A 67062-nucleotide genomic window follows, 5' to 3' on the forward strand; every position below is an offset into this window, starting at 1 on the left:
AAGACCGTTTAAGCCATGGCCAAGTTGGTTTAGGAGAGAATAGAAGGCCAATATCAGCCTCGTAAATCAGTCTGAACCCAGCGGATGTCAGACTCAATGCAACACAGAACCCTTTTTCACATTAATGTGCTCAGACTGGCAGATATTGACCCACATAATGTGTATAGGTCTTTAAAAACCTAATTTTGATTGAACCCTTGTGTTGTTGGGGGCAATTAGAGCTGGGAAATAACAATAGCAACAACAGTGAGAACATGGAAGACAAGTGAAGACACAAGGCTGATGTTAAACATTAATTATTGCTGTTATCATCATAAATGACTTTAATAGGCAGAGGAAACCTCAGGGTATGATTAATGCTCTGGTGGACTAATGGATAAACTTTCACTATGTTTATGATGTACTCAACAGCACACACACACAGTAGAAGGTTAGTTGGACTCTATCTAGCCCTCCTGTCTCTGTGATTGCGGGTAGTAAATTAAATAGCGATTAGTTGAAGTAATTTGTTAGCCTGTCTGACACCTGACCAGCTCCTGGGAGGTGCTGGAAGACAAATGGAGCGCTCCACAAGTACGAAGTCAACAGGTGGAGATTAACTGACTTTAATGATGCCATTTGCTTAATGTCTCTGCCGTTTTCTTTCTGACTCCGTCTGCCTTTGTCTTTTTACTCTGGAAACAAAGTAAACTGTGATGAAACGTTGGTTGAACATTCTCAGAGGTGATTGTAAAGTATACATAGCCAGTAGCTGTAAACATTCAGAAATACATTCAAAAGTAATCGTTTAAAGAAATAATTTTTGTATCTCTTTTCTATAAATGAGGAATAAATCATTTCATATGGCCTTTCCCTCGTGGAAAAAATGTCAACTGATATTTCATAAACAGGTTAGCTATAGCATGAATGGGCAAGCTAACCCTGGCTTCTGTCATTTTTAGGCTAGCACTCAGGTTGCTAGCAGAAGTAAACATAAAATGGGGAGATATATTGACTTGAATTTTATTTCAGCCTAGAAATCCTGTGAACGTATCACCATTCATGAATTATTTTGTGTGCAGGAAAAACACAGGAGTGTGCTGGAAAAGTTGAGCAGGGTGATGAGCAAACAGGTGCATCTTCAGGGTTTCAGGTGAGATTCTAATTGAGGAATAGTTTGGAGTTATTGAGTTAGACTCAGGATGTTCAACATTATAAATAGAAACCTTTAAAGTCATGAGTGTAGATTGTAAATAAAAGTGAGTGCCACTAGAGGTCGGCTCCAAAAAGCCTCTGGCTCCATAGACTCCCATTCAACTAGTCTCATAGAATACAATAAAACCTTTACACAAGTAATTTCAGTGTTGTTAGCCAAAGTTGCTCCTTCTTAAATAGTTTTCTGGTGGTCCATCTGAAAATGTATTAATTACAAAATAAGCATCAAAAATGTGTTTTTGGGGGCGTGTTTGATTGACAGGCCTCTGGTGCAGTCACGTTACAGCTATTACATTCAAACAGCCACCAGTGTGCGTGTGCCTGTATCACGTCTCTGCTTTTGACTGCTTGTCTTTGTGCATGTCTCTGTTTTTCCATCCCTCTGGTTCTGTTGAACACGGTGTGAAGATGACACATAACACAACTGTGAAATGGCTCTGAACTGTCTGACCTATAGTTGGAGGCCTTCATTAGTTCATTGCATCCTCATCATTTCCAGTCATGGCTCATACAACGCACACACCACACGCACACACCACATGCGCGCACACACACCACGCACACACACCACACGCACGCACACCACACGCACGCACACCACACGCACGCACACCACACGCACACACACCACACGCACGCACACACACACACACACCACACGCACACACACACCACACGCACACCACTTCAGAGGACATGACTGACAAATATTAATTTCAACTCTTACTGAAATTGAATTTTTTTACTCAATGGGACTTACTTTTTGTGACTGCTGACCTATAAAGCCAACCAGAGTAAAACAATTTACACACACACACATTAGAGACATATAATTTTTTAATTTGATACACTTTATTAATCCCCGAGGGGAAATGTCTTCACTACAGCAGGGGGGCTCTCAGGGGGGAGATGCTGCAGCAGGCTGCCACTAGCGCGGCGCCAGGTAACCTGACCTGAGGTGCATGTTTTTGGATGATGGGAGGAAGCCGGAGAACCCGGAGAGAACCCACGCAAGCACAGGGAGAACATGCAAACTCTGCACAGAAAGGCCCAGGACCGGATTCGAACCTGGAACCTTTTTGCTGTGAGGTGACAGTGCTATCTACTGCACCACCATGCCACCCGATGCACTTAACCATATTCATACATGTGTGTAGAACAGACAAAGCTCTTCCTCCATTGCACATAAATGACGCTGATATGAGGGAACCTTTTTTATTTTATTTTTTTTAACTCTTTATTGCTGTTACAAGACATTAGCATTAATGTTTTCTGATGATGGTACAGAAGTCAAATGTCAATGGTGGAGCCTGGCTCGGACTAATGACTGAGGCAGGGGATCGCTTTGATGAGTGGAAACCAATTAACTGTGACTTGCTGATCTTTGGCTGCTCCCAGGTGATCCTCCAGACATGCAGCGGATGATGAATGAGATCCAGGAGATTCATTTTGTAATTTTTACAACCATCACATACAAAATGGGATTGTGATCCCTCAGAAATCATTGCTGGAAATTTAGAGAAGGGGATGCAACCTAGATTATTAACTGTCTGCATAAATCCTTTTTGTTGAACATCATATTTGGGCAGCATAGGGATCATGAAAATGGTTTGAGTTATATCAAATACACATTCAAATTAAAATACAGTTATTCTAAGGTAATTTATATGTTCTATGTTTCAGTGTCCAATTATTACTTAATAAATATATTATTTTGACCCAAGAGCATTTTGAGTATGTCTTTAGTGAAATCTCTTCCTTTAAATATATTTTTGATGGCTAATTTTGGACTTATTAATGTATCCAGTCTAATAGGATTTATGCTAATTAGTTAACCATCGCATAACAGTGAATCTCAGTAAGAAGTTGATGATTTCAGCTGGCAAAAAGTGTGTGTGTATATATATATATATATATATATATATATATATATATATGCAGACAACTGCGGGCTAACCAAACCGCGGGCTAACCAAACCGCAACAGACGGTGTCGTCACCCGCTGGTTTGTGAACTAATTATCATTATGATGCCTCAAGTTCTGATTTTGGTCGTCAGCATCTTGCTAGTCCGGAGTGATTTGGAGCAGGAAGTGACCATATATAGACGAGCTGAAGAGGAGTGAGAGGCGGATCTGACTCAATTTGATTGGAAACCTGAGAATTATACGGCCTGCCTACCTGGAGCAGAAACCTGACTGCACCACAGCCCTGTCAATCAACCAGACACATCTTTTTGAGGCTCATTTTCTCATTATTGACGGGATTATTTCCAGATGGACCGCCAGAAAACTAACAAGAAGGAGGGACTTTAGCAAAAACACAAAGATAACTCAAGGAAAAAAATCTATTGACTTTATCTCATGAGAGAAGTTGAATGGGAGTCTATGGAGCGAGCAGCTGTTGGCACCAACAACAAGAAGAACTTGGTGGTATTGCAAGCATCGGCCTAATTTTTCAGACTTGGAAGATACGCAAACCTTTCTATAGAGTCTATGGGTCTAACTCATTTTAATTTCATATGCAAAATCTAAAAGTAGTATAATCATAATTAACTTTGTTTTTGGATGTAATTTATACCAATGTCAAAAAAGAAGAATCAGTGTTATTTGAATATGATGAATAGCTGAAAGCAACACATACACACATCTTCTAAAATCCTGGTCAGACCAAAAGCACCACAGCACACTTCTAAAACCAAGCAGATCTGGTGCTTCGACCTGGCCGGACTCTGAGCATGTCACATTAAACCATAATCTGTTCCTAAATCTAACAAGTGGTTTTGAGCCAGCAGGTTTTGCTGGACAGTCTTGTGACGTGTAGACACAGGCCAATAGAAAAGAAGAGGCCAGGAGAAACGTAGACATCTCAACAATTTGTGGGCCGTTATTGTTGTTTGTTATTGTTGAAGTGTCTGACATACATTGCCTTCTGTGTATGTTAAACAGGAGGTTTCATCTCCTACCATGATACATCAGTTTGGCACATGCAGGACGTTTGGAAGCAGAGACGTGTTAGCGTGTAATCCGGACACAAGTCACTCTGCAGGCCACATGCCTGTCATTAGCTTAAACTTGAGATTCTGAGTCACTGAACTAATTTCATTAATTGCGTACATGTTGAAAAATTATTTTGCTTAGAAACACGATGAACAGGGGATGCTGTTGGTTGAATATTTGGTTTAAGTGCTGAATAGTGTAGTCAGTTAGGATTTATTTTCATTACTTTTAAGGATTAGTTGAAAACTCTGTCGTCTTTATAGACTCTCTCATGGGTATGTTTGTTCCTTTGATTAAATTAACACTCAATTTGTTCTTTTCTCCCTTTTAGTTCACCTCGTTTACTTAAACTTCCAAGCTCCTTGAAATAAATGAACTAATAAATAACTTTGTTCAACTGAAAACATCTGGTTTTAAGTTGCTTCCCTTTTCCTTTACGAACTGGGTTGTAAAGTTGTTCAATTAATACATTTAATGCTGTGGAACAATGTAGCTATTAAACATTTTGAGTTGCCCTGTAGGCAACACCAACCTTTATCAATACAACTAAGTCCCTAAAATAAACTTGATTCTAACCTAAACCTTGAAACTATGTCTTTTAAAGGTCTGTCAGAAAACTGGCTAAAATTTTGGCAGTTGCAAGTTAATGTAACACTGTTTTTCTTCGGACCAACTATTTGTTACAATTCCCATCGCAGCCCTGGAAGAAAACACGCACACGCACACGCACTCTCATTCTCACTCTCACACACACACACACACACACACACACACACACACACACGCTCTCACATTCACGCACTCACACATACACACACACACACTCTCTCACTCTCTCACACACTCTCACTCTCTCTCACACACACACTATCACACTCACACACACACACACACACACACACACACACACACACACACTCTCACGCTCTCACACACACACACACACACACACACACACACACACACACACACACACACACACACACACACACACACACACACACACACACACACACACACACTCTCACACACACACACACACACACACACACACACACACACACACACACACACACACACACACACACACACACACACACACACACACACACACACACACACACACACACACACACATCATCATCATCTCCTCATTTAACAAAGTCTCTGCTCTCCTCAGGATGCACAGATGATCCTTCTGCACAAACAGAGTTCAGGATGGTGGAACTGTCCTCCACTTCAGCTCAGAAACAATCAGAAAAATCAAAGTGGGAGAAATGAACAATCAAACTAAATTTCTTACAAAACAACAATAGAACAAAAACAGATTGAGGCATTTGTTGATGCTGCAGTGGGATCATGCAGCCAGCTGGTAAAAACTGCCTGGTGTGCAGAGGTGGAAACCAGGTGGTTAGTTGAGTGGAAGAGCTAAAAATCTGTCCATTGGAAGTCAGGGAGCTGGAGGCAGACGCCTGCTGCAGCCATCCAGCATCAGACAGTAAGTAGCTAACAACTCTGTGTACACTTCTAGTGCTTTGTCTAGAATTAAATCTAAAAATAAATTGGGACTCTCCTCTTATTTTAACCACAAAATTAGATTTAATCCACAGATTTCTGCATTATGTAATTTAAATGAATTCAGACGATGACGTTTTTTGTCTTTTTGTCCATCTTGTTCTCTGCTGCTGCAGATTTCATGCTTTTATTATTATTAACATACTGTATGTTGTCTGTTAGAAGATTGCAGAACAGATGGAAATGTTCTCTCCTGAAACAGCGAGAGGCTCATTGTAATGGAGTGGATCGTAGAGGGGACAGAAAGGGGGACATTTTCTCTTTTTCCAAAATAATATTCACACATATTCCCATGTGTGGGTTTCAGGTTTTGCTGCAATGAAATGTTTTATTTTAGGGAGAAAAAAAAATGCAAACACTATGACAAGATGAACATTGCTTTACACCTATACAAAAATAATCATAATAATAATTAAAAAAAAAAAAGGATTTGCCTGTTAGAGAGAAATAATAATTAGGAAAGGAGAAAAAAAGGTTGTGGTTGGATTATCAAAACCAGTTGTAAAAAACATAAAGCACTAAACTTTCCATCGTTAAGTCTCATCAAAAATGCTTTTATTATCAGGTTTTTACCATTAATTGCAGCAACAGAATGATTTCAGTAAAACAATATTCTTAAATACCCACAATCAAATGATGGTTATAACTATCTCGATTCCCATAATTTCAGTTTCCTCTTTTTTAGAATCCTTTGATGGACTTAATGGGGAAAAAAACACTGACGGCAAATTACCGAAAAAAAAACAACAGAAACCTCCCACGGCCTGAAGACAGGCCGCCATCTTCCACATGGTCAGCCTCAGCTCTGTGTGTGTGTGTGTGTGTGTGTGTGTGTGTGTGTGTGTGTGTGTGTGTGTGTGTGTGTGTGTGTGTGTGTGTGTGTGTGTGTGTGTGTGTGTGTGTGTGTGTGTGTGTGTGTGTGCGTGTGTGTGTGTGAGTGTGTGTGTGAGCGTGTGCGTATGAGAGTGTGTGAGAGTGTGTGAGAGTGTGTGAGAGTGTATGAGTGTGAGAGTGTGTGTGCGTGCGTGCGTGCGTGTGCGTGTGTGTGTTGGGGGTGTCCTGACAGTGTGGGCTGATGGGGAATCTGAGGAAGTGGGTGGACAGTGACAGACCCTGGGGGCACATGAAGGTATGAGAGACAATGAAGAGGAAGGGGTGAGCATTCATTTTAAGTCAGTGTACTGTCAGCACTTTTCTTCTTTATTCTTTCTTTCTTTCTTTATTTAGATACAAAAACAGCATCCCATACCTGTTTATTTGTAATTTTTCTAATTTCAGAGAAAGTGACTGCTATTCCTGGAAGTTTCCTGGAAATGATGTAATTCAGTATTAATTATACAGAAAATGTTGAGTTTTATAGTTTTGTCTTTGTTGCAATCAAATTAAAAAAATTTTTTCCAGGAATCTTATTTGGAAATTATTATGAAATTCAGCTCAAATTATAATTTAAATTAATTAAAAATGTCAGTAATAAGTAGCGTTTTATCACACAAACCACCTTAATTTATCAAAAGACATTATAAGCAGAGCTGTGAAGGGCCACTGATCCCAGTGATAAAGGCTGTGTGGGGATATATTTTACATGCTGATATCTGTATTTTTGAGAGAATATAAATTCAGCAGCAGTTTTATTTTGGTTGCCATGATTTGTTTGTGTCTAGCATCTGAGAGAGATTCTGTCAACTCATGAACTTTTTCAGGGTTAGATAATATTCTAATCTAATCTAGATTTAAGTTTCTTCTTTCCAATATTCCGAATCTTTGAATTGCATCATAATTTGGTGTTTGGAAAGCAGTGTTGTTTTGAGATTTGGTCAGTGTTCGTGTCAGCTGGGCTCAGCTCTCAGGTCTGGAGGCCTCTGGAATGGAGGATGTCTTCAGGGCTTTAATTAACGTAATTAAAACAACTAGAGCACTCTCGTCTTCTCTTCTCTGTTAGTTATCAGTTGGTATCTGCGTAGTTCTGCTCTCTGTGTTTTTGCACACGTAAAATGCATCTGCAGAATTCTGCATGTAAAGATACTGTTGGATGTTTCATACTTCACTACCACACAGCACAATCAGCTGGAGACACGATTGTATATTTGAAGTCCGATTGGAATTTTGGTTTTGGAAAATATTAAATTTCCTCTTAATTGCATTGAACGCTCTGAGCTTTTGGTGCATTCACTGCCATGTTGGAATGGTTAAACCAAGATATAATGCATACTATGTTCAATGCTAATCACAAATCCTTTTTAAGTGCGAGTTATGTGCACATAACAATCATGCATAAATATATTAAAGCTAATTATGAGGAATGTGTTGCAGATGATGCGCACACAAAACATGTCAGTAAAATAAACATTTCACCTAATTTTGTCGGTCCACGATTGTAACATTGTGGATGGAATTGTACAGAAACACCCAAATAATATTTGCAATAATTGAAAAAGAAGTCGATCTTAACTTCAGTTTATTTTCTTCAGTTGTGTCTAAACAAAATATTTTTTGTCCCTCAGTTCCCCATTAAATAAAAAAGCTGAATCTTGTTTGATACTTTGAGTTTTCTTCAGTCCTGTAACTTCATCACTCACGGTGGCTCACAGTAGAAAGATGAAACAGCAAAAGTGTAAAATAACATTAAGTTCCTGCAGATTTGGGGCCAAATCTCCAAATGGGGTTTCAGAACTACATTTGCTGTTTAACAGGGAAACAGTAGAACACAGAGGGATTATGTAAGTCAGTGCTGCAGCAGATAAATGTTGATTGATCTCGTGATGAGGGAGCTGGAGGGGACCGGGGCCCCTGCTGCTTTCAGCCCGGGCTGACTGTGGAGCCAGTGCTGAAATAAGAGTGGAGAGAGGCCGGCGAGGCGTGGGCGCGCCGAGCGTTCGGCCATCAAACCCCAAAGGCCTCGTCAGCAAACCCCTCGTTCTCCTTCTTTCCCTCCCCCCGCCCTCTTGTTGTCTTTCTCTTCTTTGTTTTCCTCTTCTCCTCTCCTTCTCTTCTTTGCTTCATTTCCTGCTTCATTTACCTCCTCTACTCTGGTCTATACTTACTTTACTCCTTCTATTCCTTCATATTCCTTTTTTTTTTTTTTTGCAATTCATTATTTTTCTTTTCTTCTCTTTGGTTTTCCCCAATGACTTCTTTTGTCTCCTCCACATTTTTTTTTTTTTTATCCATGCACTTCTTTCCTCCCTCATTTTATTTTTACCTGCTTCTTCTTCTCCCTCCATTCACTGCTCCCACTCTTTCTCCATCCCATATCCACCCTTTTTACCACCTCCTCTTCCTTCTCTTTGCCTTCTTTCTTTTATTTATTGCACTCTTTTCTTTTTCCCAGTCTTCGCCTACATCCTCACTACACGCCCTCTCCAGTCCTTCCTTCTATTACCTCCTCGTCTCTCGCCTGTACTTTCTTTCTTCCACTTTTTTTCTTCATCAATAATTGTTATCCTGCTTATTTCCTTTTCTCTTTCCCTTCTCTTCGTCCTCATGTCACTCTTTCTTCCCTCTTCTCCTGTCTTCTTCTTCCGCTCTTCCCCCTGAATTCACCTCTCCCAGTCCCTATCTTCATCTTCCTCGCCCCCTCCCCTACCCTCCTCTTTTTTTCCTTTCTTAGCTTCACTCCTTCTCCTCCATCCTCACCAGACCCCGTCCTCTTTCTCTTGTCCTCTCTTGTCTGGCAGGGCTTTCACTCCTCTCTCACTTCTCCACCACAGTGTGCAAACATTTTTGCATCCGTGGGCGAAACAAGAGAAAAACAGGCCGCATTATCTGAGGACGTCCCCGCAGCCAAACTGTTTCCTCATCTGAGTTTGTGGAGGCGGACGAGAAACATTCCTGAAAATGTGAAACATTCAGATGAGGCTTATTAACGCCGGGGCTTTTCAAATGCTTTCAGTGTTCTGCAGAAACTTAGGAACTTTTGTGGTGGCTGAGCTATTGTCAGCGGACTGCTCATACAATTTGCATATTATGTGTTTAGACTGAGCAGCCTCACTGTGGTGTGTGCTGCTGTCAATGACCCACTGTATACAAGGCTCATCATATGATGCTTATTGTTGATTGATCATACATCGAGTTACATTGTTGAATAAAAGCCCTGATGAGCATTAACAGGAGATTTAACAGCTCACTCAGTATAACAGGTCCATCTGTAGAAGTGAAAAAAAATATTTAACTGACAAAAATCTTATAAAAAGATTCTAATGGGACAAAAACTCATATTTCAACAGTAGTGGAGGGAGATATTTTAATTTAGGAAAAGTGGTCATACAATAGTGAAGGAATGAATGAACTTTTATTTAACTTTACGTTATAGCATTTAATGGCAAATTCCTCATGGGAAACAATATCGTTTCCTTCCAGTAAGGAAGCGAGAGGGACATTTTATTTATTTTAATAAATAATAATGAAAAATGTAAGGCAGTAAAAGATTAAAGAAAAAACTTAAGTATGTCCCAACTAGACCAGCACTTTATCAGCAGATGAAATTTGCTCAGTTATCACAAACTGTAGATGTTAAAAATTTCAGTTTCTTAAAGTACTGGAAGTACCTTTAATACTTGAGCACTTGTGATCGGATCTTACATTCTCACTCTAAATGCAAATCAACCTGTACTTCACATAAGTAAACAAGTATTTACCAAACAGCTGTTTTATAGCCCAGCATTTCAGTTTGTAAATCTCTTTCTTTCCAGTTCACAGAAACACAAAGGACATTTTTTTCTAATAAATAATTGTTTTGCTGAAGCAGAAGATGTCAGTAGAGTAGGTGACCTTTGTGGCCCAGGATCTATTCGTCACAATTACAAAGTGTTGATCACAGATATTAATTATTATTTTATTGCATGGTAGTTATATTAAATTTACAAGCATCTACAAATATTTAACATGTGAGCACTGTAAAGTAAAACACATGGGTTCTTATAAAAACACGGCCTTAACACAAGGTGGAACAGTTAATGAGACCGTATTTCAGTGGCGCATGTTCAAAAATCCAAACCAAATATGTAATAAATTAGCAGAAACCAAAAGGTGGTGCGGAGACACATGCACACATGCACGTCATGTTATTCAGGTTAGGTAACGTCCGTGTGAATTAACACGTTAGCAGTTAATTTCCTGTCAGCGCTCATCTCCAGGATCTGCAGAGACGGCTGATGATCTACGGCTAGTGACAAGGGACACCGTAAATATGGCGTGTAAAATGTGAGACAGCCTCATTAGTCACAGCTTTCATTATGGCGTGACAGCACTGTGTGTGTCGATGTGCTAATGTGCCATCCTGTCATCACTCCTCATGGACTATGTATGCACATGTATATTCAAAGTGTGTGTGTGTGTGTGTGTGTGTGTGTGTGTGTGTGTGTGTGTGTGTGTGTGTGTGTGTGTGTGTGTGTGTGTGTGTGTCTCATTATTTGTGTTCAGGCATGGGGGGTAAGGAGGGGTGTTTAAAGGGGTTTCCCATTGACACCAGACTATCAGCGCGGCCTTAGTTACTCTATCAAACAATCTGTCACATTAATGTGTGTGTTAATGTTTCTGTCAAACACTCCTGCTATTTATTCACACACTGATTATACATTAGTGAGGGGAGATGTTTCCTGTGTGATTGCCTTTCTCTGTGTGTGTGTGTGTGTGTGTGTGTGTGTGTGTGTGTGTGTGTGTGTGTGTGTGTGTGTGTGTGTGTGTGTGTGTGTGTGTGTGTGTGTGTGTGTGTGTGTGTGTGTGTGAGAGAGAGAGAGAGAGAGAGAGAGAGAGAGAGAGAGAGAGAGAGAGAGAGAGAGAGAGAGAGAGAGAGAGAGAGAGAGAGAGAGAGAGAGAGAGAGAGAGAGAGAGAGAGAGAGAGAAGGCTTCAGGGCTAAAACCAGGGCAGACTTAGGTTTAGTGGCACATGGACATGACAGCTAACTGCCAGTTCAGATACATGATGCCATGTAGACTATGAAGCTCAGCACATGAGCTGCTGCTGGGACAGAAGAGCAAAATTTCCATCTGCACTTTGCTGCAATAAGAATATTTGCACTATGAAACGTGTGTAATGGCACAGCGGTGCTGTTCATTCGTTGTCTGGGCCGCACATGAAACAGAACCCAGCAGGATTTCCGCAGTCGAGCCGAGCTGTTCAGTGTGATGTCACATCAGCCAGACCACAGCAGTGTGATGTGGAGCAGAGGTGGACGGGGACGATGACTGTACACTTTCAGCTCTGACACTTGGCTCTGGAACTTTAAAGAGGCAGCAACATGTTACTATGTGTGTGTGTGTGTGTGTGTGGGGGGGGGGGGGGCTACTGTCTGTATATGCACATATAGTCTGTGTACTGACACACAGCCACAGAGGACATTACAAATAGCTGAAAACACCTCATGAGCTCAACATATTACATGTTTGTTAGAGGATATCATTCTGTATATATAAGTTATGTTTAAACACACTGATTTTGGAAACAGAAAATTCTGTGAAGAACCACAGGGTCACTGAGCACCCAAAGAGACTGATTAGCAGTGATCTGATCGGCTTCCTGTCTAAATTTCCATTGATCTGTCACAGTACATATGTATAAATCCTTTGGCAGTCAAAGAGGCTGCTTGTGACCAAGAGGTTACAGAACTTAAATAATAATTTAGATGAGCCAACCCAATTAAACTGGTATTTGAAGTTGTTTTAGCATAAAGTTCTGAAGACTACATGAACCCAAAATGTTTTCAACCCCTTTCATTGACTTGTTAGTACTAGACAGTTAGAGTGACTTAGGAAAACAATACCTTCTTTTCAGTCCAGCATTTTGGAAATGATGTGTGATTACTTTCTTTAAAATGAGAGTGATGTGGAAAGGATCTTTTTGGTAAAGTACTGCTGGAGCTGTGGAGTTAGCCTAGCTTAGCATAAAGACTAGCGGCAGAGGGAAACAGCTAGCCTGGCTTTATCTAAAGTGAAAAAATATATCTACCAAAACTTCTGGAGTTCTCTAAGTAATATTATGTATCTTGTTGATACATAAAGAGAAGTGTAGCAATTTGTGGGTGAAATGTGACTCGTATGTGAGAGCAATTTCTTTTCTTTTACATCTAAAAGGGCAACTGGCGTCAAAAGTTTAACACGCTGGTAGACATGTGTTTGAACTTTGTCATTTTTCTCTAAAGCAGATTCTTAAAAGATTTTCAGTTTTTTGCTCGGTGAACTCAGAACTTTTACGCAGACCAGTAACATAGAGCAGTTTTACCCCCCCAACTAAATGACTGTTGAGACATGATACAAGGCATGTCTCTGTATAACAGAGGTTTCTCATTCTACAGTTTTCCTCTTTTATCCATTACCCTGGTAGCTCTCTTTTCATTTCCTCCATTTTGGACCGATATCAGAGCGTTTCCACTTTGCTTTCATGTTTCACACTGCAGGCGATGAAAGCTGTCAATCTGGGATGCAACAAAGATAACAGTCATGGTGGCAGGAGAGCCGCACTGAGGGAAGAATTATGGATTTAAGAGAGTGACTCTTAGAATAAAAGGGCAGGCTAATGATCTCCCACCTCAAGAAAAATGGGATTAGTGTGTGTTTGGGTGGGCGCTGGCATGATGGTTGGACAGACTCTGGGCAGGACACACTGAGGAACCTGCTGCTCACCGTAAAAGCAGCTCTGGATCAAAGCTGAACACCTGATATTCAGTGTGCGCTGCGGCTTTGAGTTTGTTGCCACAGGTCCTGTCCAGATAGATTTAACAAAAGTAACATCAGAAGAGGTAAATATTGCATCTATTTCCCAAGCTTAGTATATTTTTATAGTGTGTTGTGCATATTTGTTATAATTCACAGTTGGCCTCAGGATGTTCTGTAATGATCCTGCACACCACTGTCACACTTCACCACTGTCTTCCATTCCTGTTGTTGCAGCATTAATCTGACCCTCCACAACAATACAACAGTCTCACAATGTGATATGATGCGATGGAAAGTCATAGAAATGTTAAAACGAGTGTGGGAAGCCTTGACGGAAGATCTCTAAAAATATATGCTCTCCCTAAAAAAAACAAAAAAACAAATGAGTGTGCTATTGTGAACGCACGTCAGGAGAGGATTCTGTCGGGATTAATGTTGGCTATTCCTGGATGATGAGGCTGTTTGTTTGGAGTAATTTACTGGTTAAAAAATTGTTCTCTGGTGTTGCTTAAATGGACAGGATGCATTGACGCCACAGGATGGATGGAGGTTGGGTAGGAGTGATGTGGGTGAGGTATTAGCACACATCCATCCATGTATTATTAAAGATTATGTACTATTCTTAAATATGCGACTCCCTAAAATGTCCAAGGATACTGTTTATTCAATAATTTGGTCCACAGCAAGAAAACCTGATCTCTCCGAGCCACAGGTCAATGACACGTGCTGCTCATGTTCATGGATAAATCGTTCTGATGTTGCTGCTTCACTCGCTTGTTGTACCAGCCAAGTATTCCAATTAATTTCATATTTCCAATATTCCACGTGTACCTTTTAATGTGGAAACGAGGTTTGGGGGATGGGCATGTACACATTTATGTGTTTTCATCCCATTACAGATATCACCTTTAAAGTTTCAAGATGGCGACCTTTTAGCTTGAACTTTTTTTTAGGATTCAGAGAGAGGTTGTAGGGAAATTGAAATACGGTCATAAAGCAGAGTTAGGGAGCAACAATTGTGTTGCTGTGGCAGGAAACTTGCATGTTTTCAGCATGCTAGCAGGTGTGCTGTCATGCTGGAGAACCAAACTGCCGTTGTAACACAGTTTGGCCAAATATTTGCCTGCAGACACCTCCGAATGTCACGGGAGAACTCAACGTTGACAGTCTGATCCTCTGGAACAATTTCACAGAGCACAAATCTGTGAAGGTCAAAGAAAACCCACCTTGATGCTCCTGACCTGATACACAAATGGCTAAAAAAAAAAACACCTCACCCGACTTATTGCTTCATTGCTGTCGGCTTCCTGAAGCATATAAAGGGTCTTCGTTACTAATATCAACAGTTTGACACAAAATTTGATGTGCCCTCTCTGCTCAGGTTTTTGATCCATTGTGAAATCGCAAATTTCACCAAAATTTATCACCAATTTATCAAGCAATGTAACAAGGGAAAACTTATTCAGAGGTTATTGCTTCCACCTGCTGCCTGCACGTTACCATGCTGCACTCTGTTCGTGTCTCTGAACTTATCCCTCCTAGTAGGTATTTTATACACACAGTTAACAACAACAACAACTAACCATAATATAATCAGAATTTTTAGATTATTTTTGAGGTTGTTGTTTTTTAAATACAACTATATATTGTTATTATTATTATTCATTTTTAAAATGGCTTTTCATGAAAAGTTTTAATATAAAAAAAAAAAAAAAACACAACAGGATAAAACTTCTTTTGAAAAATTATTAAAAAGAAAATGACGTTGTATTCAAGGAGCCCCCTGGTGGTTCATGCCAGGCTGACATCCTCCTTTCCCAGAGTGAATCTGTAGACCACATTAAATGTCCTATTAGGTGTTTAAGTAGTTGATAGAGCTGTGACGTAACCTCCATCATACTGACTGGATGGTGGCTGACATTTAATATGACTTCAGATATATAAGACATTGAAAGTCCTTAATAAGTCTTTCGGTGCTCCATCTGTGATCAGTCAAAGTCAGCAGTATATATGTGGGGACAGCCATCAGTGTTTACTGATGTGTCTCTTGAAAATGGGTCAGGTCTAAATTCAATACTATATTTGCTTACTCACTTTGACAGTTGCACACTCATCATCTCCCTTCACCCCACTCACACACAAAATACCCATATGCAGTATTTGCATGCCCACACTTCATTTGCTGGACTCCCACACAGAGAAAATATGTGGGCTACAAAAGCAAACTGTATCCAGTGTGGGTTTTGTCTTGATGACTGTTACAATTAAGCAGTTAAGGAAATAACTGTAGGCCTATATTCTCTTACATTAAACTGGTGGTAGTGGTTTAACCTGAAAGTCAACTAGCTTGTATTCCAAAGAGAGTAACCCTGATGCTGTATTGTCAGGTTCATATGTTATACATTATATTATACTGAATATTCACTGTGTCCAGTTATTCTATCAAAGTTTACCTTGAAGGAAGTCAACTTTCTAACTTCCCTGAACTACAGTACCATTTTTTTTTTGTACAGAAGGCCACACTGGTCACATTGCAATGGTTTGCCCCAATTATTAATTAATTATGTTGTGGCATCAAGATTGAATATTTTGTTTTCTTGAGATCACAAAATATGGATTTGTGAATTAGAAATCGGTCAAATTGTCTTTTTGGTGATCATTGAATAAAGTAGAAGAGATTTTAAAATGTAATCTAAAACCAGAAGAACTAAAGATTCCTCTTTGATCTAATCTAATAATGTTGTAAATAAACTGTTACATTATTATCAAAGTATAAATACCTTAATCTTGAACAACCACTGAGAGTCAAAATATCAGTTACTGTACTGTAGGCATATTTGAGGGACAGTTCAGGGATTTTCCCTGGTCTGCTTCTAGGTAGGTGGTAAGTTACAATAACTGTGTTTATGTCACATGTAAGCAAAGGAACACTGTGCTCCTGATTATCATATCACACTCTCAGGAGTTTTAAAGTTCTCAAAAGAAGACAGTTCTGTTTATGCTCAGATCCCTAAAACATTGTTTTAAACCATGTTGGTAGCTTGGCTCAAGATGATGCTCTGGTCAACCAGAAGTGGATTGAGTGGCATTCAGTTTTGAACAGACATTTATGGATGAATCCTTATGACAATTACGGTGACTTTTTTGTTTTTCAGTGAAGTGTCGTGACAACAATGGACAACAATCCCCTAAAAATGAAATGCAACCAAATACCTACAAAACTAAGCAGTACTTTGTATTTAATGCCAGTTAGCAAATGCTAAACATGAGCATGATTTTTGTTGTTGTTTATCTTAAGAAAACACTTGGTCACCAAATCATTTCTAAACGTACGGACTTATTTTTATGTCCTTTTGGGGTGGTTTGATCCAGACATCTTGGTTCCAAGGACAGGAAATCGTATTGCCCGAGCATACAATTATATTTTAGGCAATAATATTCTTCAAATGTCGGGTCAGTGCCAGGGGAAGACCTTTTCCTGTGTCAGCATTACAAACAGATGGTGTTCCCACTTTGGCATGGAGGCCTGCACAGAGATCCTGTACACACCTGGCGTTAAGGTCCGATCTGATCAGTCCCGGTGTGTTCACATCCCCAGTGGTCACCTAAAAGTACAGGTGTGAACACACCCAGGACATATTGAGATCCAATCTGCTCCGGCCACATTCAGAGGTGTGGCCACCTTCTTTTAGCAGAGTGTACACAACGTGTCCTAAATGCGTCTCCAATGAAGCTGGAAGCAAGCCTACTCAGCTGATGTCCTCTAAAATAAGCAATGCAAATAAATGCAGCTCATTTTAAAGCTGACCACGTGTGATCCAATCACGCCAGGATGAATCAGGATGGATGGCTAATGCACACGGGGTCAAAGGGAGCCCTGACTTCAATCCTAGCCAACACCTCTGGGGTGAACTGGGATGAAAAGCCCAGTTAGCCTCAGTGTTTGAACTGATTATTGCTCTCTGTTGAATGACAGAAAATATGAATTTCTGCCCAAGATGATGCAACATCCCTTTGTCTTTCCTCTATACAGCCCAGAACTTTTAAATAATATTATTCAAATCTTGCGGACAGTCATGGAAATCTCTGTGACAGGTGTGTTGGATCAAAAACTAAAGAAAATAATCCTGCACTTTGTCTATCCGTTCAACTCACTTGATTAACACAATGTTTCAGTCCTCAGATGTTCACCAGGAAGAAATGCATACAGACAAATAGCACCATGCAAACTGCATCCTATGAAGGCTGTAGGCTTTTCCCCTAGAAAAAAGGAACATCAATCATTTGTAACTCCTATTATATTCTTCTTGATAAAGAGTAAAATGCATTTGTAGCCCTGTCTTTATACAACATAGCCCCAGGTATGTATCACAGCTCTCAGGCTACAACGATTTTAAAAAAAAAATAAATAAATAAAAAGACAATTCCTTTCTCAGTTTTCTCTCTTTTTTCTTTTAACATTTTCACCTCTTGACACACACACACACACACACACACATGCACAGACCGGTGAGGCTGACCATGTGGGCGTCTCTGACCGAATAAATAGTGCTGGTATTGACAGTCTTCATTGATGAGTATTCTGATTAATGTGAAGGCTGTGTGTGTGAACGTGACACACCGGAGCTGTTTAAACAGCTGTTTCATTAGTCGCACCTTAGTTAGATGTGAAGACACGGAACTAAAAGCTTGAAAGCAGAATTAATCACATATGAGTGCCACTCATTCACTTTCATGATTTGTACTATTATTGATGCTGGTAGCGATTGAAACGTATGAAACGTGCAGCAGCAGCAGTGATGATGAAAGTGTCTGTTAAGCAGGTTTATACGGTGAAACAGCGTTAGTCGGTTTAGTAAGTCTTAAACAAAATGATAAAAAGTCTAAAAGGTAAAATAAGAGGAGCCAAAGAATAAAACTATAATATAAAATCAAAACCACAGAGAAGGTAACAGTATTGAAAATCTGGAAACCAGGTCCACTGTAAAAAAAACGTAACGTGAAATTCACAGTAATTAACTGGCAGCCATTGATAAGTAACTTACTAAATAAAATCACAGTAATTTACTGTAAATAAACCACAGTAAGTTACTTGTCAGATGCTAGTTATTTGCCAAGAAAATGATCACAGACTTCATCAGTTTAAACTTTTGAAATGTAGGCCTCCTGCTCCAATGTCAGCTGCTGTGTGTATTTTATTATTTAAATGTATATTATATCATATGACATTAGCACTGTACAATATGTAAGCGTATTTATGTCCTATATTTGCAACATTAAAAAAATACGAGTTTGGAAATGATGAGACTACAGCCAGGCTAGCAGCAGTGTGAGGCTGTGCTTTGAGCTAAATCCTGATGTTAGCATGCTAATTGTTAATATTTGTACCAAACTACATGAAAATCCATCCAACAGTTATTGAGACATTTACCCAAAACCACGGATGTGAATGTCATCATAAAGGTCAGAGGATCGTTTGAATTTATCATCTAGGAACAATGAGTATCTGAGCCAAATTTGATTGTAGTTCAACAAGATATTTCAGTAAATGACAACCTGCTGGTGGCTCTTAAGTAGCCTGGTATTACTAGACCCAAATTCACTGCTTCATCAGGGTCTGGTACATTGCATTGCCCCGTAATGGGCTTAGATTTTGGGTTAATCTGGTTGAGTGGTTGAGCAAATCGTAATGTGAACAAGGTTTCCAGGCTATCACCTCAGTAAAGATTGAAGTTGTAAGAAGCAGGCACACGGAGAAAGACTAGTGATTAAAATATCAGGATTCATCCTCTGGAAACAAGGAACATCTGCACAGAAATTCATTGCAATTCATCCCTTTTATTGAGGTATTTAAGTCCACACCAAAAAGGTGGAGCAAGTGATCAGCCTTCATTGCTATAGCCCTAAACCAAAGACTTAATGAAATGATCATCACAACAGTAATACTATATGAACTCAAAATGTGTATGATGGAACAATTAAGATGGAAATTACTGATTGTGTTTGTAATGGTTTTAGACATGTTTTTCAATCTTAAGATCAAATTGTTTAATTATATATCCATCGAACAAAAGACAAATATGAGTAATTTGGATAACTTTAGATTGCCACTCTTCAAATATATAGATGTCAGGAGTCGTTTCACTCATTTCAGAATGTTGAGCACTGAAAATACTTTGCAGTATCTATTTCTAACGTCAGTAGCAGCAAGGTCAGTGAACTCAGTAAACGATGGACTTTTCAAAAGTCTGATACCATGAAGTCCCTATTACACACACACACACACACACACACACACACACACACACACACACACACACACACACACACACACACACACACACACACACACACACACACACACACACACACAAAATGGAAAGTATATTCCACCAAAGGTTCCTAATTTCTGTTTTCTGTCTATCAACTTTCTCCACCCACAAAGGGACTTTACAAGATCAAACAGACCAGAACATGACCTGTGTGTGTGTGTGTGTGTGTGTGTGTGTGTGTGTGTGTGTGTGTGTGTGTGTGTGTGTGTGTGTGTGTGTGTGTGTGTGTGTGTGTGTGTGTGTGTGTGTGTGTGTGTGTGTGTGTGTGTGTGTGTGTGTGTGTGTGTGTGTGTGTGTGTGTGTGTGTGTGAGAGAGAGAGGCACACTTCATCAAGAGGCCACATGAGGGCATCGAATTTTCTTGGGACTATTAAACAAATTCACACAAACTCTGTATTGTTTCATTTATGAGGAAAAGGTCAAAAACATCACATGAAAAATACCATAAATTTTTGATTGAAAAGGTATTTCTGACATATTATGTCATCTAATAACAAAATAATAAAACAACCATGCTGATGGATACCAATTTGAAATATCAATAAAAATGTTCAAAATTTCACGTCTTACATGGTCTTCTGTAACCTTTATTTTTTCTGTTTATTTCCTCCTCTGCCTCTATAAATACTGGTTTCCTTTTTCCTGACTCTATAAATATCTCTCAATGACTATTGTTAACTCATCAGTGAACCAAATCGATTCTTTCCTAGAGCATAGTCAAATCAGACTGTCAGAAGTTTCCGAGCCCATACTGCACCCAGAGGAGTACATTCCTGTCCTCGGTCTCATTTGACTGTGGTTCGCTCTCTCTCTCTCTCTCTCTCTCTGTCAGCTCGGTAAGACTCGTTACTTTCCGATGATGATAATATTCCGGAATCAAAACCAAATATGGTGCATGGAGGTTGTTAAAGGGTGTTCCCCTTCTCACCGGATTCAACCTTCTATGGGTTCAGGAGCTCAACCGGAATTCCTCTTTTGATATCGGAGCGCAGTCAGATAGGTTAGAAGATACACGAGACTGTAACTGTAAAAAATGAATGAAAAATGATAAGAAAGGAGAATAAGTTAGACCTGTGTCTGCTTGTTGTGTGTGTGTTGTTGGTTTGTAGCTTTGCGGCAGTTTTGTGCTGTTTAGCAGCGGATGGAAAAAGTCGGTGTTATCTGTGGCTCTCCATTAACAAGTGATTCCCTTTGAAATCGTCACGGAGCCTCCCAGCCAATCACTGTCGGCAGCGCCTCTCCGCTCTCCGCTCTCACAGCCCTCCCACTCCATATATGGGCAATGACGTAACGGCCGCGTTCAAAAGGTTCCCCATATATACATACTAGAGGCACGGCCCCCGTTCCCGTTACTTTACACGGTTTGAAGTTTGTCACCAGAGCGCATGAAGCGCATCAGAGACACGAAGCTCATCCTCTCACACGGTGACCGACAGAAAGATGCAGTGGTGACCCCCGCTCTGCAGGGTTACACACTCTCAGCCTGTTCCTGATCAGCTTTGAAGAGACCAACAGAAAAACGACTTTTTCTTTTCTTTTCTTCACGATGACGGCTAAAACTCTGGAGAAAGTGCCGTTGAATCTCGGGGGGTTCGTGCATCCCGCAGCAGAGAGCGTGTACTCGGTGGACGACATCGCCTCCGGCATGCCGACCTCTGTGGCTATCTTCCCCAACACCGATTTAGGAGCGCATTACGACCAGCTTAATGTGGCATCAGGTAAGATGACAGTCTGAGATACTTATTCATGTTTGAAAAGTTTTCTATATCCATCCAGAAAATAATTTCCCATGCGCCTGTAGAAGAGAATAAACAGGATAATTAAATGTTTTGCTTTGAATTATCAGTTAAAAAGATTCAAACCTATGTTGAAATTTTACGCATAACGTAGTTAGAACAGTCTATGCATAATGGCGCTGAGATGCACCAGCTTTCTCTCACTTAAAGCACACTTTTTATGTCTAGTGTAAACAGTTTAATGGATGGTATTTTCTGATTTGTTCTCCTCTGCAGATGGCCTGATGGGCGCAGACATGAACGCAGAGAAACGCTCTCTGGATCTCTCCTCGTATTCCAGCGGCTTCACTCAACCAGCATCCCACCGCAACCAGACTTTCACCTACATGGGAAAGTTTTCCATTGACTCCCAGTATCCAGGTAACTGGAACCCCGAGGGAGTGATCAACATCGTCTCGGGCATCTTTAACATGGCCCAACCGCCGCCTCCTCCTCCCCCTCCCTCCTCCTCGGCGTCCTCCTCCCCGGCCTCTACAGGGTCTCCCAATCACTTCTCCAGCGGAAATTTGAGTTGCACCATGGCGGCTCAGAGCCAGGCGGAGATAGACCACCACCACCGTCTATATTCACCCCCGCCTCCGTACTCCTCCTCCGGCTGCGGGGAGGTGTACCAGGACCCCTCGGCTTTTTTGTCCACCTCCACCTGCCCCATCGCCTCCTACCCTCCACCCTCATACTCTTCACCTAAGCAGCCCGGTGGCTCAGACGCACCGGGGATTTTCCCCATCATTCCCGACTACTCTGGCTTCTTCCAGCCGGCGTGCCAGCGGGACATGCACACCGCAGGTATCCAAGATCGCAAACCTTTCGGCTCGTGTCCGCTCGATACATTCCGTGTGCCACCACCCCTGACCCCGCTGAACACTATCAGAAACTTTACACTGGGCGGTCCGGGTGGTGGTGGCCCTGAGGGAGGGCCGCCCAGGATCCCCTCTGCGTACAGCCCCCAGAACCTGCCCCTGAGGCCGATCCTGCGGCCCAGAAAGTACCCAAACAGACCGAGCAAGACGCCCATCCACGAGCGGCCGTACCCCTGTCCGGCGGAGGGCTGCGACCGCCGGTTCTCGCGCTCAGACGAACTGACCAGACACATCCGCATCCACACTGGACACAAACCGTTCCAGTGCCGCATCTGCATGCGCAACTTCAGTCGCAGCGACCATCTGACCACACACATCCGCACGCACACGGGGGAGAAGCCCTTCGCCTGCGACTTCTGCGGCCGCAAGTTCGCTCGGAGTGACGAGAGGAAGAGACACACTAAAATTCACCTGAGGCAGAAGGAGAGGAAGTCTTCCACTGTTTCCTCCTCGTCCTCCTCATCGTCCAGCAGCTCCGGGATGGAGCGGTCATCAGGCGGCCTCAGCGTAACCAACGGGATCTGTTCATAGAGCACCATGGCAGCGTGACGCACACTAACCCCCAAAAAGAAAAGGATGATCAGATAGTTATTCTGAAACTGTTGGGAACTGAACATAGCAGCATAATCCCCATAATGGGAATAAACAAGAATTTGTGTCCAGTCGTGCGCAATTAAGCACATGCACCAATTCCTGCTGCAGATCTGACAGAAAAATGCACTTTGCCTGCACAGTCTACTGAACATAGAAGTAAATATAGCCATCAATTCATACGAATTTACAAGGGATTTTTTTTTTTTTTTTTAAATATCGTCAACACTTACTGAGCGCGCAGCCTGCGTGTGTAATGTGAAATAACTGCAATAACGTTTCAAAGAAATATAACAATCTTAAGTTATTTAATTGACAAAGAATTCATATTAACATGTTTGTTGATAACTGTGTTTCCCCTTTAGTGCCTTGGTTTGTGTCAATTTGTACACTGACTGATTCAAGGACGCGTCTAATGCAATGTATATTTGTCATTTAATATGTAAAGTTGGAAGACATTCTATTTTTGTACTCATTTCGTCTGGTGTAACTCCAAATGTTCAGCGTTGTGGCTTGTTGACGTGTAAATATGTTGAACTCATACTGACTTGACATTTTGTTGTGACGTGTGTTTTGAGACTTTATTAAATATATGAGGATGATAAACACAGCCTGCATCATGAGATTGGTTTATTACTCAGAACGAAAGTGCAATACAGGCCACGGTGCGTTCACGGACACCATGAATGCCTGGGTTGCAATCGGCCAATGATATTCTTTAATTTGCATTTATATAAAAGACGTGTTGATATTGGAAAATGTATTAGGTAAATTCCATGTTGCGTCACCAAAGACATCTATGAGTCAGAATTTGTACCCACTCATTTTTTTAAGTCGTCACATCAGGTTCAAGCGAGCCAAGAAAGCCAGGCCGCGCTTTGTCACAGCGCAGGTGGAAAATGCAGAGTGTCAAGCGCATCTCCAGGCAAAATATTGTAACGGCCTGGGTGACATGTTAGATTAACTGTTCAAAGGGTTAGTGTTCATTCTTGTTATTGCTGTATTTGGATAAATTGTGAGACCTGTCAGTCATCCCTGTACCTATGACAGTGAACAGTGTGGGACAGCCGCCTGTGATTGGCCAGGAAACAAGGGGGGGGGGGGTGTCCTGTTTCTCCTCGCTGCTTGTTAGAGGGAGTTCACGTGTGTGCGAGCGAGACATGCTACCGGTAAGACTTAGCCGTTGTGTTGGCGTTGGCTCCGGCCCACGGTAGCCTGTATATGGGTCCGAATAAAGTTCTAGCAAACCGGGTACCGTCTGGCGGCTTCCTTAAGTAGGGAAGCTACAATATGTTACAGAAACCAACTATTAACCTCGTGATGAGTCAAGATGCCTTTGGCTTTCTCTGACTTTATATTCTGAGAAATATAGATTCCACTTCGTTTGGCTTTCATATACAATATCACTCTAACAGAGACTGATTGAGGCACTAAAGTCTTGTATTTATAAGATAAGACAGTGTCAGTACTTGCTACTTTTTTCTCCTGAGTCCGTTTGACACAGCTGTTGCAGCTGAAAAATGTCATAAGAATACGTCAAAGTAACATTAATTAATCAATGGTATGTACTGTAATTGTATTCAGATCCACTCGTGCACTAATGATTGAGCAGTGATATTAAAAACCTTTTAATTTACACATTCACACAGTTGTCGTTTTTTGCCAGCCGTCTTTCCTGCATTTGACATCTGCAGTTGTGTTACTTATATTTTGGATTTCAGAACCCTTCAGATTTTCACATTTTTCTGCATAGATATGACCTAAAAAATCAGAAGTCCTAAAAGTAGATCAAGAGAACCCAGTTAAATAACTATTAGTTTGTATTATATTGAGACCAAACTATTATAGGCTACTTTATTGATTGAGGAAAATGATCCAATATTACATACCAGTATCTATGAGTGGCCAAAGTATATGAACCTCAAAGGATTAGCAGTTCATTTGAAGGTGGAATTAGAGTCAGGTGTTTTCAGTCATTGTGATGACGAGCAGGTGCGAGTGGGCGTCCTGTTTTATTTAATGAAGAGGGATCCATCCAAGTCTGATCCTCATGACACAAAGTTTGTGTAAGTGTGTTATGGCAGGAACAAAATCAATTTCTAAAGAGCTTAGAAAAAAGTTTATAATGCTGTTCAGGCTGGAAAACGTTACAAAATCATCTCTGAACGGTTTGGACTCCTCTAGTCGGACAGACTGTGTACAAATGGAAGAAATTGAAGACCATTGTTACCTTCCCCAGGAATGGTCAACCAACAACAGTCACTCCCATGTAAAGGAAGAGTAACTTCTGAGTGACTGAAGGATTTTCTCACACTGGATAATGTTAATATTCATCTGGAGAACACTGAACAACAATAACATGTATGGCAGGGTTACAAGAAGTGTGTCACAGCTTTCCAAAAGAACATCGCTGCTCAACTGCAGTTTACCGAAAATCACATGCAAGTCGGAAGACTTTTGGAAAAATGTTTTAGGGATGGATGAGACAAGAATGAACACTTTCTAGTTTAAATGAGAAGTTATCTTTGGGAAAAGGAAATCACTGCATTCCATCATAAGAACCGTATCCCATCTGTGAAACATGGTGGTGGTAGTATAATGGTTTGGACCTGTTTTCATCTATGTGGGCCGGGATGGCTTGCCATCAATGATGGAACAATACATTCTGAGTTATACCAATGATTTTTTTAAAGGAGAATATTGGACATTTGTCCATGAACTGAATCTCAAGAGAAAGTGCATCAGGCAGCAGAACAACAACCATAAACACACAAGTCGATCAACCAAAGAAGAATGAAAAGAAAAATAAAGTTAATGTTTTGGAATGGCCAAGTCAAAGTTCTGACCTTAATTCAATTCAATTCATCCATTATCTATACCCGCTTTATCCTGAACAGGGTCATGGGGGGGGGGGGCTGGAGCCTATCCCAGCTCACTTAGGGCAAAGGCAGGGTTCACCCTGGACAGATCACCAGTCCATCCCAGGGCCACATAGAGACAGACGGAAACAAAGGCCATTCACGCTCTCATTCACACCTAAGGGCAATTTCTAGAACCACCAATTAACTGGAGGTGCATGTTTTTGGATGGTGGGAGGAAGCTGGAGAACCCGGAGAGAACCCACGCAAGCTCAGGGAGGACATGCAAACTCCACACAGAAAGGCCCAGGACCGGATTTGAACCCCGAACCTTTTTGCTGTGAGGTGAAAATGTAACCACTGCACCACTGTGCTGCCTCAATTCAATTCAATTCAATTTTATTTTATTTTATTTATATAGTACCAAATCACAACACAGGTCATTTCATGGCACACTGAAGTCCTTACAGCAGAACTTTACAGCATCATACAGAGGAGCCCAACAATTCAGCAATTCCCACATAAGCTAGGAGAGAAAAGGACAGCATAGACATACGAAACATGAAATGTTGGTGGGGCCAACAATCACAGAGCGAGACATGCAGCTTCATGACGGGACATCTGCAAAAGAAAGAACAGAAACTACGCGAGCGAAGGAACTGAATGGAGACAACAGACAATAAGCAAATACTATGTGTGGCATAAGGGAGTGTTTATCCCTCTCTGGGCCTTCGTGTCATCCCTTAATTACAAGGCCATCACTAGCCAATCACATGGGCGGGCATCATATAAATGCAGAGAGGACTCCCTTAGCTCCACCTGACGTCAAACGTGTGCCCTACTTCCGGTCTGCCCGACTTCCGCCGCTGTTACAGGTATGCGAGTGCTGCCATTGTTTTAGTCAGTCGTGCGTTTCTGGTGTTACATTTTCTGGTTGTGATTTTTGTAGACGATCTCTTAGGCTCCCCTCATCCTGCACAGGTGACTCACCTGCGGGTCAGTGTCAGTAGGCCTCGATTACTCCTGATTTATTTTATTATGGTGTCACGTCTTGTTTACAGAGCTGCCGGTAGTAGCGCTACATGCCCTCCTCTCCTCGGCTGGAGCGGACAAACGTTCCCTGATCGGTAGGTGATTTCATGGTGCTAGTTCATACATTTTAGTGTTTATTATTATTATTATTATTATTTTATTAATTTGATGTTCATCCTGTGTCACGTGGAATTTTGTCAGAAAGTGGCTACAGCTCACCTCCTCACGTTTAAGGACGCTGCTGTTTTGCCTACCGGGTGTTTTCCCTACCGGGCTTCGCCGTACCCTGCGCAGCTTTTGTCTACAGTGCCTGATGCTGCTCAACTACCGGGCTTCGCTTGCTCTGGTCAGCACTGCGCCCCTGCTTGGTGTCGTTTCATTTCAGCGTCACGCTGTTGTTTAATTACATTGTGTCCCTTCTGGATGATCAGCTAACTTGAGTTATTTTGTTTGTTTGGTTTTCTATTTCGTTAATTTTCTTTCTGCTCCCTGTCTCTGTAGGAGCTGCAGGGCCTAAGGTGGTGGGGTTGGTGCCTCCTGGTGTTGGTGTCTCCCTTCCTGTGCTGTGTGGTTTGGTGCACCCCTGGCTCTGAACCCTCACGTGTGCTTGCGTGTGTGATTTTGTGCCCAAGTGTGATCGGGGTGCCTCCTCTTTTTGGGGTTTTCACCTCTAGTGGTCCGCCCCTAGGTGTCAAGGATGATGTGGTTCTATAAGATCTCTGTCAAGGATGATGTGGTTCTATAAGATCTGTCAGGATGATGTGGTTCTATAAGATTGGTCAGGATGATGTGGTTCTATAAGATCGGTCAGGATGATGTGGTTCTATAAGATCTGTCAGGATGATGTGGTTCTATAAGATCTGTCAGGATGATGTGGTTCTATAAGATCTGTCAGGATGATGTGGTTCTATAAGATCTGTCAGGATGATGTGGTTCTATAAGATCGATCAGGATGATGTGGTTCTATAAGATCGTTCAGGATGATGTGGTTCTATAAGATCTGTCAGGATGATGTGGTTCTATAAGATCTGTCAGGATGATGTGGTTCTATAAGATCGATCAGGATGATGTGGTTCTATAAGATCTGTCAGGATGATGTGGTTCTATAAGATCTGTCAGGATGATGTGGTTCTATAAGATCGATCAGGATGATGTGGTTCTATAAGATCGATCAGGATGATGTGGTTCTATAAGATCGATCAGGATGATGTGGTTCTATAAGATCGGTCAGGATGATGTGGTTCTATAAGATCTGTCAGGATGATGTGGTTCTATAAGATCTCTGTCAGGATGATGTGGTTCTATGAGATCTCTGTCAGGATGATGTGGTTCTATGAGATCTCGTCAGGATGATGTGGTTCTATGAGATCTGTCAGACTGATGTGCAGGACTGATGTGCAGGACTGATGTGCAGGATGGGGTCACCCTGAAAGCCACTCATGATTGTGTGTTATATGTTATGTTATATTGGATAAATTTCCTCACTAAATCAAAGCATCATATTTTGTTGTCATTTATTTAATTGGGTCATCTTTGTCTACATTTCAGATTTGTGTAAGAATGTTTTATTTAATATTTATGCAGATATATATACATTGTAGGAAATTCTTTAAGGTTTGCCCTCGGAGGGTAAGATACACGGACACGCAGAGGTTTCTGGGGAGTAAAATGCCTATATGGTTCTGTATAAGTGCCTCTGAGTGACACTTACTAAACATTGTTTATTCATTAATTTTCTTTTAGCCCTCTGAGGTGTTATGAACAACCGAAAAAGTATTTATCTGATAGATTAATTTTTTTAGCTGAGGCTTTAGGTTTGAAGGAACCAAACCACCAACAATGTTTTACTTGTGAACTATTTAAGATGTTACATAACATTACAAATGCACACATATTCAAATGGCTCAGAGATCCAAGGCAACGATGCAACAATTGTTTCCAAAAAATATGAAAGACATAACTATCATTTCCAGATCAATGGAATACAACAGAAAAGTCCAAATGTAGGTGGTTTTTTTTTTTTTTTTTTAAATGATCTTGAGATACATGTTGTATGCAACTTGAAGGTTAATCAATATCTGATAGTGTCATTATTATCAGATGTCCTTTGATTGAGTGGTGCAGCCTGTGGATGATGAGTCAAAGTGTGAAATTGTGTGTTGCTCAAGCTCTGAGCAAAATGTAATATTTTAGTAAATATAGCACTGACAGGAAACATCAATTACAACATCCACAGTGAAAATAAAATATCTTCGGAGTTGTAGTTTTCTTACAGAAGTAACCTACAAGTTTGATTCAAAAGGAAAACAAGCACATTTCTCAAAGCTCCAGACTTTAGCTTTAAGAAGTTACATCTTGATTCTTCTGACGCCAACTTGACCACAAAAACAAATGAGCAGTCCTGCAGAGAATCATGGACTTCACAAAGACCAGCTCTGTTATTGTGCCACCCCCACCCCCCGCACCCCCACCAACCAGTGACACTTAGACTTTGTCAGTTTTCATGTTTCCTGATGGTCCTTGAACACAGCTGCACCTGCACTTCCCTTACTGCCCTGTTCAGTTGGAGGTTTGGTGTTGTGCCTGATGATGAATCCTGGAAGATTTCAGTGTAACAACTGTTACAGTTGTTGTTACAACTTAGTGTAAAACTGTAAAATATCATTTCACTTTCAGCTTAAAATTGTTTCTTAACATTTAAAACTTTGACAAAAAGTAACTTTCACTCCTCATTCTGTGTCTTGATTAGACATCCCTTGTTGTTTTACCCTGTACCATAGATTACTACATTTAGATACTTTCATTTATCCAAAGGCTGAGGTGGCTGCTTGATATTGCAATTCTATTTAAGCTTAATTAAACTGGTCTGGTGAGTAATATTTCATCTTGTTTATTTGCTACCAATGTGTTAGTTTATTCATCTCCTTAAGTAGTTATTTGAACTTCAACAAGTCGCTTTAAGATGACTAATGAGGTCCGTTGTGTCTGTAAAGAATCACTTGAACTTAGAGTTGCAGCTTAGCACAAAGACAACAAGTGAGGCTGCTGCTGGTGACTGGGTGTCATTCTAAGTGTACAGTGAGCAAAATCCAATACTTCATTATGATTATTATCATGAAATATCACGGTAAGAAACGCAGGACTTTTCTTCAAGACACACAGCAGTGGGGGTGCCATTCACTCAGTGTCCTTTAGGAGGCACACTTCCATGGTATTGCCACGAGTTTTTTAGTCATACAAATTTACTTGCATATAGACCAACAAAGGAGTCCATTTATTTGTTGTTGAGTTTAAAAAATTCTATTATTGATTTGGTTGTAATAAACAAAGTCTAGAAGGTCCTGCATATCTTATTAACACTTAATGTAAATGAAGTAAGTTTTAAGGTTTTAACTCTCAAAAAATGATTTTGATTTACATATTCTGAACTAACTTGAAAAAAAATAAACACAAACTTAACACATTATACATTAAGTTAATACATATAAGATGTGTTGTTTTCACTAAATCCCTGTGATGTTTTACAGTGATTGTTGGACTCAGAGCAGTGAACAGTTATATAAAGGGAAAATATGTCACATATCTGACATCTCTACTAACGGCTGCCAACAAATGCCTTTTCTTGTTCAAGCCACACCACAAATATCCCCCACACTGATATACTGGTCCGATAGACTTTACACTGGAAATTGAGGATAATTGCTTATAATATGAGGCACAGCCACTGACCTGACGGGCAGGGTCACTGTTACCTCAGAGACAAGTCTTCTCACCCTCTAAAGCACGAGTATGTGTGAACAAGCATACAACATACTAACATTATATTGAAATATGTTTTACATAAACAAAGACTTTAGAAATGACCCAGTGTGGCAAGCAACAAAAGAATCCAGAGAGCTGTAGTCAATAACATGAAGCATATACCTATATATATATATATAGCATATATAGTTATAAGAAGGCTTTCCACCAGTGTAAAAAGAAAATGCTTCCAGCAGATATTCATACGAACATTTAACTTTACAAAAATTTAAGTGAGAATCACAACCAAATAATTAGGTCCTGCCACAAATCCTGTATTGTACTGGAGTGTGGGAGAAGGGTTGGCCTGTCTGGACAATGACCTCTCTTCTCTTCTCTTAAAAAAAACAACAACCTCCGTCTGGATCAGGCTGTTTATGGGTCATAATGTGGAAGAGAATCCGCTCTCCGTCTGTTTTCATGGACAGTTTTAATGGTTTTATTGTACTTTGTGCCTATTTAATTTAGTATTTTCTCAGGTCTTAAACAGAACATATCAAGTAGGCTACTGGGCTTGGGCTTGTCCTTGACCCGAGAAACACACTCGAGGGGAAAACCTTTTCTGAATGACTGGTTCTCGTTGGGTTAGATGTGATGTTAAGTAGCTGGAGAAGCTATTATCTGGACATAAGTCATATTCTAAGAAGATCTCACTACTGTGAGCCCTGAGACAAAGGGACAGCCATGGATGACATCATGGGATTTAGGGGAATCTATCAGAATATAATATCCATAATCTTGTTTCCGTTAGTGTATAATCACCTGAACATGTGAATCCAGTTTTCATTACCTTGGAATGAGTCTTACATAGAGAGCAGGTTTGAGCTCAAACCAAGTACAGGCTTCAGTGAGGCCACTTTAAATTCTCTTACATTTTTGGAGGGGGGTGGTGGTGGTGGTGGGTTATGACCCATAAACAGTCTTGGTCAGAAACAAATTCAATAAATGAGGATTGAGGAACAATTTAGATGAAATTAGATTCATAGATAGCCAGTGAGTTGCACAGATAGATGTGTGTCTTAAGTCACATTCAGACTATATATCTGAAATACAAACATTTGTTCCCTTCTTGAGGTCAATGCGAGGTCAATGTGATGGTGGCGAGTTTGTAAAGATTTAGTCATGTCATCAACAAGTCAAAACAATCCATTAACAGCAGATGTGATAGTTATGATGGTTTTACGCACACAATAAACACACGGATGGCTTCTGTCCAACGACATAGTGGTACTTAGTGAAAAATAAACATATTTGTACGGCATGTACATCTTGTATTTGTATAAAGCTGCATTCACTGCAACAGCTGCAGTTTGATTATAGAAATACTCCCGAGTGGGTCTATGCCTCCGTTAAACACTTAAGTTGAAGTTTACATATAAACTCGTATAGATGTTGCTGCCAAGAAGCTATAAACTCCAAAATGTGGATGATGGACGGTCAACCCAAAAAACATAATGGCTTCGGCTATCGCTGGCGCGTTGGCATAAACATGGTGGTGGTACCTCCCTTTCTGCTATGCAGCCAAGATGGCGATTGTTTAGGAGAAGTGTTCAGTGTTCCAAACTTAATTTAATAAACCAGGATGAGCACACCATCCAGGTACTTATAGTGCACTGAATGTTTCCAGACTTGACACATGTAATTGCACTTATGCCCCCCAAATGGTAAATGTAAGTACGCAAGTTCGAGATTCAAGACAGCAATAAATTCATGCAGTGCAAATGAGAGCTGGCGGTGAAACCACCAAGCTGCCGGTAAGGGAATCCATGGAGCCAAAGGCTCTTTGCAGCTGGCCTGTAGCGGCCCCATGCTGGTATTGGACTTCACTTTTTGGGCCCAGAAGTTACATCATTTTTTTTGTACAGTTCATTACATTAATTTTTAAAGATAAACTCTGGAGTTGTTTGGTAAAAATTGACTGATTGCCTTCCGTAGTTTTGAGCTATGACTTGTTTAGTTTGTATATGTACGCTTGTATTATGTGTACAGTGTCTTTTGGACGCCAAAATCAAATAATGATTTCATCCAAGAGTTTCTGATTGAAAGTATGATGACATTTTCATTCTCTGGGATTTTTATGTTCATGTCTCTTGTGTTATACATTTTTCAGTTTGATGTTCCCTGCTTTATTTTGAAAGTATCTGTTCCTGTCCTCTCGTTTTTATGGTCCCTTGTGTTTGTATTTGGCATTCCCTCGTGTTCTCCCACCAGAGGTCTCCAGTCTGTTTCTCCATCATCAGTCACCTGCCTGCCACACCCACCTCACCTGCTTTCAGTTCCCTGATCGGACCCAGCTGCAGCCACTAACCAGTATATATTCTCCCAGACTCCATTCCCTGATTGTCAGTCGGTTGTGTTCTGTGGGTTCCCTGGTTTACCTGATCCTGTCTGTGGACATTCCTCTGAAGTTCATTTGTATGTTATTGTTATTGTTATTGTTGTTGAAGCTTTTATTTTATTTTTAGATCAGCTGTGCCGTTCGTTGTTTTTCCTGAATCTGTCCCAGGTTTTTTTTTTTATGTTTGATAAACCCCATCATTAGAATATGATTAAAAACTCACTGACTGTGATTAATTTCCAGATACACTACTGTCAAGGTTATATCATGAACCAGCCATGTCTGGAGTTTGGCAGACATTTCCATGTTGGTTAGTTTAGGCATGAGGAGTAAGAGGAAGAAGATCACAATCATAGTAACGAGTTTCAGTAGTTTGGTAGAATTCACAGTTAATGTTTTTTTTTTTCTACAGCTAAGTTAGATTGTATGAAACAAGCAGCTCTGTTTTAGCAAGAAAATAGCCACAGCTTAACTGTACAGGCCCATCTAAGCCATTTGGAATATTTAGTCTGGTTTGTGTTGCCATTAGCTGCATAAGGGTTCATTTGAAGTTCTCAAACAAGGTCAGTCCACCTGGTCTGTTGGCTACTAAATATTGCTTCAGTGGTGGATAGCTAGATCACCAACTATGATCAGCAAACTAAACATATTACCACTGTCAGGAAGGTCGTACAGAGATGTATGGTTATATGGTTATAAGCTAAGACTGGACCGACTGTCGTGCCGTCCTGATTGACGGGCTCGCCAAGTATGATAAAGGACGAGCATTATTCGTTAGCATCCTCATCTGTTTTATTCTTCCACATACATTCAACATCAAAGTCACAGGAGGATCGACACGTAGACCTGTGTGGTGTGTCAAATGGAGGACAAAGGAAAGTCGAGAAATGAGCTAAAGTAACATACAGTGGCATATAGATGGGAATGATACAGTGTTTAAGCTTAAATGTAAAAAGGAAGGAAATAAAATGTTTTGGTTCTCCATTTTTAACAATTCTTTTCATTCTGTGATTTCAGTGAACGTCAGTAAAATAAATTACATCACAGAACACGTAGAAATCACTGGACATTAGATTTTTTTTTTTTATCCCACAACTTTACCTTTCCTGTTCAGGAAGCATGTTATCTGGAATAAGTCAAAAGGCACAAAAAGAAAATAAAGTGTATATATAATATATATTCTTCTTTTGGAAGAAGAAATGATTGTATACAATAAAAATGACATTCTTGATAAGTATACATTCAATATTCACATGTAAGGCAGGTAAAACCAGAGTTACGGGCAGCGGCGTTAAGACGTGTCACGATGTAGACGTCCTCTGCACCGCGGAGAAAACCATAACATGGAAAAAGCTTTCTGAGCCTCGGAGATCCTAACGACACCCACCGGTCACACGTTTGGCTGAGAGCAGTCATGAGCGTATGAGAATATGAACTCCTCCTAGTAGTGACGGGGACATTTAAGGGTTGTAGAAGGCAGTTCGGTGGTCCTAATACTGGGCGAGGGGTCCGAGTTCACGCCCCTGTGTCTGCAAGCCCCCCCCCCCCGCTCTGCTATAGTGTCCTTGAGCAAGGTATTCAATACTTTGAGTTCCAAGTAATCTTCTGAACGCAAAGGGGACAAAACTAAATGTCCCCCTGTGGATGAATAGAGATCAGAATATGATGTCTGTGTAGTGTAGTTGCTCTCAGCAGGTTTCCTTCAGACAGAGACGGCCGGGCCTGGATACGGCTCGCCACCACACCAGAAGTCCTCCGGTTGAGGGACTTCAAGCAGCCATGCCTCCTCCTCCTCCTCTTCCTCTTCTTTCTCTTTGGTCTCTCCCTGCTGATCCTCGGTGCTCTGAGCATCTGTTCCTTCCTCTGCCGCGGTTTGCAGGAGTTTGTAATAGTGACAGTCGCGCCCGTCGTCTGGATTGTACGGCGGCGCCAGGATATCCAGGAAAGCAGCGGGCCCCTCCACCGCATCGATCTGGTGGAGGTTGTCCCGCACAGGACTGAGGAGGCACGGCCCACTGGTCTCCGAGTACTCGGCGACCGAGCGGAGCGTGGATCGCCTCACGGAGGCCGTCTGCAGCGGGGTCAGCGGGGGGTCAAAACGTGGCAGGATGCTGCTCACCGTCAGGTCGTCCTCCCGCTTGTCGAAACAGCGGACGCTCACCTTCCCGTAGAGGACCTGGACGAGAAACACGAGGCAGTTAGGAAGGAAAATACTGCTGACGCAACAATAAATAAGTTTCTTACTATTACTATCACCTGAGATTCTACCACCGAACATAGGTGCACGCTGCAGGACGATACTATGATTAAATTTAACTCCTCTAAGTGGTTACTCTACATCGAAGATGATTATTAAGTCCCAGACGGAGCTGATCTGTGACCAAGGAAACTTAAATAAGTTTTAAAAGTCATCATCATAATTTTTTTTCGGAGATTGCTACATTCATCATGCTGGGAACCCTCTCATGTTTTTTAATTTGTTTTTGTTATACTCCTTCTGTTCTGCACCTGCTGCCGGTTGGGAATGAATGTTTACACCATCCACCTTCTTCGCTTCATCGTAACACAACACAGGACGACCCGAGTTCACAGCAGGTCGTCACAGAAACATCTCAATAAACCTGTGCAGTGTGAATTTACTCCGTTCATATCAAAGGTGCAGCTGGTGATTCTTAGACACATGATACGGTGTAACGTAGTCCCACTGCTCAGGAGAACTCATTACCACACTGAAATGTCTAAACACACCGATAGTGGGCCAAATAGTAAATTGAGGTTTAAATGTTTTTGTTGTAGCAAACATACGTTTTTTTGTTTTGTTTTGTTTTAAGGAGAAACTGTTCTGATTATTTTCACACTGGGAGCAATATTATATATATATTTATATAATATTATATAATACTGAGACCAAAATATGCTTCGCTTCGGGGACCGCATGAAGTCTTTTTTTTGCCAAAGCGAGATGACACAGGGCCTGTTTTTATGGGTTCTTAGGAGAAACACTTGGCATTCCCAGAAGCACTAATAAAGCCAAGAACAAACCTTTATGACAAACGAGAGACTGAAATGAATCCAGAAGAAAAAGGCATGGAGAGCTTTTTTTCTACCAATTCTGTTTCCGAAACATCTCAACTCTAACGGTCACATTTAGTCCAGTGCTACATTTATTCCTATGACAGAATATTGCTGCACTAGTTGGAGGTCTGATAACACAATGTGAGCACATAACAAAGTAACAAAGCTGTTAAAAGACTGTGTCTACAATACGTGCACACAAAATCTACTCATAACGCCAGCCCCAGTTTAGTTTACTTTGTACTTCACCGACACACATTTTCCCCCACTGTTTGGTACTGGGCCCGAAAGGTTCTCCATCCTCGGTCTTAGATGGAACCTCAGTCAAAACCGGGTTTTAGAGGTCCAGTGTGTAGCTTTCAGGGGTACCAATTGTCAAAAACGAGACATAATATTCACAATAATGCTTTCATTTGCGTAAAATAACCTGAAAGCAAGAATCTTTATTTTCTTTTGTGACCCTCAAATGAGCCCTTCATATCTAAATAGGGAGCGGGTCCTCCTCCACGGGACGTGCTGTGTTTCTGTCCCTTCTGGGCTCCTGTAGAAACATGGCAAACCAAACTGTTGCTCCAGAGAGGGTCTTCAGAGGGTTTTTTTGTAAGTGTCAATAGACTCTCTTAAAAGCTGGGAAGGAGACTGCAACCCCACCCCTGGGTGACACTAAATCCTACACACTAGCTACTTTAACCAAAGTGAGTGAAGTGTTTTAATATATTACTTCCATTTGTCTGTGTGTTAAGTAATTAACAGGCAAAAAAACAAAGAGAAGGGTAATTAAAAGTAAATCCTAAACAATAGTTACATACATATATTGATTTATTTATTTTAATCAAGATGTAGTGTGTAAAATTGCAGTAATGTACTTGCAAAGGTAAAGCATAATATAACACAATTTTAAAACTTGTTTGCCCAACCCTGCTGGGTACATTTGAGTGAGGACCACCTGAAAAGTTTTATATATATATATATATATATATATAATGCGCAAAAGACCTGGAGCATCCCGTTCATGCCCGGGTGGTCGTGCAGCGGTATGGAGGCACCGGTCCTCAGCAGGAACACCCCCATGCTGAACACCTCCGTCTCGCAGATGTGCATGTAGGTGACCGCGGGGTTGTGGGGCCCCGGTGCCCCGGAGCTCAGCTTGGTTTTCCGGGGAGCGATTTTGAGGTCGGCAGCCCTGACGGAGGTCACTAAGGAGATCAGTTCACTCAGTTTATCCGCCACGACTTTATTCTCCCCGTTGGCCGAAGACATCAGTCCTTTGTAGGTGAGGTAGGCTTGCTTCGCGATGTTTTGAATAAGAGGAGTTTTGTTGTCCCGCGGCATTGTGGCTGTGGAATCAAACTAACGGTTATCGTGTGTCTGTGGCACTGCTCCGACCGCCAAATCAACTTCTTAAAACCCCTACAAATCTTCCATTGTCACCAAATTCATTCCGAAGTTTGTCGGTCCACGCTCCAAAAACACAATATTTACAATTTCTATAAATCAAAAATGTAATTCATGATGATATTGTCTGCTTTCACGCCTGGATACGAGCCTCCCTTCTGTCATTTTCCGCCGTCTCGCCTCCTCGTCCGCGCTCACGGAGCATGCGCAAGAAACGAAACGCAGTCTGGGATATTGAGTTTGATAAAAAATATAACAGTGGTGTAATTCACGTTAAGATGAACTGTGAATCACTGCGTCATTCGATCATGTTTTATAAAAGAAACTGGTGTCCACGTGTGGTAGATTAATGGATGTAGTAATGTTGCCCAAACGATGATAAAAGAATAAACCTGAACTGCATTGACACTACATTTCCCAGAGGTCCCGGGGATGCAACAGCTTGCAGAGGGAAAGGCCAGACAGGCCATTGAACTTTTCGCAGTCCTGCCCCTTACAACATCACAGCCTCCATCACTGCTTCGAGATGCTGTCAACTCACTTTCTTTTCACTTTACAACTACTCAGAATTATATTTTATGAGTTTTATTTCCAGAGCTTGAGACCACATTATGCATTTATTTACTCAAAATGTTGGGGTTGCATTCACACAGTTCTCACCATATAGATCATTAACCCCAGAGGCATATAGGCCTAACAAACACAGAGTAGAGACACATGTTGCTGCGGATTTGGTCAGTGCAGTTTTTATTATGCAATGTGCACCACAAATTAATAGTCTATCTTTCAGTTATTGGGCACAAAACATGATTTTATCTGCTCAGTTTTGATAGTTACAGTTCCTCTTTGCAAAGTTTCAGCTCTATGTAATCCTGTGCTCATCACATGGAATGGACTTCTTAAAGGAAAGCTACAACACATTTGAACTTGTGTTTTATTCTTATTTGCAAGTCCATCAGTGTAATCGATGCTTCAGTCAAACATTCACAGTAAATGATGGAAAATTGTGTGAACCCTTATGTCTAATTATCTTCAACATCAACAAAAGCTAATTGGAGTCTTGAGCTACGGTGACACTCAAAGATTTTCAGATTGCTATTCACAAGAAGCAGCTGCTGATGGGAACCATGCCTCACAAAAACAAGATCTCAGAATACGTGTCTGTAAGACTTGGAGAGGGTTAGTAATCTCAAAGAGTTTAGATGTTCATCGGTTCACAGGTACACACACAATATGCAGAATGCTCACAGTGTAGAAGAAGCCCAGAATAATAGCTGAAGATGTAACGCTAAACGTTTGCTACGTGTACGCCAAGTGTTCGCCCTACTTTGGAAGACTTTTGAAAAACGCTGCTGTTTTAGTTTGAAACTTACCGGGCAGCATTGTGACGATGCAGACATCTGTACGTTTGCTCCAGAGTTATCAGTAATGATGTTTCCTTCCCTGATTAGTCACAGCTATTAAATTCTGCCTATTATGATGCTACTACAGCCTACATGTGCGGGGGAAAGGTATTATTCAATGATTTGTAATGATACTGGTATTCAGCGGGCTGAAGTGGTGTCTACTCAGAGCACTCAGGATCTCATTAGCAACCTGTGCTGAACACACGGTACGCCACAATGCTTGGGAGCAACTTGCTGGACACACAACCACTAGTTAAATCTACTGAATACAACAGGAAGGGAAATATTTTTGGAATGTACGAGAGTTGTGCGACTGCATGTTCAGTTCATGAATGTGTCAAGTGTCAAATGATATACTTCCTCAAGGCGAGTTTGTGGATTACTTCTGAAACTTTGCTGAGATACATGCGTAGACAGAGGTTGTTTTCCTTTTAAAACTGAGTTTTACGAGAAACATGGAGCCTTTGAAGGACTCATTGGAGCGGTTGATGTCTCTGTTCATGAGTCTAACATATGCAGATCTTCTAACAAGCATGGTGGAGGAAGGAAGGAGACCGCGGAGGAAACTGCTGCTGTCGCTACGTGACAAAGAGCAACCTCGATACTCCACAACACTTCTGGCAAAATGTTCTGTCTACTGATGAATATAAGGTTCAATTACAACTGTATTTGATGAGAACACGTATGGTGTAAAAAAGTACACTGCAAAAAACATCAAATCAATTTTATTTGTATCCAACTCACAACATAAGTCACCTCAGGGCACTTAATATAGCAAATATCCTTACAACAGAAACGTACAACACTGTAGAAAGAAATCCAAGAAAGTGGGCATCTATCTACTTTTATGGTTTGAATGAGCAGAGAGAAGAGAAGAGAAGAGAAAAGTTTAGAAACTTGATGCTCCAGAGCCAGAGATACCGGCATAAAGTTTCAGGGAGAGAGAGGAGAGAGAGGAAAACACATAAACTATGGGAGAGAAGACACACAGTAAATCCAAGGTAAGTGAAAAAGACATAAAGAGAGGAGAGATGGGTGCTCAGTGCATCGTGGGAGGTGCCCAAGCAGCCCAGATCTAAAGCACACGACTAAGGGATGGTTCAGGGTCACCTGAGCCAGCCCTAACTCTCAGCTGTACCAAAAAGTACATTTTTAAGCCTAATCTTAAAAGTAGAGAGGATGTCTGCCTTCTGAGCCCAAACTGGGATCTGGTTCCACAAGAGAGGAGCCTGAAAGCTAAAGGTTCTGCCCCCCATTCTACTTTTGGAAACTCTTGGAACCACAAGTAAGCCTTCACTCTGAGAGTGACGTGTTTCTGATTGGACAATATGAGGTCTTTAAGATATGATGGAGCTTGGTCATTAAGGGCTTTGTATGTAAGGAGAAGGATTTTAAATTCCTGTCTTAGATTTTACATGAGGTCAGTGAAGAGAAGCTTATACGGGAGAAATATGGTCTTACTTGCTAAATCCGGTCAGTATTCTCTCTGCAGCCTTTTGGATCAGCTGGAGAGTTACTGGGACATCCTGGTTTTATGGAATTGCATTAGTCCAGCCCAGAATTAACAAATGCTTGGAGTTGTCAATCAGGATCACTCTGAGACAGGATGTTTCTGATTTTAAAAATATTGCGCAGGTGAAAGAAAGCGTTCCATGAGACTTGAATTATGTGTAAATAAGGCAATGCCATCCAGAGTAACTATATGGTGCGAGAGTGCGTTTCTGAGGTGTTTGGGGCCAAATACCACAACTTTGGTTTTGTCTGAATTTAGAAGTAGAAGACTGCAGGTCATCCAGGCCTTTATACTTTCAGACATGCTTGAAATCTGACTAACTTATTAGTTTCAGCTGGCTTCGTAGATAGATATAGTTAGGTGTCATCCGCATACCGGTGGAAATTGATGCAGTGCTTCCTAAAAATATTGCCTGATGGAAGAAGGTAGAAGGAACCCTGTGGAACTTCATGACTCCACAGAGGAGTAACCACAGACATGAAAAAATATAAGAATCTATCAGATAAATGTGATTTCGGTATCTTGCAGGATAATGTAAGCGTGACTCAATCATTCAGGAACTGTCATTGGGGTCATTGTGAAAAGCAAGGACAAACTACTTATTTTTTATATTAACTGATCTCAACTCCAGGTCCATGGACAGACTACTTTAAACTCACAACTTACAACATCTATTACAACCCATAATGAGGCCAAAGCTTTGACAGGGCTCTAAAATGGAGCTCTTGTAGGAGACAAGCGCCATAAGTGGTGATAGGTCCCAGGTCTCAATCATCATTTATGGCTAGACAGCCTTGAGTGAAAGTCATTTAATTGGCTCTTGTATGTGCATTTTACATTTGGAAGAATCTCTCTAATCAAACATCTGTATGAGGCCCAAACGGTGTGTTGACCTGTGAGGCTCTAGCCCTGTGCATTGTTCTGCCTGTCAGTGTCTACTGGAGCAGAAGGAAGTGAGCATTGTTAACCCAACAACAAAACATGGGGTGACTCATCCACATCCTGAACACTCTAAAACACAGCGCTGCGTCACCGGCATCACAAACAATGTATGTGAAAATGTATTTTACAGATCACATGTGCAATTAAACACTCGTCACAGTTGTCTGCGCGTTTAGGTTCGAGTACCTCCTTACATGCGTGCATTTGTGTGCATGTTGCATTATGTATGTATGACGTGTGTTAGGAGTGACACACAAAGAAAGCAATATCCTCTCGAGAAATAATGAGGCCAGTTCATTATACACACACATACACACACAGTGTAGTTGACACAGGCACAGAGTCATTGCTCCATAGAAGATGAGAGTGTGTTGCTTAGAGACCTGTCCTGGATAAAGCATTTGACAAACTCTTTTAAATCCATCTGAAATTTTTTAGGATCAGAACGGTAGTTCATGAAATACCCTGTTTGCTGCGTCCTCCCCTTTCCTGTCCTCAGAACCAGTGGGCACATGAGCACACCGATCCAAAATACCACAGACAGGTTCGGTGGTTGCCATATGTATTTAATCCCACTTACATAAATAAAATCAGAGCAGGCTTCTTTTTTTAAATGGAACTTTCTGAAGCATTTCATCCTCTAAAAAAATGAAGCTGACTCCTGTCTATTGAAGTGGATGTGAATCAGGCAGTTGGCACGGATCATGATGCAGCAGACAATTTCTCAGGAACTCAGGTTCACTACAAATAAATTGCAAATTAAATTACACATTAAGCAGTCCCACCAGGATTTTGCTTTTTTGTGGTTGTTAGATTGCTACAGCTTTTCAAAAAAATTGTGATGTAATAACATTGCAAGAATTAGACACATTTGCTAGACAAGGGGGAGACATTTCTTTTTTTGTAACAACTACCTAATAGAGAGTCATATGCAACCACTTTCTATGATAATGAATACGCATGCTGCACATCACAGAAATATTTTGATTATAATCTTTTTTTAATCAAAGTTAGCTAGCACAGAGGAGAAAGAGAAGAGCCTTGCTGAGTCACCAAAAATTCACATTACTAATACAACAATAGTAAAATAGCTAAAAGTAATGGACCCCGAGTTGAAACGTTGAGCTTCTGTTACTGTAAGTCTGACTGATCTAAATACTGAATCTTCAAATAGATGAAAAAATATTGCAGCAAATCCACGGCAGTTTAAAATCATTTCAAATGAACACAAATTGGATCTGTGAACAGTTCATTTGTTAAAGCTGTGAGCTCCACCACACATATCAAATCCTCATCTTACAATCTGGAGTTTAAGTTTCATAAAAAAATATTGTTTGAGTTCGGCATTCACTGAGGACAATGTTGTAAAGACCCCCTGTTTGTCTGACATCTTATTTGCATTTGCTGCTGGTCCTCACATATAAAGCCAACATTATTCCCTGGCTGTTTAAAATGTGCATGACTGACATTGCAGAGAAGTCAAGTAAGCTTCATCATGCCATCGTCAGCGCTGCGGCCAAGAAACTCTGAATGGACCAAGTGATTGTCTGGCTGTTTGCTATTTGCATAGCAATATATGTACATACACATACACATGCACATTTAGAGGACACGTAAATGTACATTATCTATAAACACAGACATGCACACATTCAACTTTGCACAAAAAAACAAGTTTGATGGAACAAAAATTCACAGATATATTCTCAGACAGACACACACACACGCACACACACACACGCACACACACACACACACACACACACACACACACACACACACACACACACACACACACACACACACACACACACACACACACACACACACACACACACACACACACACACACACACACACACACACACACACACACACACACACACACACACATTCCTCAGTCTTCTGGAATCAGCATATTGGGACAATGAGACAATGATAACAACTGCTTATGGATCATTCAGTGGCCTTTGTGTTCAGTCAATACGCAGCCTGTTCTCTGTCATCAGAGTTGTCATTATTTCGCAATGTGTTCCACTGCTGAGAACATGAGGAGTCTTTTATTTGTTGCCCCCCGTGGCCTCAGTGAATCAGGCCATCCTTGAGAATGAAGCCAACTCTGTTGTCCGTCAAAGAACGCTAACAACCGGGGCCAACGATGAAAATTCATTAGATTGCCAGAAAAAAAAATGTCTGCATAACTTGAGTTGAGGCTGCAGGAGAGGATGCAAAGCTACTGTTTGTTCTTTCCATCAGCGAGTGGTTTTCTGTAGACTGAAGTTTTCTTGGGATTTTGTTCTTCCCTTATTGCACTGTGAGCCTCCACAACCAGGCAAGAGATGGAAAATGCAAATGTTTGTTCAGTGCAAGTACGAATGCATTTTTCCCAAAAATAATTCTGGTTGGCTTTAACATCTCCTTTCTGCTGTAAGGCTAAAACCTTGTAAAGCTTGTGATTTCCTTCCAGTGTGATAAATATTTTCCCCACTGAAAACAAGTGCTTTATGCATAACGTTTGAGTTTATTACAGGGCTGCCATTAAAGATTTTTTTGTTAACCCCTTAACAATGTTCATTGTTTTTTTTAATTTTGAATTAGATTTTTTTTTCGCAAAGACAATCTCCAATTTTTTTTCTTAAATAATAGTTTCAGAATTTTATAAACATTAATTAGCTTTTGTGGATTTTATTATTTTATGTTATATTTGTCAATGTGTTTCATACTTTAGTATGGTACCATATTTCATATATTTTCACATTTGCATTTAAAATAAACAATAATGTAGCAGTGTAAAAACTAGTAGTAGTGATATTTCGGATATTTCTTACCTTCATGCTTTGCACTGACAGTGATTGAGAGCATGTAATTACAACTGTTTCCAAAAAAGTTGGGGCGCTGTGTTAAATGTAAATAAAAACGGAATGCAATGTTTTGTAAATATCATATAGTATCTCCCTCTCTGAAGTGCTCTTTTAATACCTAATCATGTCACTGATCTGTTGCAAATTAACCAGATTAGTAGTGAGATGTTCCACCAGTTTTGTTTTTTTGTTTTTTGTATTACACAACTTTTCTAGTCTTTTGTTGATCCTGTCCTAACTTTTTTTGGAGACGTGTTGCTGCTATCGAATTAAAAATAAGCACAATTTGTTTTCGTAAAACAATAAAAGTTTTTAGTTTCAACATGTGATATGTTGTCTTTGGTCTACTTGCAATTAAATATGAGTTTATATAATAATAAAAAAAAATCATTGCATTGTTTTTGTTTACATTTTACACAGCGTCCCAACTTTTTTGGAAACGGGGTTGGAGTTTGTTGTATATACAGTATGAATATGACACTATACTTACAAAATGCATTGTATAAGTACACAACAAAATGTAAACAGTTTTTTTTTTAAATTTAAGAAGTTGGTGTTCCTGGAGTAAGTTTGACAGAATGAATACTCTGGTCTCATCACATCCAGATAAACTGATTCAGCGTTGCTCTACATAATCTATCACCCAATCTCTCGCCATTACAGACACACACACACACACACACACACACACACACACACACACACACACACACACACACACACACACACACACACACACACACACACACACACACACACACACACACACACACACACACACACACACACACACTATCCCACTATGTTCTCTGTGTCTTTCATGCTTGGGCTACAGACCCTGACCACCCAGGGAAGATGTCTGGATGAGGAGTGATGGCAGGGAAAGATACTCACACACAGAGATACACGCGTGTAAACACACAAGAAAATAATCTTGTATGTATCTGTGGCATCTTATTGTCTTGTTTATTTGTTGTTTATTGTTGTTTAATAAACTAATTTTTCATTTTCACTTGCATGTGTTTTTCATTTTCTGCTATTAACCCACATTTAGTTGACTTTTTCCACACCGTTCACACAACTCTCTTTACAGACACGCAGCTCAACACAGCCGGTAATCTCACACAGAAAATGAGGATCAGCTCTGCGACTAAAACAATAACAGCTTTTGTCCCCCAACTGTGAAAGTCCATCCCTGTAGTTATGTCTTTTCTTTTTTTTGTAAGTTTATTCATGTCTGTTTTCAGTTTCATTTCGTACTCACTGTTGTGTCTCGTTTCAGGTCTCTTCACTTCCTGCCCTTGTGTCCTCCTGTGATTATCATAACCGCCCTCGTGTATAAAATCTGCGTCTCTCTCACCTCCTGTGCCAGATCATTGTAGTTCCCATCCTCTGAGTTTCTGTGTACTGACCTGTGTTTTGTTTCCTGGACCTTTTCTTTTTGCCTCACCCACTGGTCCCTTTGTTTTTTTTTATTTAACTTTGGACTGAATGGATCTGTGTTTTTGGATCCTCCCTGTCAGTGCTTTTGCCTGGTTCGCCCTGAGTCTCAGTAAAGACATCCAACTGAAACCTGTCCCTGAGTTGAGCTATTGAGTACATCTGTCTGAATTGTTTAAACCAAAAGTAACACTTTTTTTCAATTCAATTCAATTCAATTTTACAACACAACACAGGCTATTTCATGGCACTTAACACATTAAAGTCCTTCCAGCAGAACTTTGCAACATTATACAGAGAAACCCAACAATTCAACAATTCAACAATTCCCACGAGCTAGGAGAGAAAAATTCCTCTTTAAGGGAGAAAAACCTCCAACAGAGGGAAAGAAAACTCCTTCTTAACAAGAAGAAACCTCCAACAGAACCAGGATCAGAGGTGGGCGGAGCATCTGTTAACAGAACCAGGCTCAAGGGGGGGCGGAACATCTACCTCCACCGGTTGGGGTGAGAGGAGAGCAGAGAGAGAAAAGGACAGAAAACATGAAATGTTGGTGGGGCCGACAATCACAGAGCAGAGACATGCAGCTCCATGATGGGACATCTACAAAAGAAAGAACAGAAAGTACGCCAGCGAGGGAACTGAATGGAGACAACAGACAATAAGGGAATACTATGGGAGAGAAAAAGCATGAAGTCAATCAGGTGTAATGATTGACTTACAGTATGAGTGTATAGAGAGTGAAAGAGTGAGAGGAAAGAAGCTCAGTGCATAACGAGGTCTCCCAGCAGCTAAATTAATTATAGTAATGCCACAAAAAACTGCATTTGTTTGGCATAGTTACAGGTATATAGAAACATACAGCAGCGTTAGTTAACCCTGCTATTACATTTGGTTTTCATCCACATCACGTCTTCAATACATTTGGGAATGAATGTTTTCCACAGGTATATTGTATCTCTCATGATACTGTACAGTTTGAAAGTTTAAAATATTTTTTAATCTATCAGGGTATTAACCCAAGTGTTGTACATCCAACAGCACCGGTGCTCCTCAATACTCGTGCTCACAGCTGTTCCATCATCTTGGAGAACTTGCCACAGTTCGTCTGTGGATTTAGTTTGACTCGGTGTCTTCTGTCTCCTCATGCAATCCCAGACTGACTAAATGATGTTGGGATCAGGGTTTTGTGGGGGCTGGACCATCTGTTGCAGAACTCATTTGACCTTTTGTGGCATAGATTGTTGCACTATTTTCCCACAGTCTTTTCACAGAGCGGTGAACCTCTCACCATCTTCACTGCTGAGAGACACAGTCTCAGTTTTATACTCAATCATGTTACTGATTTTTTTTGTTGCCATTTAACCAAACTAGTTGGAAGATGTTCCACTAGGTGTTTTTTTTTGCGTTACACAACTTTTCCAGTCTTTTGTTGCCTCTGTACCAACTTTTTTGAGAAGTGTTGCTGCCATCAAATTCAAAATTAGCACATCTTTTTCATAAAACAATAAACATTTTCAGTTTCAACATTTGATATGTTGTCTACTTCTGTTTTCAAATTAATATGGCTTTACATGATTTGCAAGTCAATGCATTCTGTTTTAATTTACATTTTCCACAGCGAAGCAACTTTTTGGGCAATCGCTGTTGTTTATGTTGTTTGTATTTGCATTGCAGTAACTGACAGAAGAAACGGTAGGGGATTGTAAGAAGGGAATTTGTATTAACTATTAACTACAACTTAAATGTAATTATGATCAATTTTACCCTTCCGTTTGTTTTAATTGGCTCACTTGAATGAAAGACACTTTGGATTTTCAAACACATAAAATATGAACATGAATTTCAACAGGATCAAGAAAAAACGAAAACTTCATTTTCTCACTTGGAGAGACAAAGTGTTGGAGTCATTTCAGAGTTCCTGTTGTTCGGTGCGAATGCAGACTGGAAACAGGCTATGTTGCCAGATGGTGTACTACCTTTGATTTATATATCACAGCAATCTCATTGACCTTAATGAGGACACTAACATGAGTGAGACCGTCTATGTTTGTGTTGCACTGCTATTGATGTCGGTCTGTCCAGTCATTTGTTCATTACTCTTCTTTGACCTGTGTTATGATTCTGGATAGTTGGTTTGTCTCCTCTGACTCAAACTCCTGAGGGAAAAGTAAAGCTGATAAGAGAATCAGCGGCATCTTTATCAATCAGGGCTCAGAGGAGCGGCTGTAAAGTGTAAAACAATGGAGCAGAACCAGCCCATTTGTCACTGCTGCTGTGATAGAAACTATTACCTTTGAGTAAATGGTCTGAAACCACTGTGTCTCACGTTTGCTGTTTGTCTGCGATGTTGTGTTGCAGTGTGTTTTTTAATTACTTAAAGACTCTATCCATAACTGCTTTTATACTTGCTTTAAATGAGAAAGTGAGTCATGGTGTCCACTTGAGGCCTGATTTAGTAAAGGTTTTGTGTCTGTAAAATCACGTTCAAACTTTACACCACCCGCAAAAAACATGTCCAAGCAGATTTACTAACGACGTGCAGCGAGGATCGCGTCTTTCAAATGTGCAATTTAACACACGGTGTCCATTTTGCGTGTTTGCCTGCATGCATATGTAATATTGGCCGTTTCAACTTGAACCTGCAAAATACTGGGAGATAAATAGATAACATAGCACCGCAACGATATTTACTAAACCTGAAAGTAGAAACAGGAGAAGTGATTGTTGTGTATTTTAGTACGACTGAAGGTATTAATCAGATGAATATCTGGAGAGACGGCTGCTCTTATTGTGGTGAGAAGGAGACGCAGGAAACCTAAAGAATACGTAGAGAACGAGGTTTTACACCCGTGGAAACATTTTTGAGATGACAGAGGAGAAAATTTCAGACGTATCGTTTGTCCAGCGATGACATTTCTGAGTTATTGAATGAACTGAATGATGATTGACAGCCAATAACAAGGAGGAGCCACGAAATACCAGCAATTAAAAAACTTCTTACGACTCAGCATGGTCCTGCCTCTGGGTCATAGTCCTGTTCTTCAGGTGTGCTTTCCCAGGTACTGAATGCGATGTCCCGCAGAATTCACAGGTTCATCAGGTTCCCGAGCACTCGCGAGGCACTGAATAAAAAGTCACCTGCTCATCACAGAAAGATCTGGACTTGATGATCAGTGTTTGTTAGAAGATCTTATCCACCGTCCCTCCTGTTTTATTTGACGTTTTATTATCTATATTTTTGTTTTCCCCACAGTATTGACTTTCTTGCTGATATGTCCAGTAAAGCGTTTTGTTCTTGTTATGTTTATACTTCTTAATTTCAATGGGATCAGATTTCCTTTTTACTTTTGTGGTCGTTCTGTTTTTTCATGGCTGGAATCACTTTAATACACGCAAACACCTCATTTAAATACAGCGATTTGCACCTGATTTCAATGACGCAATTACTCTTAGTAAATCACCCGCAAAACAGATGCAATTTTTTTTTACAAACTTTTGGAAGGAACCCGTTATTTGAGATCTTAGTAAATCAGGCCCTAGGTGTGTACCATATGACCACGACACCTATGGATTGATTCCACCCAAGAACTTGAGATGAAAGTAATTACCCCTCTCTCCCTTTTCTTCTCTCTATACTCATAAAGGCAAAAGAAGCAGTTGCCCCCACCAAAAAAAACTTTGAAAAAAAATGGCTCAGAGTCCAGGTGTAAAGTTAAGACACCATAACACTTTTAACATGACAAACGTCTAAATTGAAAGCGGTTCAGTGTTTTTATTCACGTAGTTTGAAATTCAGGCAAAGGCAGACAATCACACACATAATGCACATAAAGCTGTTTATTAAAAGCTGTTTATTTACTTCATGTGGTGGTCAATCAAATACATGAAAACACATTCCTCGTAGATTATCATATAGCAGATGTTTAATCATTTGTGGCAAATGCTGAAATCATTTCCACTGAGAAAAACGTTTTAGGAGTTATAGAATTCTGTCTGAGAGAATAAACATAAGTTTAAGGTTTGTCAGAGGTCAAAACACAGCACAGAGGCAAATGACACTTATTTGGGATTTATTTCATCAACTTTTCTGCTGGAAGAACCTGCGCTGTGTTGTTGAACCAGCTCCCTCGAAATGAATGGGAGGCCTGCGTTTATTCACACATGTAAAATCCATCTGAAGGTGGCTTCTGAGTATTTCTGTTTGGGGGAGGGCTAACTGCAACCTAGTGTAGTGACAGAAGAGCGGCCCATTGCCATGCTAATGCTCATCATCTTCAACCACCAGAGGCTTTCTCTGTCACACACACACACACACACACACACACACACACACACACACACACACACACACACACACACACACACACACACACACACACACACACACACACACACACACACACACACATGTTTCTGTTTGATTACAGACACAACACCAGCTGCAAATACTGTACACTATAAATAGGATGTATGAAGTGCTACGGACCCTTGACATAAACAATCCATGCTTATCTTTCTGTCACTATATATCTAAAAATAAACTGCGCGATGGGGACTGAACCAATGTCTTTTATATTGAAGTCGAAAACTCCTATCAAAAACCAGTGTTACCAAGTTTAGGCAAAACATCTTAGAGAAGCATTTCCCAAGTTTTAACCCCAATACCATAATGTAAATGTGATAGACTGAAAAATGAATATTTCAGGAAGGATATCTCATTTTGAACAATAGTTTTGAAATAAGTATGTCTGCATTGAGCCATTTAAATCTTCAAATGTTGTTTTCATGTGAAAATTATTTTTGCTGCCCCACAGACTGACCCTGACTGGGCCACTCACATCTGGATTTGGCTGTTTAAAACATCAACACTAAAACAGACTGTTGGTTGTTTTGAACCGGCTCCATGTCGGAGGGAAAAAAGTGTTGTTTGAGGCTGGAGGGCAGAATCAGAGAGACAAAGATGCTTTTACACATTTAACCTGCTTATTATGGATGTACATAGAACTCCCCTGAGATGCTGGTGGGACTTGAAGTGGAGGGGGTGGGAGAGTGTGTCTCAGGGGCAGGAAGGACCCACCTCCTCCCACCTCCTCTCCCCACCCCCCCAGCCAGGCCCTTTTGTTCCCTGATGATGTATGAGACAGCATCTCCCTTGGAGTACCGCAGGAACACGACAGTGGAGCAACAACACTGTCCCATAATAGAGACTGATGGGACAGCTCCCGCTCTCTTCACTTTGTCCACTACTAAGATTGAGTTGGCGCAGCACTCCAGGCTCCGACGGGGCCCTTGGACAGCTCCGACAGGAGCCCTCGTAAGAAAAGACTCAACCTGATGGCGGCTCACGTCTGTCGGCCGCGCTGAGTCCCGCCACGGCCTGACAGGTGGATGGACGGATGACGTATGAGAGGATGGAGGGGCAGATGGATGAACGGGGGACCTGCACAGGTCTTTGTGGACTCGGTGACAGTGGAAGAGAGGTGAAGGGGATCCCCCTGGTCCTCTGGTTCCTGTTGGACATTCCTGAGATGACTGAGTTCGCAAGAAATCCTGCAAATCAAGCCGTCTTTCCCAAGAGCATTCACACTGTGTGGAACCGGTGTGAATAGATTTTTGGTGTCACGCTGCAGCAAAGACAGACTGCATTTCATAAGAATAGTAAAATATTAGGGAGGGGCATTAGAAAACAGGTACAACTCCGTTTCCGAAAAAGTTGGGACGCTGTGTAAAATGTAAATAAAAACAAAATGCAATGATTTGCAAATCTCATAAACCCTTATTTAATTGCAAATAGACCAAAGACAACACATCAAATGTTGAAACTGAGAAAATATATGCCTATTTTGAATTTGATACCAGCAACATGTCTCAAAGAAGTTGTGACCACTGTGCTGCATCACCTCTTCTTTTTACAACACTCTGTAAACGTTTGGGAACTGAAGATACAAGTTTCTGGAGTTTTTCAATAGAAATGTGGTCCCATTCTTGCCTGATAAAGGATTTCAGCTGCTTAGTAGTTTGGGGTCTCTTTTACCATATTTTTTGTTTAATGATGTGCCAAATCTTTCAAATTGGTGACAGGTCTGGACTGCAGGAGGCCAGTTTATTAGCGGACTCTTCTACTAGAGAACCATGCTGTTGGAATACGTGCAGAATGTGGTTGGACGTTGTTCTGCTGAAATAAACAAGACCTTCCCTGAAAGAGACGTTGTCTGGATGGCAGCATATGTTGCTCCAAAACCTGAATATATCATTCAGCATTAATGCTTCCTTCCAGATGTTCAAGCTACTCATGCCGTGTGCACTAATGCATCCCTGTACCATCACAGATGCTGGCTTTTTAACTGAGCGCTGATAATAATTTGGATGGTCCCTCTCCTCTTTAGCCTGGAGGATGCAGCGTTCATGATTTCCAAAACGAATCTCAAATGTTTAACATTATTCTTAAATTGTTGAACTATATTTCCCACACAGTCTTTCACAGAGTGGTGAACCTCTCCCCATCATCCCTGCTGAGACACTCTGCCTCTTTGAAATGCCTCTTTTTATACCCCAAAATGTTACTGATTTGTTACTAATTAACCAAATTAGGGTTTTTTTTTTGCGTTACGCAACTTTTTCAGTCTTTTGTTGCCCTTGTACCAATTTTTTGGAGACATGTTTCTCCCATCAAATTCAAAATAAGCACATATTTTTCATAAAACAATAAAATTTCAGTTTCAACACTTGATATGTTGTCTTTGGTCTATTTGCAAATAAATATGGGTTCATGGGATTTGCAAATCATTGCATTTTGTTTTTATTTACATTTTACACAGCGTCCCAACTTTTCCAGTTTTAGATAGATCATTATTATTAAAAGAGATTAAAACTATCAAAAGGGAGCATTTTGGAAACAAAAACAGGTCAACTCAATTCGTTTTTAGCCATGCTACCAGGCTTTAGAGATGTAGGTGTAACTTTGTGTCAAGAAAAATGTCTCCACAGCTATTGGATGGATTGGCATGAAATTTATATCCCACTGAGGATATATTGAAATCATTTTGAGATCACTAAACTTTTCAATGAGTAAAATCATCAGATCTATATTTAAATATTGAGTATTTTGGTTTCCAACCAAGTACCTGCAAAACTAATGAGAGCCCCATCAGTCTCATCTGTGTTTTGTATTCAGTGATAATTAGCAGGTGGTAGCTTGCTAACACACTGCACGGATAATAAACAAACATCAATGAACCAGTATATTAAACTTTCTCTAACTTTCTGAAATCAACAAAAATGGTCAAAAGAAAAGTTGCTTATTGGGAGGTATAAAAACTGCATGTTTAATGTGATGGTCCTTAACCCAGAATATCACAAAACCATGCAAATTACTATAATGATGAGGCTTTAGAGAGAAGATAAGAAGTGTGACGGACAGATGATGAAAATGAGGACAGAGAAACACAAGAATAAAAACAGGGAAGTAAGGTGCGTTTAATGACTTTAAAACAGCAGGAATAAAGGTAGAGGGACGGGGAGAAAAAGCACAGTATGTGTTTGTACGAGTGGTTGTTTGGATGCTGCTGTGAGCTAATCTGTGTGTGTGTGTGTGTGTGTGTGTGTGTGTGTGTGTGTGTGTGTGTGTGTGTGTGTGTGTGTGTGTGTGTGTGTGTGTGTGTGTGTGTGTGTGTGTGTGTGTGTGTGTGTGTGTGTGTGTGTGTGTGTGTACTGTGAGTGCACACATCATGACTCAGACAGGAAATAGATAGTATGATCTTTCAGAGATGGAGGCTCAATTACTGAATGGATAATACGGTATAATATGTTAATAATGTTCCTACTACACAAAGACTCACATAAATGTCAGTGATGAATCATTTCCTCTGATCACAATAATACAGTTAAAGCATAAATCCATACCTAGAAGGCCAACCTTGTAGCCAAGGACCCTTTAGAGGCTGTGGGTGGGAATGATAGTATGGTAGCAAAACAGAACGGTAATATCAACACCACCACTACTACTAGCAATACTATTAATAAGAATAATCAACATTACTATTATTGATGATTATAATATAAACTGGAATATGTTTTGGAGTGTCTGTCCTTCTGTTTATGAGTTTCAAATGAATTCCCCATCAGACAGCTGAGTATCACACTCAGTAATGCATGTAATACAGAGGATAGCATGACAGTGAGATGGTTTGCCTCACTTCGGCATGAAAAGTAGACGCACGTCACATGACGAAGTACAAAAATTGCTGAAGTCCACATATTTATTATTTATTTATTTGCAATGCCCGTCCCTAGATGGTCCTTTAAAATACAGAAAACTCAACAACTCATAAGATGTAAAAGATAGTGCAAATCATAGACTCAACAGTAGATATGTACAATCAAAACACAAAATTTTAGACATACAGACAGATTGATATAAGACAAATAATACAAAAACATAAAAAAGGAGATCCAGATCATTACTGGCTACATGACTGATCCTTCTTTAAAAACTGTTTCAGGATTGAGTTTGAGTTCTGTTGGTGAGGACTTGTACGTTCTGATCCCCCAGAAAGATATAGATGTCGGTCCAAACGAGGATTTACGTGAAGGCACCTTAAATTCCTGCTGGATGCTCCACGTGTTACTGAGCCTGAAGCTCTGAGTGGAACCACGGGTTACTGAGCACCTGGGGAACATTATTATTTAAGCATTTATAAATAAGTTTAAGATTCGCAAATTTAATAAAATTATCAAAACAAAACACATTTCATTTCTTAAGAACACGACAATGATGGGACCTTATCGGCTTCCTGTCCAAAACCGTGATTTCTCGATTGTGTATCATAATAAGAGGTTTGGTTACTGTAGATGTTGCTTGTGACCAAGACATTACACAATAACCTAAATGTAAAACGATCATAGAGTGCATGAAAATATTTGCAGCATGAAAGGGTTGACAGTCTCTGATAAGTCTAAATGTATGTACGTTTGATTTTGCAACCTTGCTTACCATTTTAAAAAGCAGGGTTAGGATGAATAACACTGCTGGCTTTTACTTTGGAGACCAACCACCCCCACCTGTTTGTTTCCCCTAAATCTAACCACATGGTTTTTCACGCCTCGATGGACTGGCGGATGTATCACATGCTTTGGTGTATCAGATAGGGTTGCATCAGATTGGTGATCACCTAGTCATTTCTATAACTCAATCAAACCAAACAATTTCACCCATTTTTTGAGAATAGCACACTGCGATGATATGAAATCTTTCAGCAGACAATTGTCTGGAAGTGACAATTTTATTTACAACATCCAGACAAGTAAAAGACGCTGCAGTTGCGAGGACAGAGGAAGTGTCACAAAGTCTGGGGAGGCTATGAAGGCAGGCTTTTTACACTGCCTTCTGTTTGTACCTGCTCCTTTTAGAACAGGGCAATATTTTTTCCTTAAGACGTGGTCGGATAACAACACTGTACAAACTTTGTTTATTCAAGCATGCGAGACCTAAAAGGGGGAGATGAGAGCACCTTCTTCTTTTAAATAACCTTTTGAGGTGGTTCAAGAAGCTTAAAGATGTTTCTTTAAGAGCCGATTGTTTTTCTTGCACAATGGCTGATACTTGCTGCACACTGTCAGCATTACCCAGAATACATTTGTTACGGTTCTACTGGGCACAAATAATGCCTAAATGTCAGTGGGGCTACAAAACATTGGGTGCATCAAACAGTTATTTTACCATGAATGGTGTGTTTGCATGTTTCATGTTTTTACATTTTCTTGATGACATAAATAGAAGCAGTGTGTGTTATGAGGGGAATCCACACACCCAAAACAAGGAAGTGAAAGCGACGCATCAAGGCCAGCTCATAGGTCACAGATGATTGATAAGGCCATGCACAGAATGTGGGTATATGTGGGTCATGCGTCTAAACATAACTGCATCCCACAATTCCATGACGTGTCGATTGGTCAAACATGGGACAAGTGGATGTTTGGCCAAATAATGAATGTGATGTCAGAAGCGAGTAGCGGTGTCATAATTAGTTAGCAATCCATCTTCAACCTGCTGCCAGAAGAAATCAATAGAAGGAAACATGAGAGGGTTCCCTGTAGTTGAGTGGGTGGGACTGAACACAGGGTCATGGGGTCAACTGAAATCAAGTCGGCCTTAAGGCAGCACCCTCATTAGTACCTCGTTTCAGGCCCGATCTTGACAGAGGGGTCCTGATTTGAATGCCTGTAAGGTGAACTGTCCCTGGTCTGGCTCTGCCTGAGGGGAAACTAGAGAACAAGCGATGAGATTTTGAAGAATTCTGTAGTTTGGTGGTGAATATTCTTAACATAATTTCTCAAAGAAATTGTCAGTTTTCTTGTAAATGGTCAAAAAAAATGCTTGCTCAAAACATTTGAGTGCGGGGTAAGTGAACCAGCCAGCCCTGTCTCTTTGATTATTTACAGCCGATGTTTTCAAATAGATAATAACTTCATTGCCAAAGCTAATATCTAATAATCTGATTTGGTGTGTCCCCAAACCTTAAAATGACCTGATGCAAAGGGCTGACCTCCACGCAGTTTCAGTGTGAAAGCAGCGTGACAAAAGGTGCACGGCACGTACCAGAGAAAACACACCGTGTATTATAAAGTTTAGAATTTGTAAACAAATAAAGAAAATGGATTGAAATATCTGTGAAATGAGACAAACAGTTCCATTTGTAAAAACATTGGAGGTGATAGTGAGTGTATTGTCCAGGCAGTCTGCCCTCAGTTCAGTGTGTCATCAAAACTCTGTGACTTATCAGATTCTGTGACCTTCAGTATCGGTTAGGTTGATTAGGTTTAGAAAGGAGGAGTGAGAGAAAGAATACGAGGGCAGGTCACAGATTTGAGTGTAACTGTGGCTCTCAGAGGTTTAGCAATTTGGTATTTGGTATTTTTGCTGTGCTGGGAATTTTTCTCTAATTGATAATTGTAAAGTTACATTGTATGTACCCAGAAGTGGAGTCAGTACACCTGCTTTGTTTGCTGAATATAATTGCTTCAGTTTGGCAGATAGTTAGATGACAATCTAATTGACCTGGTCGGATATTTTCTAACTGGTCTGAGCTGGTTACTAACAAAAAGCTGACTTTACATATTAGCACTGTCAGTAATTCAGCCCTGAACTTAGTGCATTTGCTCGGACCGGCCCACCCGCGGTACACTCTCGTGCACACCCTGAACAACAGGCACACAGAGAGGACCAGTAAACAAACAGGAGGTACACACAAACACACACACACACACACACACACACACACACACACACACACACACACACACACACACACACACACACACACACACACACACACACACACACACACACACACACACACACACACACACACACACACACACACACACACACACACACACACACACACACACCACTCTCCAATGACTCCAATTTATTAAAACACAAATTGAATGTTTTTTTTCTACAAAAATTGTGGGTGTTTAAAGGTTGTTTGCTCCAGCGGTGACAGACAACGGGTTGGTTGGAGGGTATGTGTTATGCCCGGATGATAAAGACTTTGGCGATCCTCTGACTTGTGCTCTACTAGCAATTCAAAGTTGTCGATTACACAGTGGATAGAATATTTGTAACAGAGTTTTATATTTCTGTGAAGTTTTTCCATGCTGACTTTGATTGTGCCCCAGCTACAGTTGTAGTTCTGGTGCTGGCAGAGGTTTTTTATTCTGAGTAAAACATCTCAAACATTTTTTTGGAATTAACTGGCATTAATTTTTTTTATTCAGACATTCAATGTCCCCATCAGGATGAATTGTAACTGTCATTTTCTCATTTTAATTCATACAACCAGCCTTACTTTAGTTTCAAACAGTGGGTTCAAAAGTTCAGTTCAAGACAATAATTCCAGCTGCAACTGTTTTGTCCCAAAGCACACGTTGATTCCTCCCCGCTAAACTAAGACGGTGACCAAAGTAATTATTTTCTCCAACCTCAGGAGGCAAAGCTGGCTGTTAGCCGGTAAACATGAACTTGATCTTTGTCTTATTGCATGTTTGAAGAGCAGGACTAAGGTGACCTGGAATTCCCCCATTTCTAAATGTTATTCTTACAAAACAACAACAATATTGTTGGAATACACTGATGCATGTTCATTTTTAATGCCCCGGTGGCCTCTGTGTAGGGAATTTTCTTGACCACTTTATTTGATGCAACAGACTGTTTTGTAACATGATTCACCCACACAGAATCCCACATGTGTGTTTGTTGTTCAAATGGCAACAGTCAGATGCAGTGATGTGGAAATATTGCCAATGGATTTCTTTAGGTCTCATTCATCTCTTTATTGCTCTCTCCTCTGTTTTCTCTCACTCTCTGATAACATCAGGTCATCTTTGCTAAATGACGGATCATTCCACTGCAAACACCACAGCGCTGAAAGTAGACCCATTTATCAGCTTATTTTATTGGTGTGTGTGTGTGTGTGTGTGTGTGTGTGTGTGTGTGTGTGTGTGTGTGTGTGTGTGTGTGTGTGTGTGTGTGTGTGTGTGTGTGTGTGTGTGTGTGTGTGTGTGTGTGTGTGTGTGTGTGTGTGTGTGTGTGTGTGTGTGTGTCTACAGGTATTGCTCATGTCGTGGGGACAAAAATGTTTGTTTACACCTACACATTGTGGTGACTAGCCTCATTTTTGGGAACAGAAATAAAGTTCTCACATGTATACCAATAGATTTTGGGGGGAAGACTGGTTTAACATCAGGGGACAATCAGGTTTACGTTAAGGTTAGGGTGAGAGTTAGGATTAAGGTAAGTATAAGGTAAAATACGGGTCTCTTTAAGGATATAAACAGGACAGAGAATGTCAGTGTACCAAACCCACAGCAAAACATTGTGGAGGGAATATTCACCTTGACCAAGGAGAAGTACAATGTTCTTTTCATAGATATGCTGTCATGGACCTTCCTCCACAGTCCCCTGACTTCTTCCCTACTGAACATTTACGGGGGTCATTGAAGACCGAGGAGGCCAAGCATTCCAGCAAGAATCATCATTTTGATCATTGTCACGTCATGCCGGAATAACTTTAAACTCAAAGCAAATGCAAAATAAATGTTAAGACATTAAGGCCACAAACTAGGGCTACTTTTAGACATACATCTGGCTGAGCATAGAGGAGGAGAATGAGGAGGATATTGTTTTGTTTTTGTTACAGAGCTGAGGGTTGACTTAATGGTCATAGACACCACGTCTCTTAATAAGCAGATCGGATCAGTGAGATCACTTTTTACAACTTGACTAAACATCAACAGAAATACAACATTAGGTCTCAATAGGGAGAGTATCTGGCATGCATCTAACAAAACATGACACAATATAGTATGTAAGTTGCCAGTTCACGACTTTATTTGACCCATATCCTGCAAGTACAAAATCCTGACACACCACTACGTAAATTAGCACTGATTGTGTCAGATCCAGCACCACATCTACCACCATTAAGGCTGTTAATACCTTTTCTTTTCCATATTGTCAGTTCTGTTATTTATACCCTATTACACACGTGATTTCATGCTGTTCTTGTAAGTCAGTAAGACCCTAGAGAAGGTGATGGAGAGGGTCAGAGTACAGTGAAGCAACATTTTCAAGATTTTTCATTACCTTTTATTGCTGTGTTGTGACACATTAATGATATCGGAGAATAATCTCACAACCTGTTCCTGTTATTAGTTTATGTTTTCATTGTTTCTTATTGTGGGTATTTTTTTCATTTCATGTTGTATTTTGGTAACTCATGTTTCTTTTTGTTTCATAGTATTGACTTTCTGGCCCTTTTTATGAGATATAGATTCTATTTCATCGTATTTGCTTTTGATATCATCCTACAATAGAGACTGATTGAAGCACTAAAGCTTTGTACTCGTTGCACTTATAAGACAGCAAACCTACCTACTGCTTTAAATTAAGTTTTTATATTTACAACCCTGTTTCCAAAAATAGTTGGGATGTTGTGTAAAATGGAAATAAAAACTGAATGCGATGCTTTGCAAGTCAAATAACCCCATTTTTGATCAAAAATATATATAAAAAAAACATTAAATGTTGAAACAGAAATGTTATTGTTTTATGAACAATATATGAATCTTAATACAATTTTGAATTTGATGCCAACAACATGTTTAGAAAAATTTGGGAAAGGGTCAACAAAAGACTGGAAAAGTGTAATGCTAAAAAAAAGAGAATCTGGAGAAATCTCTGAACGCAAGGCACAAGAACGAAAACCAAAACTGAATGATCTATGGGCCCCCGGGTGGCACTGCATTAAAAACAGACAGAATTATGTCGTGAAAATCACTGCAGGAACACTTGCCCAAACCATTGTCTGTGAACACAGTTCATCATTGCATCAATAAATGCAGGTTTTACCAGGCAAAGAAGAAACCAGATATAAACATGATCCAGGAAGGCCCCCGCCTTCTCTGGGCCTGAGCTCATTTAAGTTGGACTGAGGCGAACTGGGAAACAGTCCTGTGATCTGACGAATCAAAATTTGAATTTTGTTTTTTGGAAGTCATGGACACCATGTTCTTTAGGTTAAAGAGGAGAAGGACCACCCGGCTTGCTATCAGCGCACTCTTAAAAAGCCAGTATTCGTAATGGTATGGGATTGTATTAGTGCACATGGCGTGGGTAGCTTTCATTTCTGGGAAAGCACAATTTTTTTCACCTGATTTTGTACAGACTTTGAGTGCCTTTTTATAAAAACTAACTTGTGGCCACCAATTGCACCTGGTTTTATGTTGCTTCCCTGTCCCCTATGAGCCAGGTCATAACATATGGGGGCTTGTCCAGGATTTGAACCCGGGACCTCGCACACAATTTTCATTAAAGATATAGATTTAATTTCATTGTGCTTTTGCATACAAGTCATACTACAACAAAGACTGACTGAAGCACTTAAGCTTTGTTGAACTTATAAGTTGTGACAGTAAGCCTACTACCCTCTTTGAATTATGTCTTGATATTAATTTTAGTGTTCAGAGACTGACAAACCTTTGACTTTCGCCGGCGATTTTTATGAGATATAGATTCCATTCCATTGTGTTTTTATACTGATATCATCTTACAACAGAGACTGACTGAAGCACTAACTCCTTGTAATTGCTGTACTTATAATATATGACGGTAACCCAATTTACAGCTTTGAATTCTGTTTTTAGATTTATTTCTTTTTTGCCATGTCCGTTTGACACCTCCAGGGCTGCAGGTGAAAGGACAAGGCTAAAACTATCCTACATGTCATGAGAATACATCTAAGAATACATTAATTTGAAGGTGATACATTAAAGACCTTCACGTGCAGTAGTGTGGGGAAGTGATAACTATTATAAGCCTTTAAAGTTAGGCTACACATTCACTCTGTTGGCTGTTTTTGGCCAGCACACCCTTCCATCATTTGGCAGCTGCAGCTGGGCAGCGTTCAGCCTCAATTATGTGATTAAATTCCTCATATTTTTCTAAGATTACAGTTGGCTCCTCGTTTGTAAAATACACTGCTCTGCTGCCAGTACACTTGTCCATGTTTGTGATTGGTCAGATGTTGCAAACCCTGCCCCTTGCATGGGAACATAGCAGGATTGAGTAATTTAGCGAGTTAATAACCACCTTTGTGAGACAGTTTGATATGACCGTGTTTGTTAGGTTTACTTCAGGGTTTAGTTGAGCCAGATAATGTAGAGATAACCTGAGTATGTTAAACCAGCTTTGTGGTCAGACTGACTGAATGATCAGATCCAATGCTTTTCTATTCTTCTTTTTCTCTGTAGTAAGCGCGAGCCATGAGCCAAGAATCCAGTCAGTCAGTCGGTCCACAGGGTATATACAGGAAGAACTGTTTTATTATGACTAAACACACACACTCTCAAATACACCCACATTCAGAGGGAACTCCCTATGGACGGCCTGCCACAGATGAATGTCACGATATACATCAGATGTTTCAAACAAGGGTCAGAGAGTGACCTGCGTGTCTGGTTATTTTTGGGAAAGAGTGCACTGACATTTTCCATAAGCAGCTTGCACTCTATAATTTTGACTATAAAAATTAGTGTAATATTAATTCATTAATTCTCTGATACAATCTCTCTTAATAAAGTATTGCACTCATTAAAAAAGGTAGCTATGAGGCTGTGCTGTTTGTTGATCTGCTACTTCTGCTGCAGCAGAACATAATGCTGATTAATGCGGAGTTTTTTGCCCATAAAACCAAAACAATGAGTTAATTGGGCTAAAAGGTTCCAAGATATAATGGGAATTGCAAAAATGGTGATTCTCTGTAGGTTTGTTACTCGTAACCCTTTTCACTTTAAACAAAGCCATTTGATCCATGGTTATTTGATCCGTTAGAATGACGTGATATTCATAGGATAAAAACTACATAAATTACTTTTAACAGTAAGTACAACATGAAAAGACAGACAAGAAGCACAATCATGAATAATATTACAACAGAAAATGTTCTTTTCTTTTTATCAATAGTTTAAAAAAATTACAAACAGCCCAATCCAGTGAATTCCCTAAGTTACTCAAAATAAGATGTTTTATTGAATTTTTGGAGCAAGTTGTTGTTGTGTGTGTATATATATATATATATATATATATATATCTCAAAAGTTACAATTTTGTAGAAGATATCTAAGCTCTTTGTTATTAAATGCAAAACAAGTCACCCTTTAACAACCTTGATTAAAACATCATTTTTATAGTTTGTTTAGTTCATAATACAGTATTTTTGGTTTTAGACATCGTTAAATCTAACTTATCACAGTTTCTCCACTTGAGCACGGATTTCATCTCCAAATTTACCTAGTGGAATATAAGTACGTTTTTTGATGGAGAACCGGAGACATTTATTTGAATAATATATAACATTCCCATAAAGACTATTTAGGGGCCGAGCACCGATGGTGCGGAAGCCCTATTGTTATTCAAGCAATTATTTTTCTCGTTCCTTGTTCTTCATACAAATGAATGTCTTTCTTGAGACTTTATCATATCATAACATCTCTCCCGGGGAAAGATTCTGTATTCCAGTGGAGTCGCGAGTGGGCGTGGCCAAATGGCTCGCTAGCGCCCCTTAAGTAGATGCCCTGGCGGCTACATTTACCTACATACCTACAGTATGACTTTTCTTTTCATAATTTGGACGATATGCCTTAGTATGATTTTTTTTTTTTAAAGTCATGTCAAAGTAGGGGTTCAAACCCTAAACCTTCTAGCTGAGAGGTGACAGTGCTAACCACTGCACCACCAATCTCCCCAGGAGAAGTTTTTACAATGTAGAAAACTGAATGAGCTGTGTTCAAACTTTTTATTGGTGCTCTATGTAGAATTATATCACAAATAATCGGATGGAAGTTTCCAGTGAAATTTGACTTCACACACTTTAACCTCAATCTGCTGTTAAGGTCACAGAAATCAAGACATCTCATCCATTTCAAATGTGAAATGCTAAAATGAATAATCCCATTCACCCAGACAGAATGTCATATTGGTTTAAGATTAGATCTTTTATGGCAGCCTTTTTTTGATTATATGAAAAATTGTGCTGAACTAGTCTAACTGTGGAAATTATTTTAATTTACGTATTTAATAGGTTCGAATTCCCTTTAACTCTCCCGCCAGTAATTCTTAAGCGTAATCAAGGTGTTTATGTGACTTTTTTTTTATCCCCCTTACTTACTTACTTACATTTGCTTCTTTATCTGTTTTTTTTTTACATAAAAATATAAAAAAATGTTTTAAGTAAAATGAAATTAAAATAAAACCAATTCCTTGCTTATATCTTCTTTTCCCTTTTCATGCTTATATTTTACAAATAAAGTCCTGATCCATCATTTTGGCTGTCAGTGGAGGTGGAAAAAAAAAAACACTTTCCAGTTGGTGTGAGTAAAACATGAGCTCTGACGCAGCTGGTGGGGAAAATTGTTTTATGATTTCTTGATGGCCATGGATGGATAATTTAGGTATTTTTTGTGTCCATGACACAATTTAGGTGTTTGTTTTACTGCTCTAGGTTTTCATTACCTTCGAACAAACTGTATTCATAAAATAATTCAAATGGCAAAAGTTAAGACATTTTTTTTTAACTTTCCCCCCCAAAAAGTGCAATATCTTGCGAACAATTTTCTTCATGAACAGATTTTATTCATTGTATTGGAAGCATTTAAGAATTACATGGAAAATAGTGTGGAGCCCTATAGATTTGTGTCTAGTTAGTAAAGTTTGAATAAGAAAAATGACTGAAATATAATCATATAACAGGAAAAAAAAAAACTATGACAATTAAAAAAGAAAAATCACTGCCATCCTATAAATAGTCCTTTATGGTTTGTCAATTGTTTTTCTCCAACCCTCTTTCATGATCAGTGGGGGTTACATGCACATGCACTAAACCCATTGGTGATAAATTAGGAAGAAGGTGAAAATGGATAATCCAAAGGACAACAAGCACTCGATGTTAAAAGAGGAAGTTCAAAGGAAGCTCTGAGTTCATCCGACTCTTCAGAACATGTTGCTAATGATGGCAATCAGTCAGAAAAGACAATGCTGATGACGACAGCGATTATATTTCTAATGGCAAGATTTGATATTCAGGTCAGCCTTTTCAAACACTGGACTGAACATAGGTTCCGTTTTCTCCTTAAGTAGCACTACAACTTTATTTTCTCCTGTGTCCCCTCTCATGTTGGCATTATTGCATCTCTATGGTGGTTGTTCTGTTGCCATGCTGTGTCCTGTTTATAGAGCTCAGGATTGTAATTTGTCTACTGCCACCATCAAGTGGTGTCAAATATTTATTGCAGCTCTGGTATCAAGAAACTAAAAATCCTGTCCTGTGTTGTTAATGTGTGTGAAATATATGCTGATCATTTTCTAATAAAGACGAATTGGTTTTGTACTCTATTTGTTTTTAATTTTATGTTATAAAATTCAGCAAAATATATCATATCTGTCTTTTACTCATCACTTCTCATCATTTAGCAAAGAGTGAAGCGCTCTTATTCACCTCCATGAAGCCAGGAGAGGGCGCTATTGCAGATAGAAGTATATGCTGTGTTCCAAATGACATACTTCCCTCAGTACACGAACAAATAGTGCTCTTACATATCAGGACTCTTACTTGTGTAGTACTTGAATTTAGACAGAGTCGTGTGGTTTCAAATCACAAACTGCTGCTCTGCTCTGACTGGAAATAACCTCAGCATGTGAACACATCACCCTCCAACATATCTGCATTCAGTATTTTACCCAGAAATCAACTAGTTTCTGTGTCCTCTGTTTAACTGAGTCTTCTGTCCAGTGAAAAAGAAACACATCTGTGAGGTGTTCACGAACAGCTGCAGCTTTCTAAGAGCCTTAATTTGAAACTTCTTTACGCCGGTGACCCTGCCCTATGTAGCCAAGATAGCGACTGTTTAGGATGAAGGTGTCCAGTGTTTCACAGGGTTTTTATTGGACCGTTAAGAGTGCATCATCCTGGTACTTGTAGTGTACTGCATGTTTCTGTACTTGACAGTGTGAATGCACTGATGCACTCAAACTAGCGAGAGTTAGTACTTAAGTACGCCAGTAGTCTTAGCGTGCGCACTGCCCCTTACTGGGGCAGCTCTGCAAGAGCCCGAACAAAACCCTCCCACAACCTAACAGCCAATAAGAAGCAGGACGTAGCGCCTACTTATGCAGTCCAACACTGGCTGTCCTCTTTATACGGTCTATTGCTGTGTTCCAAATTGCATAGTTACACACTGACACTATTTTGAGTACATAAGTGCGTTCACGCGACCAAGTATGTAAACAATGTCAATGTGTACTCAAACTTATCCACAATTTGAGTATGAAACGATAGACGGTTTTTAAATTCAAGGTTGCCAACATGGCTGAGTAACTAAGAAGGTATTTCTGTGTCTTTAGTATGCAATCTCAAGGTTTTCAATTTGTAGCCAAAAAGTTTGGTTTCATAAGCAAAATTCTTAATTCTGTGACCAAAACTAACAAAACTGTAAGAGCAAATTTGTTTGCAATTCAATAATTTTATTCTCAGTTTATATATTTTTACTTACAAACTTGATTTTTCATTGCAGTGCAAGAAATTGGCTTTTAAAACTTTTTTTTTTTTTGCTTGCATGATAAAGGCACAAAAATACCTTCATAAAAGCATAAAAACACGTTCATTTCTGGGCAAAAATGATCGAAGGTGATGCGTTCAAGTGTTATCGTTTTTTTCTGGTAAGTGCAGAATGGCAGTGTGCAGTTTGAGACAACATTAGCCAGTCGAAATTCAAGTGTACTAACATGTAGCTATATGTTGGTGTACTAAGGGAAGTACGTACGTCACTTAAAACACAGCTTATGAATGCTAAATTTATCTTTATTTTATCAACAAAATCTTGCAAATAAAAAACATTGTGAGCATTAAAGACAACAAAGAAGTGGACATATTAGCCAAACAAACCGTTATAAATTCAACAAATTCCATTAAGTAAGGCTGAGGTCAAATCTGTTGTCAAAGAACACATGCAAAAAAATCTGGCAGGTGATGGTGACACTGGAACACACCTTTACAGTAGGCCGATAGAGAAACAAGTTGGAAACAGGAAAATATGGGGCAGGAAGAAATATTCATGACCCCTCTCAGGTCAGGACACACTGGACAGAACGAGTAAACATCCAACAGGACGATGTACATATGGCCATCAACCGGAAACATGTTCAACATGTAATCCTGGATTGTAATAATTACAACGAGGAGTGACAAGAACTGGTTAAAACAACAAGGAAGAAACAATGGACGTTTGTTGGGAAGAGTTACACAGTGAAGGCTGAGGAAATGGTGATAGGGAATAAGATCTTTTTTATTTTACTTCATTAAAACATACAAACAACCGTACAGAACAATGACAGTCTCGCTTCTTTACATGTCAGTCGAGTATCAGCTACCTTAGGGTCACACCTCCTAAAATGCAATATGATATATATATTTTACAAATGGATGTCAATATATACCAAACCAAAGTAAAAAAAAAAAAAAAAAAGCTAAGGAGTAGAACAAGGCGTTAAATTAAATCATATTTAGACAAAAGTAGAACTAACTTTGTGGCTTCACTTTTCTTTGACATTTGCTTTGGAGTGAGAGTTCATTTTTAAGTTTATTTCACACTGGAGAGGATTTAACAAATCCACATTTATGTATATAATATTTGTTTATGCTTATTATGTTCAATTCAATTCAATTCAATTACATTTTATTTATACAGCGCCAAATCACAACACAGGTTATTTCATGGCACTTAACACATTAAAGTCCTTACAGCAGAACTTGTCAACGTTATACAATGTTGTTCGCAAGAAATTAA

The 67062-nt window shown here is 40.1% G+C and overlaps 2 protein-coding genes and 1 long non-coding RNA gene across 3 annotated transcripts; 2 read left to right on the top strand and 1 right to left on the bottom strand.

Annotated features, from left to right (window-relative positions):
* Positions 1-21107: 21107 nt before the first annotated feature.
* egr2b (early growth response 2b) lies at positions 21108-23588 on the top strand. Its single transcript, XM_069708753.1, has 2 exons — positions 21108-21467; positions 21762-23588. The coding sequence occupies exons 1-2, from the start codon at positions 21296-21298 to the stop codon at positions 22934-22936; spliced, it is 1347 nt and encodes a 448-aa protein (XP_069564854.1). The 5' UTR covers positions 21108-21295; the 3' UTR covers positions 22937-23588.
* Positions 23589-26827: 3239 nt separating this feature from the next.
* LOC138626874 (uncharacterized) lies at positions 26828-27569 on the top strand. The gene is made up of 3 exons (XR_011311328.1): positions 26828-26981; positions 27088-27232; positions 27388-27569. It is a non-coding gene; the product is annotated as an uncharacterized lncRNA (long non-coding RNA).
* Positions 27570-33798: 6229 nt separating this feature from the next.
* Positions 33799-37673, bottom strand: adoa (2-aminoethanethiol (cysteamine) dioxygenase a). Its single transcript, XM_069708836.1, has 2 exons — positions 37097-37673; positions 33799-35201 (listed from the first exon to the last, which is right to left on the bottom strand). Exons 1-2 carry the CDS (start codon positions 37430-37432, stop codon positions 34728-34730), a joined length of 810 nt encoding a protein of 269 aa, XP_069564937.1. The 5' UTR covers positions 37433-37673; the 3' UTR covers positions 33799-34727.
* Positions 37674-67062: the final 29389 nt, after the last annotated feature.

This window comes from Brachyistius frenatus, unplaced genomic scaffold, assembly GCF_029030835.1.
Source record: "Brachyistius frenatus isolate BFR_SWC_R1_liver_20210118 unplaced genomic scaffold, ASM2903083v1 Contig_78, whole genome shotgun sequence".
Lineage (NCBI taxonomy): Eukaryota > Metazoa > Chordata > Actinopteri > Embiotocidae > Brachyistius > Brachyistius frenatus.

Bases quoted from the DNA above. Each gene is read 5' to 3' on its own strand.
- egr2b (XM_069708753.1), top strand. From the start codon at position 21,296: ATGACGGCTAAAACTCTGGAGAAAGTGCCGTTGAATCTCGGGGGGTTC. The intron at 21,468-21,761 runs GTAAGATGACAG...TCTCCTCTGCAG, and splicing joins CCAGCTTAATGTGGCATCAG to ATGGCCTGATGGGCGCAGAC.
- adoa (XM_069708836.1), bottom strand. From the start codon at position 37,432: ATGCCGCGGGACAACAAAACTCCTCTTATTCAAAACATCGCGAAGCAA. The intron at 35,202-37,096 runs GTCTTTTGCGCA...TTTCTCGTCCAG, and splicing joins GCATGAACGGGATGCTCCAG to GTCCTCTACGGGAAGGTGAG.